Here is a 63,798-nt window from a genome sequence, read left to right on the forward strand (position 1 = left end):
AAATATGGCTTTCTCTGGGTACCTCTATAAGCAGCTGGGAGTAGGGGTGGATAGCAGGGTGGATCAGAGGGCACCTGGAGCAGGTAATCCTGCCATGCTCAGTCCAGCACTGTGAGCTGCAGTTTGATCCACACTCATCTTTCTTGTGCGTGCAGGAAGCAGCACCTGGTCCTGAATGAAGGGTGGAGATTGGGAAACTGCCTGTGCTTCTTAGCAGCACATCAGTAGGATTATTTGAGGGGGTAAAATGGCTTCTTATGTGAGCAGGTGTCTTAGAAGAAACCAAACTCATTATTTTTAATTAATCATTTTCTTAAGGCAGTTATCTGAAGTGAAAAAAATTAAAATAGTTGTTGAAACAATATAAATACTGTAAGTGTTGGAGATAATAGAAACTGGATGTAACAGGTTTGGTCATCTCACTTGTGTTTCACTTCGTATTTGTTTTCTTCCACACATTTGCTATGGTTGGTGCATCATATCTTCAATTAAATTGTAGGATCAGAAGGCCAGGGGCTACAGGCTGCAACTGCTGTTTCTGTTGTTATTAGATTACATGCAGCCGTGAAACTAATAGTTTTAGCACAGCCTCATCAGAGTGCGACAAGCAAGTAGTCAAGGTTCAGAGTTTTATATAGTAGTCTGCTTATACCCATGGAAACCAGTGCACTTAAACATACAGTAAATGCTTTAAATAGTGTACAGAAAGAGAAAGGATAGAATAAAACTATTGGAAGTATAAAACTTTTAAGTCTTTGGTTTATTATTAACACAGTGTTGCACTCCTGGTTTAGGTAGTGAGAGATTGCTATAAAGAAAACAAAACCTGTAAAATCTTCTTCTTTCAGATATTATTAAAAATAGCTAAATTTCCTGTTTAGGTTAAGGCTGGAAAAATTTGTGCAATTTTTCTTCAGTGTATCTGAGATTTTCCAAGATGTCCTGCAGCAGTGGCCAAGCTGTTAGAAACCACTTTCTAACATTAAACCTAATGCCCACACACCACGATTTAGAGTCTCTCAGATTAGGAAACAAAATTTTTCCCCTGTCCCTTTCGCAGCTGCCCTTTTTTTTTTTTTTTGAGGAGCGTTGTCATGCTCCTCTCATGTTAAATTAAACAACCCTACTTTTTGCAGTCTTTCCTTGCTGAGTGCATTTTCTAGACCTCTGGCTACTCTCACTGCTCTCTTCTGGACACCCTCCAGCTTCTCCCCATCCTGCAGGAAGTGCCTTGCCCAAAACCAGACACAGCAATTCAGCTGAGGTTTTGCAAATGCTGACAGGAGTGGAATGCGTTCTGTATGAGCCCTGTAGGTTAATGCCTCTGTTTATATATTCTTGTACAGTGTTTGCTTTTCTAGCAACAGCAGCAGATTAACTCCTGCTAGCTTCAGATCTACTGTGATCATCTTCTACAGAAGAACTACACATAAATTAGGCTATCTACCTAAGCACTGGGTGATATTGCCTGTATGTGGTACCTTCCTGTTGAACACCACCTCCTTAAGAAGAAAAAAGTATCAATTTATATTGATAATTTTAAGTTTCCATGGTGTTCACCACTGCCACTGACTGTACTTTTAGCTCAGTGCCTAAATTTCAATAGGATTGCTTCCTGGTTCAATATCCCAATTGCTAAAAATATTGATTTGGACAAAAACAAATTCATGACTGTTTTTGTAGTAAATGGCTGAACACTTTTCTGATAAGGTTCTCCAGTTTTACTCCTACCTAAATGTATTTCATCTAGACCTGGTTTGGCTAGTTTACTTATAAAAAGATCTCATCAGCCAATGTCAAAAACATAATGAAAGACAAGATTTATGGCTTCTGCCGTTTATCCACAAGCTTTTTACCTCATTGCAGGGAAATGGGATTGGTTGGATGCAATTTTTTTCTCATCAAATCCTTTCTGACTGCTAAAAGATGGTTCATACTATATCAATAGTGTTTTTTTAAAAACTTTCAAACTTTCAGTATTTTGTCTTTAAACTTTTTGATTAGTCAATTTAATTGGCTAAGGCCAACTTCTCTTAGGTTGCACAGCCTAAAGTACAGGCCTATGCACAACACTCTGCAGTGAAGAGAAGGATTTGGAAATTTCTGTCACAAGGTATTGCTAACTCTAGAGAAAGATCAGACTACCCAAATCACTTTAAGGAATTGATTACTAAACACAGGATAAAAGAATAACCAAATCCAGTACCTCAAGATCAGCAGTGAGTAGACTCTTGTGGTCTTAGCAAGCAACTCAACCAAGCAGGATTACAAAGGCATAGAAAGATTTAGTTTGTCATTGTAATTTGAGTTTTAACTACCAATAGTAGCTGTTGTTATTAAAAACTATGGAACTACTTTTGGAATGATGTTTTGGAAAGCCATTAGTAACTTGAACGTTCAGGACATCAGGGAATAGCTTACATTAAGAGTAGACTCAAAAGAAACCCTCAAACCCCCAAATGGATACATCAAATATGTAGATGTTCCTCAGACTAAATCAGGAGTGAACATACAGGGAGAAGGAAGAACTATTGCTGAGCCTAGAAAATGTTTCTACTAGAATAAAGGAATATAACTGAGGAAAATGTGTGGTTTGAAGCAGGCAGTGTTAGCTGTAGCAGGTATTTCATACCTGTAGAGTCTTGAAGACTCAGTAATCAGTCTTTTGCATTGCCGTAGTAATAGTGAGTAGAAAGAGTGATGACACTGTTGTGTGCATCTTTCATATTTCCATGAATCACATCACCATGCATTTAGTGTTTCATAGTCTGAGTTGTCCCTGCAACACCGCTGGGAAAGATGAAAGTAGTGTTTTACAGAGGAGTTGTAACAAAAATGGGCAATGACATGAGGGTAGGTTACACATTTGGAGTGCCAAAAATACCCTCCAACACGTGGTTAGTTTCTTTACTTTTTTTTTTTTTAGATCTGATACAGAGTGACTTGCTATAGTTGGCACAAGAAATTGGTGAACTTGACTAGTCTCACGTATTTTTTTTTTTAGTGTTATTCTTTGGGCTCTTTTTATTGCACACTTTTAACTTGATCTCAGTGACCTCTGCACCCTCTCACATTACAAAACCTAATAATCAGTATTATTTCCTCTTACATCTGTAAAAAGGAGGCATGGATAAGATAAAGCCAGTTTTTTAATGCAGCTTTTTCTGCTCATGTATCAGGAGCTAGAGCTACAGCTTTGATGGACTTTAAAGATAGCCACCTCTTCCAGCAACTGCAACTGTTTTTATGGGGGCCTCCTGCTTCCACAGGGTTCCCTGGAGCATCAGCAGCTGTTGTGCATCCTCCTGACTCTTCTGCATTCAGCAGCATGGGTGTCCTGGTGCTGGGGAGTATCCTCCTCTGGTGCAGCCATTACCTTTCTCCCTCGGGGATTTTAGCCCTGATTTTACAACTGTTTGCTTTTATTAGAGTCCATAAGTTTTGTGAATGCTCAGGGAGATCTGTATGGGTCAGTGTCAAGCTGGAATGCATAGCTCATTCACTATTAGATTTCTTCTCTAGTTTTTCTTATGAGTGCCAGGGAATAAGCAATAAATCAAGAAAACAGCATATCACTGGACACACATGGCTGTTCAGATTGGCAATGTGAGGAGCATACTCCCTCAAATACCATGGTTCAAGACAGTGATATATGTATTTTTGTTTCCTAGGGAGGAAAAACTTAGATGGTTTTAGCAACAAGTTGAAGACAAGTAAGTTCTGAGTGCATTGGATAAAGTAGTTTCCCTGACCTACTGCTTCCTTTTTATTTGCTTTCTTTTCAGTAGCATCCACATATCATTCTGGAAACAGGAATGAAATTAGAAAACAGTTAGTGACACATGCTTGGCATGGAAATGGTGTACATTGGGGAAATACTAATTGAGACCTACCAGCTCAAAGCTGTGTGGTCCAGTCCCAAGTAACCAAAAATACACACCTCCAAAATACTGTAAGAGGCGATTGCTACTCAGAGCCAATTCAAAAGCTACCAATCTGTCAGGCACAAATAAAAGATGTCTACTCTGTCCTGCATTCCTTTGACACACTGACATACTGAGGGTACAGCGTACTGGTTTGTGCCCCCTAAGATGCCAAATTAGCAAAGATCTATTCCATAGTGCAGGAATTCCTTTTTGATGAATGGGAAATGAGGAGATATCTAATGCCAGTCACTTATCTGCCCACTCCCTAAGGGATAGCAATCATTCCTGTCCTGCTCCTTTGCCACCTGCCTGTATAGTAAAAGAAAACTCCTGGCTCAGAAATAGGCAACATGAGGCCCCTAATCTGCTTTCCTCTTCCACACTGAACTTGCATAATCCATGAGAGAGCCAGGCCAGATCTGGTTATTTATAATCCAGCAAAACTCTGGCCTGCTGTCTGCATTGTTTCCTGAAGTACAGGAGAGTGTGTTGTTCACCAGCCTACTTCTGGTAGTCTGCTTTAAGAATATCAGTGCTAAAAATTATCCACAGAAAATGTAGCCAAATGATCTAATTTAAATATTTTTTTTTTCCAAGATATACCTACTACCCTGAGCATAGATAGTTGTGTTCATTATAGAGTCAAACATTGTTGGAAGCTCTTATCTGGATTAGAGTATTAAAATTAGATGTTTTGAAATGATCATTTCTGACTACTCCCAGTAGTCTGCTATTGCTGTGAGAACTCCGGGGAAATATTTTTCTTGGTTTTGCATGATATTTCTAATAAAACACATTACTTAGTGTTCTCTGGGCTTCAAGACTTTAAGGTTAACCAGAGAACAGTATGTTGTCCTCCAAAGCAAAAAAATAAAGGACACAGGTAAATATTCTATCAACCATTAAAAATCTGATTACTTAACACTTAGCAATCTGTCACCTTGAGAGAGAGACTGTGCTTATGGGGATGGTTTGCTGATGATCTGTATGGAAACAGATTTAGTGCTTCATGTGTAATTCCAAGAGGTAAGGAAGTCCAGCTTTCTGAAATGGGTTCACATGTACAAATCTGAAATAAAAAAAATTGCATGGTTTTCAGGACTAGGAAAAAACCTTACCCACCACTGAGTACAACTTTACTGCAGTATTCACAAACAAGATGTTGTCTGTTTCATCAACTGATATGTAACTTCAGTTACTGTTTGCATTTCTGAGATCAGAGTTTACAAATGCAATAGGTGGGAATGAAAATAAAAGGATATTGACTTTGGAGCAAGGGCCAGGCAGTAATTACTGCAAGAGAAGTGTTGTGTCCACCTTGTGCCTTCCTTATGGCCTAGCATAGATCTATTCTTGATGCGGGTCCCAGGTATTCTTCGCCTTTCAAGCACATTAGAGCAGAACAAAGCCCATTAAAGCACTGGAAAAATTGAGTTTTTAGGGAACCTCTGTTCTGATTCCTTTCCATGAGCCATAATCACTAAATTGGTACAAAACTACTCTCTATCCAAAAATTCCCCAACAGCTGATTAAGTGTGGGTTGAACTTGCAGGCCCCAAAGCATCCCAGCAAAAGTTGAGCTGTGGCTCATGTCATTCCTCCACGTGAGAACCATGCAGTCTCTGACCAGGGAACATCACAGCACATTCACCTTGATAATAAAGGAACCCATCAAAACTTAGAGTGGTGGTCTCACTTAAAATACATGAAGAACTTTAGTTTCTGGTCAGCAGCAACCAAACACCCCTGAAAAAACAGAAAACTTAAGGTTTGCCTTTCACCATCCCAGGAGGATAGTAGGGCAGAGGCAGTGTGCATGGGCAGAGCCCATCTGAGGGAAATTTGGCTGCTCCAAGCAGAATTATACCCTTCTGCTCAAACCTTGCCTGTCTGTAATACAGTGTCAGTGACACTATCTGGACTACAAGAGCTGAATTATGCAGTTTCAATCACCCAGCTGAAATGTCTGCTTCATGAGTGCACCAAAGGTTTTGGGTCATCCCCGTGAACCTGGTTTTGATCTCTTTTATCCAGCCTAGTGACTCCAGTGGAATAGCTCAGGATTTACTGTTGTGTGAGATCAGATAGATGGTAGACAGTTTTCACCATCCCAGGTGTTTTGGCACGTGATTTAAGCACTCAGTGTTCTTGGATTCTCTTTATACTGAATATATTGGAAATTAAGATAGATAACATGAATCATAGAAAAGGATTTAATTAAGATGCCTCTTTTCTATCACAGGGAACCATTACCTATTTTTCAGGTGTTTGGCTAACTTGATTTCTGGGTCTGGAGTAACCCCACTCCTCTCACCTCCCCTCAGCAAGCTCAGGACAGGTGTGCTGTATAATCATGAATTATCAAATACATCTGGGGGGTGTGGGAGGGTTATTTGATGCACACAGCAGCTAAACATGGGCTTCTGTGGCTGAACCTTACTTCTTTGTGACCCTTTGGGCAGAGCAAAATGAGGAAGTAGAGAGATTTAGAAATGGGGCTCTGGCAGAATGGGAGGTGGGATGCCCAGTTATACAACCCCCTACCAGTGTCCAGCTCCTCTCTTCTTACTTCAGATGTTCAGATCCTTCAGTAACAGGACAAGCAGCAGATAACACCTGGAGAAAAGTGCCCTAGATTTTTCCTCTGCTCTCGCATGTGACCTGGCAATGCTGTGAGATTTAACAGTTACAGCAAATTGCAACTCAAGGCCCCCCACTGAAGAGAGCTACCTCAAATTGCTGTATTTTGGAGTGAAAAGCATGAAATACATCTTTTCTCCCTTTGTTGATCAAAGTGCACTTTTAAATAGTAGCAGTTCTGCACTTTACGTAACCGCTTCCTGCAATGGTTCCAGAATCTGACTGAAGTGTTCCCTGCTGCTACAGTTAACTTACTGATAACTTACTGCTGTTTATTTACAAACACAGTGTGCAGGCATCCTTTTTTGTACCCTCCACCCCCACCTGTTTCTTTTTCTGGAGGGTGTTTTTGCCACATGCAGTCCCTGTCCTCATATAACCTTCCTGTGAGCAGTGCTGCCAGCTTGGGTGGGCTACCAAGGAAACACCGAGAATTTGTTGGACTTGAAAAGAAAGCAAACAGACTGTGAATTTGTTAGAGGCTACAGGTGGTTTTGATCGGCTGAGTGGAGTCTGTGCCGGAAACATTACGGCTCCTGAGGCTCCCGGGGGACTTCATCAGACAGGGTTCTACAGTAACACTGATGACTCATGGGCAGAAACTCACCTCTGAGCGAATGGCAGTGAGGAAAAAGTGACCAAGCCAAAAATGACTCACAGGGAAATGAAGCCTCCAAAACAGGACTGCTCTGACAGTCTGCTAACACACTTAACTCTAGCAGCTGTCACTACAGCAATGTGACTGGTTGCATAACTGGTGGGAAAGTAAATCTAGATATAGCTGTAAACCTGTGGCAGCCCAGCCGAAAACTCGGCAGCCTCAGGGACTTGCTGTCTGGTGGTTTTGTTGTAGAAAGCTGGATTGTCAGTGGTAAGTCTTGAGTGAATGGCCACAGGGAGTTTTATTAGGAGCTCAATACACAGTAAAATTTCCAGCTAAGAAAAGCATCTTCTTTGGGAAGATGTAGTGTTGAATGGAGAAATCATATAACAAAGATCTTTCTGCATTCTTGTGTTTGTTACTGGGAATCTGTTGGGATGAACTAAAGGCTTGAGACTGCAAAAACTACATAAGATTATATGAAAAAAAATGCCCAAGAAACCAGCTCAGCACTTTCATTATGAGGATATGTTAGGAAAATGTAAGTCCCAGGTACTGTGACTTGCTGAAGCCTTCATGGTCTCATCTAAGCTACATAGAGTAAATTTCCCAATAATACAATTACCTGTCTGGACAGATTAATGGGTTTAATTTTGGACACGTGCAGTATGAATTTGAAAACAGTGCTGTGCAAACAGGATACTCTTTCTTTGTATGAAACATCAGCTGTTGAGTCACATCTCTTTGTCTGGAATCAGCAGCTGGAAAATATTAGATGAGTCACAAGAATCTGAAAGGTCTGAAAAGCAACACACACCAAGTGACATACAGAGTGAAGGCATTAAACCCACAGAGCTTAAGTCAGAGCCTTCAGAGCAGGAATAGAGTTAAGCTGCTCTGAAGTGTTAGAAATTGGCTGGTGTGATCAGGCTAAGATACTCAGGCAGTATCACGAAAAACAAGGTAGAAGTGAATGCAAAAAAAAAGCATGAGCATCCTTTTCTGACTTTTTTTTCCCCAAGCAGTGCTGATTTTGCAGTTGCTCTGCTTCCTGAGATAATTTACATTGGCTTACACAGCGCTTTGAGCTCTCATCATACGCTGACAGACAGGTGGTAGCTCTGGATATGACGAACGGTGAAGGTGGATGGGGAGGGGGAACCCCAGGCAAGAGGCCTTTCCTTTTACCCCTTGCTCCGGCGGGGAGCGTGCCCTCCCCATTCCCCCCCCACCTCGCAGCACCTCATGGCCCCCAGAGAGACCACAAGACACCAGCAGCAAGCAGGGAGAGCAGGCAGAGAGAGAGCTTTATTGTTCTGGTAAATGCTTAAATAACTTTTGGGGGAATTACAAAGTGACCACTGGGAGTTCAGAAGGTCTTACAAATAACCAATTACAAGAAAGGGTTAACAACCAATAGGGAGACTTTCAGGTATCTCTCAGGACATTCCAAAGTAGAGATAAAGACTGAGAATCCTGGGAAGAAGAAAGGTGAGTTTGCACAAGTTACAAAAGCCATTTTGGAAGCCTGTTCACTTTAACAACATTGCAATTTCTACATCCTTTTATATATAGCAGAGTTACCCCAACATCGACACACTTACAAAATAGTTCAGAGGGGTAGATGTAGGCTGGTGGGATTGTCAGTATACTAGTAGGATACCTGGAGATTTTAAGTTATGTTTACATGCAGTTAAGCTATAAATGCAAGATGTTTTTTTTTTTCAGTGCAGCACAAGGAGGCAGTTTTTGAGTATCCAAATACTGGACTATTTCTTCAAGACTATGCACACTACAAAGTATGTCTGTTTTGTTTTCCCCTGATCCCTTACTTAGGCTGGGATTAGAGGCACAGGGTCTGACTGTGGTGGCCCTTGTCTGAAGTTTTCCAGAGGCGGAAGCAGTACCAGGGTCTTGAGGCCCAAGCTGGCCTAAGCAGGCATCCTGAGACCCCACAGTTGGCCGAGAGTCTCATATCCCACTATGTCCTTGTCCAGTGGGACTACCAGCCTGACCCTCTCCTGCAGCTTCTCACTCACAGAATGTGGTGAGAAAAGCCCATCAAGTATCTCATAAGGCCATGTTTGTGTCCTGTATATGTTTTCAGTAGTATCATAGGTTTGAAAAGAGATGTTGGAATTTTTTCCCGAAGTGTCCCCCTGCTCCATCCCACCCCATTTTTTCCGGGATGGTGGGGGAATGGAGAAAAGCTGCATGCACTGGGCAACACGGCAGCTGGGGGAGAGCAAGCTTTCTGGGAAAATGCGGTTGGCCGCGGGGATGGCTCGCAGTCTGCTCTTTGGGGGCTTTTTGGGTTCAGTCCGTGCACCGGACAGAGCGGGGAGATCGATTTCAACCACCTCCTTTTCTTTTCCTAAGCGAAAGGTTTTTTCCCCACAGGATACCTCGCGGAGAATGACAGAGAGAGACTGACCCATCTCAGAGCGAGGTATTCTGCCTTTGGACTGCCTGTGGGAAAAAGGATTTTTTTTCAGTGCTGGCTGCGAGCACATGGGGCTGCAAGCAGTTGTTGAACTGCCGGGACAGTCCTGCCTTCCCCCGCCCCCTCCCCCGGTTGCCACTGGTTTCTTCCCCCACACCTGCGCAATTCAGTCTTGGTTTTGTTTCTTCTCAAAGTTTTTGATTGCACTATTTGTTGTTTATTCAATTTTTGCTAATAAAAAGCTATTTCTTTTCCTTTTCCACACTTCACCAGAAGTTTCTTAATTTTTAAGTAGTAATCTTGTTAAATTAAGACAAATAGGGTACTTCAGAATTCTGCATCTGTAAAGGAAAATAGCTATTGCAAACTGAAATGTGATGCTTAGGTTTTCCCTCTGCAAACCTTGCATCTCTAGAACTCTAGTTCGAACAGGAAAGATTTCTGAATTTCTTGTTTTCCCTTAATTGCTTACTATATTTCTTTCTGTCTTTCTTTCTTTTTTTTTTTTTTTAATTTTTTCTCCTGGTTTTTCCTTTCTCTGAACTGGAGTGTAACTTATCTGTGTTTTCATGGCTGCAGCAGCAAAGTGCATGTAAGTTCCTGTATTTCTGTCTCTTACTTCACCAGAACTCAAAATGAACCTCACAGAACTCATAAAAAACAGAGATGTGAGGGGCCAGAAAAAGGGGTCTCGTGCTTTAGCACATAGATCATAGCCCTCTTGGACTCAGCTTGGAGCAAGTCTTGTGTAAATGGTTTTGGAAATGTGTGGGGCCACATTTCCCTGTATTTGTCAGGGAAGATTTTAAGGAGCTATAGAAAGACAGAAATTCCTATTTCAAGACAGTCATTATTTCAGGATAGGCTCTATTTTAAGTTACAGGTAATGCACATTATAACAGAGCCGGCACGTTCTGCAAGATCTGAGAAGATGAACATTGACAGCCTCTCCCTTGGCCACTCCCTGAGCGCATTCCTAGCCTTTTGCTTATGAAAGTATTTTCCGAATATCTAGGTATTACCACAACCCTTTTTATGACACTGAAGTCCATCTTGCTCTACTTGTATGAAAGGCAGTTTTTTAGCCTCCCTTTGAACTAAACTAACTTGTTTCTTTCAGTCACTGCCCATCAGCCGCATTCTCTGCCATTGGTCACACCACACTTTTTGCTTTTCCCTGTACTCTTGCCCCTGTGCACCCACCTTCTCTGAGCTTGGGTGCTCAGGTCTTATTCCAGCTGCAGTTTTTCAGTGCTGAGTAGTACTGAACTATTATCTCACTTATCTTGCTGGTTATACTCCAGGTTATTCCAGTATCATGTTTGCTTTTTTATTCACAGGAACATAATGCTGTTGAGACAGATCTGGACTAATTTAATTCTATTCAAATGTCTATTTGATTATATTTAAATGGAAATTTAAATGGAGCCTGGCAATAAAGTATTATTGATTTAAATTTTTTGTGATTCTTTTCAGTATGTTTTATATGTAAGTATACAGAATTTAGCTAACTTCTGCTGAATAAAATAATTAATATGAACCAGTGCTCACAGGTAACAAATTAGTTCTTAATTAGTGAGTTTATCTGTGTAGCCAAAAATGCTGCATTAAAACAAATATCCATTTTTATTTCTATTTTATAGAATTCATCTTTGGAGGTTTTATTTCTTGCTCAACTTGCTGAGGGACAAATAGTGCTTTGCCAGATACTCCATAATATGTTACTACATGGTTTGCAGTTACAACCAGTGTTTCCCAAATCAATCTTCTTGACCATCATACATTAAAAATACTCCCACTAGCACAAATGATTATTTAATAAGATGGGTAAAAAGGTAGCTTGTCACAGTGTTACACAACAACTGTCTGTGAGACATAGTCACTGCTTTTGTTTCCCAATGCTTTTAATCAACTTTCCAAATCCAGAAAGCCTTCCAGCCAACCTGGGAAGTACCAACCTGCTCCATTCCCCACCCTTGCAAGGCAAGGAAATACTTGTATTAAATCCTAGAGGCACTCCTTAAAACACCCATACCTTTTTTTTTTTTTTCAGTCGTAGTCACTGTAACTCTTTCTCTTTCTCTTGTAGCTGATGCTGATACTGCATATGTGCCATATCCACTACTGCTGATGCAAAAGTATATGCCATCTTCGCTTATTCAGAGAAGGACTGTTAATCATAATCTACATTAAATCATATTTGTCAAATTTTAGTCTCTAGAATGTTAGCATATTAAAAGTTGTTTTATCCAGTAGATGTCCTTTGTATTTATAATTAACAAAAAGACCTGCTATTTGTGGTATTCAAAAATGACTTATCAGTTCTTGTAATTCCATCAAACACCCTAATCCACAGATCATTATGTCTTATTAAAATATGCCATGTTGCTGTGAAGATTAAAAATCAGTGCTAGAGGTCAAGTAACCATTATTTCAACAGCTGCAAGTTCCAAAGGACTGTGACCCTTTAAAATATTTCAGATTTAGAAGGGTTTTTTTGGGTAGCAAACTTAAATACATAGTACTAACAATAGAATTGTGATCTAAAAGCCTTTTAATAACCTCTCATATGTCTTTTTAAAATGGTTCATTTACTTCCCAAAGCTAGTAGCACACAGCTTAAAAAATAAGATCAAATAATCAATTAGTCATTCCTCTATTAACTGTTTCTCATAATTTATGTATCCTTACATATGTATGCATGTAGATACACCGTTAGTATGAACACACATACACTACAGATAGATGATGCTGCTTTGTGACCAGTTAGCTCAAGTCCAGGTACACTACTGTTTGTTGTGTTTTCTGCAGCAATATCAGTGGCCATTTGGATCAGATGCTGTATGTGCATGGTCAGTTTTCTGTGATACAATCAAACTAATTGAACCAAACTCAATCCCTGTGTAAATCCACTCAATGGGATAGTCAGAGCACATGGAATTGCACTCATTTGGTCTCACGACTGGAAAATTTCAGGGGCAGATCTATATCTGGTATTAATTGGTAGGTCATTGCTTGTGTTTTTCTTTTAAATGCCACTGTATATGTTTTCTACACTATAATTAAACCAATGTATGTTCTAAACCTTAGAAATGAATGTGTTTCTTTTCCACCAATAAAAATATTTTTAAGAGAGGGTTGCATCAACATTTTTTTAAGCTGTATCACATACACTAGGAAAATTACCTTTTAATTCAGTTTATCAGAGGTGGAAAATTAAACATATTGTGTTTGCCACACACAGCCCCACAGTGTCTTCCTAGGATTACTAAAAATGGCATCAAGTGTCACATCTGATCCAACCTCTCCACAATCTTGAAAACAAAGTATATGACTACCGTTGTCCATCAAGATATCATTTCCCAGATCCAGGTCTGGCATTCAGGTTATCTTAATAGCTACTGCTTAGCGTAGCTACAAAAGGAATCACCTTTTGCTTCACCACATGTTCCTGAAACAAACCTCAGAAGGCAGGCGAAGAACAGGTGCAAATCATCAGAAAAGGAGCCCTCCCTTTATTGTAATAAGGAAACAAAGACATCACAGCTATCCTTACAGCTTGCATATTTATTGAACAAATCCTACTAAAATAGCTAAAATACATTGGGTACTTATAGTGCATTATTAAAGATCACATTGTTACAAAAGCCTGCATTTTCAGCAGTACACAACTGCAACTATACATAAATGCCACGACTGCTGAATATTACTTCTTGCTCTATATACAGCACAACAGACGTATCTAATCTATTGGAAAATAAAAGGTACAAGGAAAGGGATACAGAAGGTGGGGGAAGGAAAGAAATCTAGGAAGTGCAGTGCATGCATTGGTGTTTAACAGTCAGAAGCTAAGACAGTTCAGAACAAGGCCTGCCCTGTAAAAGGAAGAGCTAAAAGACAGAATTATATAAAAAATTAAGGTGGGCTTTCAGACTGTGTCTAACACAACAACACTCCATGAGTAGATGGTACTGCTTAGTTTTGTGGTTTGTGTTATTTTGTATTGATAGTAGTCCGGGAGCAAGAACAAAAATGTAAAGTCCACATGTTGACAGGACTGTGGAAATGTACTCTTTCCCCTTTAGGACTTCTCCTCCCAGAAATTTGCTGTATTTTTCTTACTATATCCCCTATTTTATGGATTTGAAGAGGACATTAAAACTTGTCCCTTCTTTTAAAAAGGCTTGTAAGAAAAAAAGACAAAAATCAAGAGATTTTGAGAAGTTGGTGGAAAATTATTGCTCATCTTTCTCCATAAGGTGGACAGGAGTCAGAAAGGAGATTCTATGTAAATTACACTTTTGTGATTGCTCCCACTGTTACTGCATGTTTGTGAGCGGACACTGATAGGGAATCAGTTCCTCACTTGTACGCTATAAGTAGTTACTCACCTACAGCACTGAATAAGAAAGCCACACTGAAGACACAAGTAAACAAGTCAGTCCAGTCTAAAGAACAACATTCAGAAAAACAAAGTACCAACACCTTCTCAGAACATGGAAATAAAAAATAACTCCATCAGAGCTACCTTGCCAAGGAGCATATTTAAAGTCCAAAATAGCACCATTCATCAGTGTCTCAAATCCCGTGGCAGCATCACGATCACTTACCACAAGGAAACCATGAGTTTCATACTACTTCTATACATCAAAAGAGTACATGGATAAAATATAGAGATATACAGACAATCGATGAAAATAAACTACTAGGCTTGTTACATCTAAATGAAAAAAAGGGGGACTCTCAGCCTCTGCAAGAAGCAGTTCAGGTTGATGGAAATGGAGAGAGCTGTTAACCAGTTTCATGTGAGCTGTGGAGTTTGAGTAGTGGAAGACATTGTTGTGGTAGAACCAGGCCTGAGGGCCCACCTGTAATGTTTGTAAACATGGATTCACAGTGTGAAATTCTGAGAGCTTTCGCTTGAGTTAGAATGTTAAAAACTAGTTTTTATGGTACACATTTGTCCACTGTTATTCTCTAAAGCAAGGCTCAGAGTCCCATAGTTTCTTCTTACACTTGATGATTTACACAGAAACAATCCCCAAGATATGACACCATGATCTCATCAAACCCATACACCATATGTAATACGAATGGAGAAATAATGTTTAATAAGAGTAGAGGTAATTGATTTTGGTGAAGTGGCATTCATAGCCATTTTCTGGAACCAGGCACTCCCCTTCCGCCTCACTTTTCTTGCGATTCACTTCCTTCGAGATGGGGAGATTTCCCTGTGGAGATGAAAAACTGGTATTAGCTGTGCTTCACAGAAGTCTGTTTGGTGGACTCCTCCCTTCTCCCACCCTAAGGTTTACATAATTCCCCAGCTTTAGTTGAGAATTAAACATCTACCAAACATGACTGAATCACCTATAAATACTGATGCTATGGAGAGCAAAGGATTGCTTGAAAACCAGGCAATTCTTGCACCTTCTGAGAAAAACTTGAGGATGAATGAGTGCATCCTAGAAGCCAAAGTGCAAGGGTTGAGCCAGCAACCACCCTCCACTGCTGAACTGGGGAATCTGGACATCTATTGCAGGTGAGGAGGCCTCAGCAATCCAAGAAAAGTCACAGAGAAAGAGGCTAAGGAGTGAGGCAGCTTAGGTCTAAACCTGCACCAGCAGGTGCTGTGTGTGCAGGAGTTCTGGCACAAAACTGTGGCTGGAAATGAGCAATTACCTGTTCCACACATGTGAAGCACAGAAGGCAGACACAGGGTCTCAGTGCCGTAAAATGCAAAACTCAGGTCCGTGAATCAACAGATGGCAGGCACCAAGCCCCTTTGGAAATATGGCTCAGTGCCAACCTGAGTAACCAAAACTCTAATGTTAATGGTATTATCTACCATTAAAATAATTTGTTTGCTTGTCTTTTTTAACCTCTAAGTTCCCTTTTACAGATCCACTTGGCCTCCAACATAAAAGTGTATCTAATTTATGAAAGACCATCTTAACATTAAGTGAACCTTTTACAACTTAGACCTCTTGTCTTTGGAAACCTTACTGCTTAAACAGCTAACATATACTAATAAGTCACCTCCCTATATTAATCCATTGAAAAGAGCACACTAAAGATACTGTAATGTGTTTCTTGTTCTGGGCAAGTAAGCAGATGGTGGGCCATATAAGCCAGCTGCCTCAGGCAGACCTTTTTTAACAATACATTAATTGTGCCTATTCAGACAAGCATTTAAATATATATTTCAATTTAAGCCTTAGAATGAAGCCTAAAAGCTAAGTATGTGCCTAAAGTACTTTGTTGATGTTATGCCACTATGAGATCTAAAACAAAAAGAATCTGTTTAGTTGATAGTATATTCCAAGCAGGAAAAAATAAATTTGTGGGTTTTGTGATTGAGAGATTAGAATTGTAAAGGTGTTTTATTGCTCGTATGGCTTTGGACATATCTGTGACATAATCAGAATGCTTCTCTTTTTTTAAGAAATTGTCTTCTTCAGCTTCATTTTTTTTCTGATCTGAGAGTTGTAAATTTATAATTAGAAATTAAACACATGGCAGTCCCACAACCACCAATAAAGTGAAGTTTTCAGCAGTTTTCCTTTCCTGGCTCTTCAAAGCCAGAATTTTTGCTGGGATGTCCATACTTGCTACATTTATTGTGCTGAGAATTCAGTCACCCCATGAATCTCCCACTGCCTTTATCACAGTTTACAGGATAAATTCTGCATTTAATTAAAAGAAGTCCTCATGGGGTTCTGCACTGCACACAGTCAGGAGCAGTTTTCAGGTTGAACACAGAGCAAAATCCCTTGCTCTTGGTGACTTGTTCCTTTAGGGCATCCAGAAACAGACAAAAAGAGCAGACTTTGGTCAGTACTTATGTAGAAAGTACAGGGAAAGAAGTAGGAGTAGAATTATACCTTTGCTGGAACCAAACTGGGGATTTTGTAAGAATTTCAAAATGAGAAAATATTGTTTAAATTTTAATGACTGCACAAACATGCATTCTTACATATTATCCTCATGATAATATTTTTACCTTTTTTTTTTTTTTTTTAATAAATTTGCTACTTGTGTATCACTTACAGGATGTGAGAAGAAAACTAGAAACTTACAGATGCAAACAGGCACACCACACAGACCAAAGGTCTGGGCAAATTTCCAAAAGCATTGTGTCGGGCAGTTCCTTTTCAGCTGTGAAAACAATCTCAGTCCTGAAATTCTGCCATACAATCATGAGATAAAAAATACCATGTGACCCCCTTAGGTCTGGAAATAAATTGTCTTTAAGAACTACATCCTTCTATATTTGTTGGTTGCATAAAAATAGTAAAACAAACAAACAAACAAACAAAAACCCCAAAAAACAAACACAAACACACCAAAAACAAACCAGAACATCAACATTTTTTTTTTCAAATAATAGTTTTAAAAAAAATCTATTAATTTTACTTTATTCTTTTAGCAGTTGAGGCCTTTTAGCATTGAGTAGATAAACTGCTCAGCTGGAGGACTGAAAACTTTCTGCAGTTTTCTTCAGTAATTTTTCCTAATTAATTTTATAGGACAGATGAAAAAAAATTTCCAAAGACACACAGATTCTGTTAAAGTTGATACTCTGCTGGAAGCTGGCTTGTGTGCAACTATATTCAAGTCGCTTTGAAGGTCAGTTGTGAAATGAAATTTGGAGCTGGTTCTAAAAGCTGGTCTCTATATAAGCATATGCCAAATATCTTTTGAAGAATTACATAAGGGCTAGAAAAAACTCACATTGTATTTAAAAAGCAAGAATCCAATAAAGGGGAAAAAGTGTATAATACATTTTGAATAGTTGAGAAACTGCTATCCATTTGAATAAACTTTTACTTTAAGCTATGTACAGCATAAACCCACAACTATTTATAAATTCTATATAACGCAGCATTGTTATAACTATGCTGCACATAATTCACAGCTTCATTGCTGTGTTTCAGGAGTAACTTTGGCTAATGATGAATGACAACTTACTAAAGCTGCTAATTTGAAATTTTGAATAAAACCCCTCTAGTTAGCACACAGTTAATTCACAAAGTTAGCAAATTCACTTGATGCAAGAATGACCATATATAGCACATACTCTGGCATTGCTATCAGCCTATTCCACTGAACTTTTGGAATACTGTGACTGTTAAGAGTGTGAGTACTGCCATTTATGTTAGTTCGAAGACTAGCATGCTGGTGCATGAGCCTGAAAATAACAGACTGCAAATAGCCCGGCTATAAATTTTAAAAGTTCCTTTACAGAGAAAAAGTGTGGAAAGTACAGTGTTATCCAGATGGAAAAACAGCAGAGTTTTGTTAACAGGGAGCTGGAGTCTAGCTAATAACTGAAACTTAATCAAAACAATTTTCATGTGCTGTCTTCAGTTTTCCATGTGATCTCTTCTTTACTTACTTCTTTTTTTTCCCACCTCAGAGATCTTGAGTCAGTAATGAAAATATGAACATGTACATTCTGTGGTTCTGAGCAACTACTATACTTCTGCTACACAGATTTCATATCCAGTTTCACATTTATGAAGCCAGCAATGGTAACAGAATAAAAGCTTATGAATCCTGTCACATCTAAAGATATGACAAGCCACATCTTCTGCCTTTATGTTTGGGTACTCCTTGTCAAACTCAGATGAAACCTGCCATGCCATGTATGCTTATTACTTAAGCCGGGTAAAGCACAAGCAAAAAATTTAACAAAAGATAGACAACACCACCTGGTTCCTCCTCCTGCATTATCACTGACATTTTCATCTGCATTGCTGAGAGAGAATTGCAAAAATTAAGCATTCAAAACTCAGATATCAAGCTTGTAAAATCATGAGACAGGCTTAAGAAATATGAGCTCTTGAAAATTAGTGTGTTTTCCTTCTGGTGTGTAGCCAGCACAAGTCCATGTTTTCTGCAAGCCTGAAGGCCAAAAACATAATTTTAAAATGAAAGCTGAAATCTTCAGTTAACTGCCTAGAACAACGAGCCAAGGCTTTAAGAAAAACAGAGTAACATAAGACTCGTGATGAAATCATGAGAGCTGGCTACTTTCTCAAAGCAGTCATAAAATAAAATCCATTGAAGTTGCAATTTAATTTTTTCTCAGAAAACTTTCAACTTAGTAAACTGTTTTTTATATGAAAGAAATTACATAAATAACTTTACCTTTGGAAATCCCCCATCCCCTCCGCTGGTTGGAAAGATTTTCTGGCTTACCGAAGTCATTGACCTTGGTTGATAAACCTGTAGTGACATAAATATATACAAGATCTTACTAACAAACAGAAATTCATTAAATGCAGTGAAGTTGTGTTCATATGACAGATCACATTACTAAAACCAAGTTTAATGTCAGTTGAGCTTGGCCCAGAGACTTAGTTGTGTTTAACACTTAGTACATATTTTTTGTAGCCATGACAACATCTGTCCCTAGAGCATTACAGCTCTATTGTTTATGGCAATCTGCATTCAACAGGATGTTTGGGAAAAAAAAAGAGAAAAGTGCATAGGATGGAATTTTTTAAATATCTTTAAAATATCTTTTGTCTGCTGTTGATGACTGCAGCAGACAAAAGCAACATACCTTTGATAATCCCTTTACAATGAACTGTGAACTAGAACTTTCTAAGATCATTGAAGGAGCTATAATTCTATGTTAGCACCCTGTATTTTGCATTTAAAAAAAAATTCCAACAAATCATAATATATGTACAATAAAATAGATGGGATTTAATGTCTATAGAAAGCTTTTTGAATGGAAAATGGGTAAGATCCAAAGCTGTCTACTGACTACAGTGGAAGATTAGAGTGAATAAATGCTAAGCTAATGCATCTCAGGAGGAAGAGCTTCAGGATACAACCTCAGGATGAAGATCAGAACATCCTTAATCATGGTCTCATGAAACACTGAAGTCGTCAGCTACAAGTTACATACAATACTGAAGCTCTTGAATTTATTTTCCTCCTGGTTCTGCCTTGTGGGTATTTGGTGTTTGGTGAATTGAACTCTTTCTGCGCAATACCTGGATTAGAAACTGTCAATGTTTTGAGCTGGCTATTACAAATTACACCATTCAAACTTGTTTGCACTTTAGGAACCAAAAGTTGTATTGTTGCTTAAATAACTGGTGGATGGACCAGTTTTGCTCACCTGCTTACTGCTGTACATATAATGAAACAGGAGGAATGATTTTATTTCTATGGAGATGCATGTTCACTATAAGTTGGCACAACTGGACTAGTTGTAGCTTGGAGAATTAACCAGAAGATTATTTAAATCATCTTTCCAATAGAAAGTGCTAAACTCTACTGTAAGGTAGGTAACAGAGATGGGAAATTTAAAACACAGAGCCCAAGATAATACCTGCTTTCAGATATTCTCCCATGATTTTCTACAGTACAAACTACAGTGCTTTCTCCTGATTAAAGCAACAGATTGGATTTCATACCTTAGGTTTCAGACAAGCCAGTTAAGCTCTCTGGGTATGCCTGACATAAAATAATACATAGGACTGGGCACTCTGTGAATTCACCAGGTAATGTTCGCACTGAATATTTGAAACACTTGAACAAAAGACACAAAGTAACCTCTGAGCTCTCCTGTTGCTCTTTATAATAGCTGATTACCCATTCTGCAAATATGTCTTGGTTTTACTGTGTAGTGGTAATTTTTGTGTGAAAACTCATGGTGGGAAGTAGCAAGAGGAGTTCAGCTCTACCACAGGACATGCCTGTTTAAACCAGCAAAATATACAAAAACATATATAGGAGGACAGAATAAACATGAGAATACAGCATTAGTCATTATGATGGATATGACCTTCTGTATTTTCCATGGAGCCTGAGACGTATTTAGATTAGCCTATAGGCCATGTTATCCCTGTTAATAATTTAATAGGAATAAAATGAGCACTTGAAGTCAAATTACAAAATAAAAATCCTCAACTTAAATTAATAAAAACTTAGAGGAACTGCAGTTTGAGGGTGGGAATAGGACAGGAGTGAAAAGCTGTAAATTGCAAGATAAACACACAACTATGTTCCAGGGTTAAAAAAAACAAGCACTAAAACCTAACACCACAATCCAAATACCCTACAAAATCCCTTGGCTACCTCTCACAGTACTGTTCGGTAAAGAAAAATAAAATCCATAATGTCCTATTTGCTTAATATTTCTTCAAAACAACTACTGTGGCCCATATTGGTAGATAATAATCACACGGACATATTCCACATGCAGTAACTGTTCTGCTATGAGTGTACCAAAGCTGTGAATGCACAGCCAAAGAACTTTAAGCCTGACTTGAGAGCAATGCTGAAAGACAATCATGGTTTGGCTCTTGGCTAAGTGGAGAAAGATTCTGAAATGGAAAAAAAAAAAAAGCTGGTGTAGAAAAGTCTACTTAAAACTTACTACAACCCACTAGGAAGAAAAAAAAAACACAACAACAACAACAAAAAACCATCAGGTCTTGCTGTTCTACAGCTTTATAAATGCAAAAATCACTTAGATGTTCAAATATACTGATAATTGGGGTGCTAGAAAAACACAGCAAGAACATTTAGTCAATTACAGCAGCTCAAAACAACTGATAATATGTTGCAAGATGAGCTATAGAGAGAGGAGAAAGTGCAAAGCACTGCTCCATTACAGAGTAGGATGTAAGGGTTACAATATTCCAGCTGTTAGCATAAAGCAAACACTTCTAAATAAATGCTTTCATTGATACATACCAAATTTTCATTTCTTAGTACTTCCTATTATGCAAGTTCAGGCTTGGCTTAAATAACCAAAGAATCATGATTCAGAACAGAATTACTGAGCTTTTGGAGGGACTGAAAACTAAAGTTACTGCAAGTCTACACAATGTGTAAGAGTCACACTCTGACTCATATTGATGGCCTTATTATTTAATAATAATTAGTTAAAAAGTTAACAATCCATAAATTATCGGAGTGGATCACCCCTAAATGTCTGACTAACAGTGTTACCCTGCTGTAATCCTGCCTTCCTGGAAGAACATGTGATATGCAAAACCATTCACTTCCAATTGGAGAAGTCAGGAGGGAAAAAAACCCAAAAACACTGATCTGGGAAGAGCTGTCTGAGACTATTCTACAGCAGTATGCAATTCTGCCTGGAACATTAAGGCCAACTTGAAATTGAGAATGATCTATGAAGAGTATGTTTTCAATTCTGTAGCCTCAAGTCTCTTAAAATGATACAAATAATAAAATTTAGTGTTAAAGAAAAAGCAAAAGTGGAGGAAAATAAATGCCCAATCTATTTACGAGCTCTTACAGCATCCAGGCTCCAGAACTACTTAGTGATACTTTTTACAGAAGGATCTCCAGAGTTTTCTTTTCTCCTTTACCCAACATACTGAGAAACTCCTGCTATTGCAAAGACTCTGTTTTATCAACACTTCAAAAATCTAATTCCTATTCTTCCATGTCCTCTTAAAGAGCGATAGTAGGGGAGCACAATCTTTGCCCAGCTTTAAAACAGACACACAAAATAATTTAACATAGCTGGACTAAATATACTGTATCTGTCACATCAAAATGTTAAAATTAATTTCTTGGTACCCACTCTTCATTCCTAGTCAGTAAGAGCATCTTTCAAACATAAATTCATGAAGGGGACAAAAACCCCAGATTTACAGCATACTCAACTAGTAAAATGAGCATTCTCTTGTTAAGCATTCCCAAAGTTTTAATAGTTAATAAACAATTAAGAAAGCCCCTGGAATTACTTTTTCTATATTTCCCACTCATCCCCCCTGGTGGACCACAGCAGAATTCCTGTTATCAAGTCTCATTCAAGGCTTGGAGTGGTATTCAACTGCAGTCAGAATTTCTTCACTAAAAGTTTATTGAAGACCAACCTCTCTGAGCAAATCAGCAACCAGTTTTTGAGAAGTTTCAAATAACTTCTTTGTCATATAAACCGATTTTCTGGGGGGTGGAAACGAAAATAAAAAGGAAATGATGACAAGTACTCTAGAAATTCATAATTCCAAATAAAAGGCAATCTCTAGTAGTTCTACAGTAGCTTGTCTAGGAAAGGTGGGGGGGAAAGAAAACTGAAAGTATTTAGTATATGGATTAGCAGTCTAGCAGCAGACACAGAAGGAACAGGGGACTAAAAGAAGAGGAGTGTGTGGAAAAGAAGGAAAGAAAGGGGCATGCTCTTTCCCTCTGCAGCACTAAAATGACACTTATGCAGCTGTGAGGACTGTGGGCCCTGTGTGTCTGTAGTGCCTAATCCAGAAGGAGGATTAGGGAGATGCCATCCTATTACACAGTTCTCCTAAGGATGGGCTGTATAGCCGGAAAGGAATGCTGCTTCTCCTTTCTGTACCTGTATTTCTTTAAAGTAGTTAATGGATTTTTTTTCCACCACCATTGCTCTGTGTTGCAGTGACACAAATCAATGGAATTGAGCCTACTCAGGGAAAACTTGTAAATTATTTCCCTTGTGGCTGGTCTCGGCATCACTGGAAGAGTCCAGCAGATTTTCTTTCCAAATTAAGACACTACATAATTTCTTTTTTAAAAAATTATAACATAGTTGCCTGTGAAGTTTAAACAATTATAACTTTGCCTTTTTTAAAAAAAAGTTTCTTAGTTACCAGCTGGTTAGAGCTGTATACTTACTTTTCCCAGCACATCTTACCATGAACTTTTCAATTCCCACAAATGCCTCCCACTGCAGTAAAAGGTTCTCTTTGTAATCAAGGTCCCACAAGCATAATCCATATGCATAAACAGACAACCTTACTGAACCATGGCTCTAACACCAAATAGTTAATTTTGTTAACGAAAACCTCACTACTTAATTTTAAACAAAACTGCAAGGAATTCTTTTGCTAGAATCAATGCCTTGCTTCAGTGCAAGTGGTTAAACTAGTGCTTCCATCTTTAGTAGTTTTTTTTTTAACACTGTGAGGAGAACATTATGAAAGCATATAATACAAATGTCCACATGTTCCAAACCTAGCACAGAAGATTTAATATATACAGCTGAATGGCTGCTGCTTCTTGAGAGTTTAGTTGGCTGGCAGTGTACTCATAGACAGTTTTTATTATCTGAACTTCCTGCAGAGGGCAATGATAAGGCCACATCAAGAGTGCTCATCATTACTCCTTGTTTCAAAGAGTCCTTGAAGTTTTGATGAACCTTTGTTGTACTGAAGAAGCTACACTCCTGATCAAATGGGATAATTCTATTGTGATAAGCTGACTCTGACAAAGGCTCAGTGAGGAAGTTTTCTCCCTTGAATCATCAAAAACCGCAAGCTGTCCAAGTTTAAATGCAAGTTAATTACCTTAGTTTAATTAATTAAAAATTCTGTGGTTTAACAGGTGTGAGAGTTGTCAATTTTGCTAACTTGTTTGCTTTTTTGACTGGCTCTGCACCACAAGTCTGAGCCTGTGGTTGAGGTGCAGCGGCAGTTACCCCAAATAACTTGATTTCATGTATTCAATATACTGTCAGAGCAGCAGGTTTTTCTGTCATCCCTGTTTTCCACATCAGTGTCAATAACAATAAAAAAATCACCAGGTGGAAAAAAAGGTTACAATTATTTCACTTGGTTAATTTCAGAGTAAAGAAAGTTATATAAATGGTTTGAGAGAACTGGTGAAGAATCATACGATGATCCTCCACCTGGCTGGGATTGTTGTTCCAAGTGTCCCAACTTTTTGGTGAGACTATACCTGCCATTACAGTGATAATTAGTACTTGGCATCAGCAGAATATGGCAGGACAACTGTACACCTGAATTTGCCTTTGACTTCTCTGCATCAGCATCCTCTGATGTCTTTGCCTTTTCATGGGGAAAATATTACTGCTGCTTTTTATTCCTCCCCATTTGATGACTCAAACTCACAACCACATAGATATGAAAAGACCTAAATGAGACAAGTATGCTTTTCCTTGCATCCCCTTCTCCACACTGCACATGAATTATAAAGTTTATTCATTAGGGGTTTTTTGCAGTCCTTGCTCATCACTTCTGCAATTTTTGTCAGTTTCACAGAATAGAGTGTCATTTGCTTCTTCCCTATACAGCATAAGGAAGTGACCTTGGAGGTAGTTTTTCTAGATTTTAGTGAAAAAACTTCTCATATAAACCGGTCTTCATCAATCACTTATTTCATTGTTCTTAAAGTCTCTATTCATCTGTTTATACTGAAGTGTCTGCTTGTATGTACTGTCCTACTTTGGATCACCTGTATCAGCTTCTTCAAAGGATTCACTCCTGTCCTTATCCATTTTGTACAGGTTGCATCTTTTATATATGTACTCAGAGCATCCCACGACACAAAAAAGAAAGTTGTCTGAGAGACTGTGCAAAAGTTTCTAAATCATGCTTCTAAGACTAATGGGCTCTGCTGCTGCAGAGCCCCTTGCTGCATGAAAGGATGTTGGGTATATAGACACTTAAAAGTTTAGAGCCAGCATATTTTCCACAACTTTTACATGACCACTGGCCTCCAAAAGTGGGTGAGTATGCTGTTGAGGATGGTAACACCATAAGCTGATCAAGCTTGTGTGTAGAGTCAGCAGACTTCTGCCCAATTTTGTATCTCATAAGAATCCTAAACACAAATTTTAGCTGTCTTCTGGCATATGTGATTGAATGAGATTAATTATAGAAAACACTTTCTAATTTTCCCTCGAAAGGAATCCACCCCACACCACCTGAACCTAATGCAGTTTTCAGGCAGAGAGATCAATTTGCTCTAGTCAGGAAGAATCTGGCTTGTGTGCTACAAATATTGTCATTCTGCTTTTTTACTTCATTGATATGCTAAAACCATTGTAAAGCATTGTTAGTGTTTACCACGCACACAAAGAATAAGAGAAAAAAAGTTCAAATGATATATTGTGAACCCTGTCATAAAAGCTCATCCAACTCCTGACTATATTTATGAATTTTCAAGATACTGATTACCAGAGTATTGCACTCCTTGAAGAGAAAGAAATGCATTTATTTCAGAACAAAAATAATAAATAAATGTATATTATATGGAAAGTTCCATTAAGCAATAAAATGGCTGCAAAACACTTTATTCCTCCAGCAAATTTCTGTGCATGTACTCTGAGATTACAAACCATCACAGAAACCATAATAAGCAAATAAGCCCTCCAGAAAACCTAACTCAGAGCCCAGTACAACCCATCATACTTCATTTGTTTGCCTCTATACTATAGTGACCCTTTTTGTTGTTTTACTCAACATGCAACACAGAAAAACAATAACATGATTGAGAATGAAAACAGTGTTCAAGTTCTCAGTCAATTACATAGGAGTTTGCAATTTGCTCTTCAAGTGCAATAAGGTAGAGTTTAATTAGTAATTATTTGCATCTACACCTAATGATAACTGCAGAACAAGATGCATGAGCAAGTCTCTTGCTATAAAATCAGGTGAACACACAGCATGGCAGCAAAATGCTGAACGAAAGTAAGTTTTTCAGTAATTACATATCCAACATTGACAAATTACTCAAGCAATAGAAGAGAATGAAAAGGAACACGGTCACTGGCTGAGCAAAAAGTCCATTTAGTCCAGTCTCCTCACTCCATTGAGTTTTGATCTTAATAGAAAGACTACAAAAAAGGCCATTAGGGAATCCTGAAGAAAGAATAAGAACATAGCCAGGCCAGAATAATGCTACTCTTGTGTGCCCTCTCAGACCTAGCCCTGCAGTTTTGGGGTACATAAAATGTATACAACAAGCAGACTCCCCAGAAATGTTTCTTTTTCTTAATTTCCTATAAATTTTCTAAATAAATGGCCTGAATACTGTAGCTTACAGAAGACTCAATAGGTTGTTTTGGACTGAAACTGTTTTTCTCACACATACCAGAAAGATGACCAGCAATCCAACAAGTGATGCTGTTCCCCAAGCAGTGGCAAGCTTGCTGCCTCTGCCTCTGCCTCTGAGATGCCAGCCTCTTGCCCAAGCAGCATTATTCAGGACAGCACTAAGAGCCCCAGCAGTACTCTTGGAAATGAGAGAAGAACCACACTGTACAGCCAGTACTTACCTCATTAAAAGGGTTGTAATGACCACAGATGATTGTAACCGGTGCTTGAAAGCATTATGGTACATTTACCTGAAGTCTCCATATTACCAACCTCTAGTACCATCTAATGGAACTAAGTGCTACTCCAGATACAAAACTACAAAGTGTATCATGTGTGCACTGTAGGCAGAAAGTAATAAAATATCTGTGGATTCTAAGATTCATCTAACAGAGACACACAGGGAAAGAACTTTTGCTGCCAAGTATTCTTTCTGGGGTTTTCCAAGTTGCCTTATATAATTACTTAGCTGAGAAATTAAGGGTAAGCACACATACCAATATTTCCATAGGATTTTCTTCTGCCAGCAGGAATAGAGTTATGTAAACTCATTGTCTTTTATGGTAGAGATTTAGATACAGTCATGTCAAAACGAAGAAGGAAAATGTGTTTCTCTCTAACCTGACCCGAGTAACTCTGTGGTGCCAATGTGTGCTTTCTAAACATCACTCCTGGAAGAGTTTAGGAGTTCTTTCTGATAATGTACATATTAAGCCAAGGCTTAAAACACACAAATTTTTTATTCCTCTTTTTCAACTTGCTCCCACGTAAGTATGCTAAGCTAGTAGACAGACAATCAGGTTAGTGTTAATAAAATTGATCCACAGACACTTCTTCCAGTAGGATGAGAAAATCCTACTTATTCTGAAGAGGGGGGGGGAGGGGGTTGTGTGGGGTTTTTTTGTTGTTGTTGGTTTTGTTTTGGTTTTTAATGCAGTATTTACATCAGGAATCCTCCCAGGAACATGTACATAGGGATTCATTCAGTAATGCTGCTGTGAATTTGCCAGATCAGAAGTCCAAATTGAATTGCATGTAACACTCAAATAATGACTCCTACTACCATTCTATATAAAACATTTGAAAATAACATTTTGCCACTTTCTAGATCACACCTTCAACCAATGTGGTTTAATGAGGTGAAAAACTATTTGAAATAAAACCAAAATACAAATAGTCAAAATATTTTTTATTAAAATATTCTGTGATGGCCTTAGATCCCAAGTCCTAAAAATCAATGTCATAACTGTAGTGTTACAAGGTATATATTAATTCTTATTTCTGATTTTCCAAGATTTTAGCCTTTGAGAAGAGATTTAGTAAAAGTTTGTCCAGGATCTAGTATTATGTAAACCTCCCATTCCATGTGTCAACACAGTTCTGTTCAGGTAAAGTACACTGGGGCATAGGTAGAAAATTTTAGCACCCAGAGTATAAATGTTTGTGAATGAGTAGAAACACGCATATACAAATTTTTTGTGTTTTAATGTGCATATGAGCAGTACCACAGAAATATCCATATTCTCTAAAGCTTTGTACAAATATTTTTTTTTATGCCCTTCTTTTTTACTCATAACCAACTAAAATTGTGTTTCCTGCTCAGTTGAACTGGTGACTTGACAGAAGTATTGTAAAAATGAGTTTGCATTTCTGCTTATAAAATTTGTAAGCGGGAAAGCTTTAATTCCCTTAAAGTTTTCAGGAATCAAATAACACTGAGCAAACTGTTCACAATGTATTCTTCATGCACAATACATAAACATAATTAAGAAGCACAAGATGCACATTCAGATGGCCAAAGCTGCTAGCTTTCACCCCCACAATTACTTTTCTCAACCAAATTCTACCCATGTTACACATGAACAGAAGAGCATCTGATACAGTCCTACAGGTCCAATGCAGCTCTGAACTACCACAAAGGAGATTCTAGTTCCTGTGCCAGGCTTGGTAATAATCAACAACTATGAGTTTTTTCATGCCAGACCAAGAGCTGCATTTGTCCAGAGTGTGCAGTGTGTATCTAGAGACATAACGTGTCTTGCTCTTTTCAATTTTTTTTCCTCAGAGCATATAAAAGGTTTCAAATAATGCCTCTGCCAGACCAATTCTAGGCTCCATTCTCCACAGATAACCCTAGAGTTATGAAGAGCTGTTCTAACCAAGGTGGAGTCATTTCACGGGCACAGAAAATTACAGAATGTGTAAAGACATCTGCATGTAACTCCCTGGAAAAAAGGTTTGTAAAGGCTAAACCAGGATGAAATCATAAACGTAGACTTTGTTTGATAAATATCTTCATCTAACTTAAATTATATCATGAATTTCCCTATAAACCCCCTTCCAAAAAAAAAAAAAATTGGAATGGTGATTCTTTTCAACCAAATGCAGGTTGTCATTTCTTTCTCTCTGACTTAACCAAGAACTTTTCTCCAACTGTTTTCATTCTGAAAGGTCATCATCCCATATTTCTCTTTTTTTTCCACTAGTAGACTATAAAATGCAGAGAATGTAAATGATGGAATAACCTCAGAACAGATGCAGTTCAGCCAAGGATGTACTATAGGAAGCATTTGACCCAAATGACCTACTTGTGGGGCCTTTTTGCTTTGGGATGACACAGCTATACTGCACAACACATAACCTGCATATTCAACACCACTAATGACTAAAATAAAGTCATCTATTGGTAATCATCTAATGGTGGTAAGTCAGAAGTAAATTAATGATCTGTTCTAGGTTATCTTTTGTTTATTTTCAGGTAGGTCAAAATTAAACATTTACTGATACACATTTTTATTAGTGTTGTTGGTTTAAATTCCTTAGCACCTGCACAGCAAATCCTCAGGACTGAACCTGAAATCCAGAAATGAACCACAATGTGAGAAGAAAAGAACACACCTGAGTGCTTTAGAAGCAAACAAACAGACCCCTTTGTCTAAAGTGATAGTATGGTTTCTTTCTTTAAAAACAATCATTTACCATCAATAAATACCAAAAAAAACCCTCTCACCACAAACAGCAACCTGCCCCTGGTTTTGCTAAGAGTCTTCTTTGAGGTCACAGAAAACTGGAATTAAGACTTTCTTTCTCTCTGAAAAGTTCCTTTATTTCAGTGGTTGTACCACTTGAAGAAAAATTTTTAAAAATAATTCTTTTTTCTTCCTCTTTTTTAGTTAGAGCCCATTTTTCATCTTTAATTAGCACTGAATTTTTAGTTTATATTTTATGTCACTCAGCACTTCCCATGAAGGTGGTGTACAGAAATTCTAGCATTTCAGATGGAAATAGCACTTAAATCACCTCAGGATTTCATGCATTGCACATAAATATAAAGGACTCTTTCTCCCTTAAGGTAGACACTTAAGGAAATATATGCACAAGTAAGAACAGATCCTCAAATGGCAGATGTTCTTGTGTAAGATGGCTCAAAAGGTCCATGAATTAATATTATAAGAAGAAGAGAAAGTACAGTCTTCTGCCTTTCTATTTCTTATTAAATTCATGATGTTGTTATTATACAACTCCAAGAAAGATTGATTAATTTACCAGGTATGAGGAAATTCTAATTCCAAGTCTAGAAAAAGGAAAAGCAGCATTGGAAACTAGTCTGTTAAATTATTTGTGTTTACTTGTAAACTTTTTAAGAAACATTTTTTGGAAAAAGAACATTAAGAAACAGTAAGACAGTGAAGTTAAGGCAAGAATTCATTTGTTCTCACTTATCAAGTTTATTCAAGTCCAATACTCCCAATTTTAACTGTAAGCTTAACTAAACAAGTAATCAGCTTCCAGTTTAGCAAAGAAATAAACAAGACATTTTCCAACATTTTTAAAGGTTTATCTCAGTCTGGTGAATCCAACAGCTGAATTTTCACTACCCAATGAGAGCAGAATAGAGCCTTTGCATATACTGTGATATGAAAAACAAAGTAAGCACTTTTATCATCACGTCTTTCAGCACAGACAGTGTTGACATGTGAAGAAGAATATTTTCTGCAAATTAGAGTGGTTAGGAAGATATTTGCAATTAATACAAGAAATATGCCAAAGACTGTGTCCCTTCCTGCAAGAAAAGTATGTCAGTGGTCTGGTTTAGAATTGCATTCAGTGTTAGTGTGCCAGAAGTGAAGGAAAGGGAAAAAGGGGTGGTGGTAGGAGAAGAGATTCTCCCTAGAATCACATTTTAAGCAACCTTGTAAGTTGGGGCAAAACCTAATGTTTCTTACATTTTAATTCTGATCACAAAAAAAGAAGTTGAACTAGGCCTTTTTTGACAAATAAAAACTTTTCAAAACAGCTAAATGAGATTTTTATTTATTTTACACTGCAAAACAAAAAATAGGACTACACAGGTGGGTAATAACATTTTATTCTTTGCATTTGGATAACTCTAAGTTGTATTATATGTTCTAGCCCAGAGACTGGCTTTACAAAACTGGTTTCATTGACTACTACTGGAACTTTGCTAGATTTATGGAACCATCTGCTGGTAAAAATCAGCAGCTATTTTATGCCTAACTAGATTTAAAATAATCTTTTGTTCCATAGATAGGCATATATTGCACATAGCAGCCTGCATAGCATCTAAAAATGTGGGCTGATTGTCACCTTGGTGTTGGTAGGAAAACAGTTGCCTTATCCAATATTCCACAGTTGTGTGAACAACATGTATTTTAACATGATTTCTATTCACAGTTTAAGTGAATCATTTCCCTTTTAATTCCCCACCCCCATCTATTCATTTATACACAGATGAGCAAAGCACTTTGATGAAAGTAGGTTCCAAAATAGACTAAAACTCCAGAATTTGCAAGTTTATTTTTGCAGAGAGAAATTATATAAAACAAGGAGCCAAAAACAAAGGCAAAGCCTTTATAATAGAGTACATATTTCCTTATTTTAAAAATCCCTCCTCCCCCAAATCAAAACAACCCCAGAACCAGACAAGATAATATTAATGTGAGAACCAGACAAGGATAACATTAGTGCAATTAATTTAACCCAATCCTAGTATGTTCCTGAGAACCTCACATTTTGGAAAACACTCTGTGCTAATGTACACCCTATGCAATGATACTTCAAGCATTTCTCCATACAAATTAACAGGTGTTTGGTCATGATATTATCACATAGCACCCAAAATGCCTCACATTTATGTCAGGACATGTTTTGAGATATGCTCCAAGTGATAGCCGCATCTTCAATCAAGAATGCTGCACGATAACAAACCACCTAAACTAAATCTGCCTATTTTGAGCCCTTTTTCTGAAAAAAAATATTATCTTTGTCCTGCTGATGTTGAGACAGTCCTTTGCAGAGAATACCATATTTAGATGTATAATGTTTCATCCTTAAAATTGGTTGTTTGTCAGCAGCAGTATCTCAGAGTTCAACAAATGGGCTTTGATCACTAAAGATATAAACACAATTAACACTGAAGGAAATGGGTTACTGTTCAATAAATACATTCCAACCAAGTGCCTGTAAGTTCAGTCAGGTTTGAGGCCTAGTCATTTTCTCTGAAACAGATCTGTGTCACAAAGAAATGTTAATCTTCTAAAGACATTAACAAATAAGAAAATTTAGTTAACCTCTTAGTAACTTCCCTGACAGACTAAACAGATTAAATCTGTTTCATTTACTAAGTGCAATGACCTATTTATTTCTTTTTGGAAGGAAGGTGTCAAAGTTGACATTATTGGATATTGCTTGGTCTGCATGTATTGCTACATGTGTTATGATGTGTATTTTTCACAGTAACCTAGACATTTCCTGTTTCAATTAAATAAGCTTTACTGCACAAAGAGGGATTTCAGATTTTTATTCAAAAATTGCAATAAATAAAAGATCTGACATAAGGAGGTTTTCAGAGTACATCAGTTACTGTATGGTAAATCCCCATAGCCTCAAAAAGTATGTCTTATAAAGGTCATTTTTATAAATGTGTATTGGGAACAGGGAAATAAGGTTTGTATTTATACCAAAACAAATAATGATTCTGTGCTAAAGCAACTGATTCTTACCATTTTTAGATTCTGTTAAGTCTTGGGATTGCAGTTTCTCTCAAGTAGCACAAGGAGAACAATCTGAAAACAATTTTAAAAAAATTAAAAATGGAAAAAAAAAAGGTAACACCAACAGTCACAATATTTATTAGGTATTTTTTTGGCAGCCTAACAGTGAGTGAACCAACTATTAACTTCAGTAGTTAAGATTAAAGTCATGCAAATTATTCTAACCACACAAATGGTTATATATCATGCATCTCTGCACTTCAGCGGTCTGTAGGCTTAAATATAGGACAAAGGAATCCCTAGTACCTGGATTTGCAGAACCCCATGCTATTCTTAGCACTCAGTACATTTCTGAAGAGCAGTATACCTAATGGCTAACACAGGCAAAAATCACTCAAGAGGACAAAAAGCTGTCACTGTATGCTTACAGTAACTGTGGTCCATTGTTCCCAGGCATACTACAAAGTGTGGGTTTTTGCAATCAAGGAACAAGTATAACATAATGTAACGGCCCAGAGACTAGGTATTTTTGGAAATGGCACTGCATTACATAACCTCCAGTTTTCTCCCTCTCTCTCTATTCCACAACCCCCCCTCTATTTTAAACAGGGAGAGAAAAAAAAATAAGAGTAGGTCCTTGCTCATTTACCTTAAATTATCACTCCCTTAATTGACTGAATTTGTAGCATACCTCCTTTATCAGTTACCTCATAATGACAAGAAATTAAAGTTCTCTTCTATTGATGATATATTTCTTACCTTTAGCGTGTATGTATGCAATGCAATTATGTATGAGTCATACGTTTACACAAATACACACATACATACTGGATTAAAAACTGCAAACTCCTATGTACACACAAACATTTGAAAGAAAGCACCACGTCACTACATGTTCACCAAAATATGGTTTGGTTTGGTGTTTTTTGGCTTTTTTTTTCTTTTTTCTCAAAAGAACCACGCAAAATTTAACTGCTGCACATGCAAAAATGCAGAAGGCTGTTGCAAGAATGACTGCTTTCTAAAAATAAACCCCAACAGCCTGAGAGGAATCCAGTGTCAGGTCGGAGAAGAGGGAGATTTGTTTCACAAGGGAGAAGAAAGGAGATGATAAACCTATGCTAGAGCCTTGCATGCATGCTGACAAAACCAAGTGCATTAGGTTCAAAAATACATTTTGGTGTTTGCAGAGTGCAAAAGAGAGAAAAAAGGAAAACATTATAGAAAATCACTGCTCATCTCCCCCTGCATGTGTGCGGAAAAATCCACAGCCTAGAAATCCAGCCTTAAAGCACAAAGACAAAGAGTTAAACACATATACAGCACGTTTTCTCATCTTCTTTTAAAAAGACTGTTTGGAAATGTGCACCGAGAGGGGAAAGCCAAGCTGCAGCAAAGTCCGGCTAAGAACAAAAAGAAATGAAAAGAAACAGAAAGATGCAGGGAGAGGAAGGGGTGAAAAGAAGGGGGGGAGGGCAAGAGAGAGGGGATTAATTTAAAAAAATAAAATTCTGTGGATTGGAATTGCATATACTTACAGACAAAAGCCCCCGCTCCCTGCTCACTTTCTGTCCTTTCTACATGATCTGAAACACAAATGTGGATTAAAAAAGGGCAGCATGCTACAGAAGGGAATTTATAGTTGGGGGAGTGGAGAGAGGGTAGGGGGTGTGGGTAAGAATGACTGCACCTCTTCCAAAGTGCAGCCTCGGAGAAAAAAAGAAAAAAGGGGTGGGGGTGGCTGGGGAAATTCTCTCTCTCTCTCTCTCTCTCTCCCTTTCCCTCTCCCTCTTCCTCTCCCTCTCCCTCTCCCTCTCCCTCTCCCTCTCTCTCGGGCTGGGTTTTGCTTGCCAGCGCTGGTTATACTGAACAATGAGCTAATTCTGATGGTAGCTGGCCAGCTGCCAGCTCCATTACCCACTCCCCACCCCCCGCCTTACACATACACACTCCCCCTGCCCGCCCGCCCGCCCGCCTCCCCCGCACGCTGCTGCAGCGCCAGACTGCTTAGTCTGCAATAATCCGCAGACCCGCGTCCCCCCCTTTCCCGATGTCTGGGAGCCGCGGCCGCTCCGCGGGGCGCGAAGTAGAAGGACCCCCTGGGAGAGCCGGTGATCCTCCGTCTCCAGGTCGTGGAGGGATCCCGCACCCCCGGGGCGATCCCGCCCTCCCGGGCCATCCCGCACCTCCCAGGCCATCCCGCACCCCTGGGCGGCGGCCAGGACGGGCGGAGAGCGGGGCCAAGGCGCTGCGCAGCGGCGCGGAGGGGCGGAGGGATGGGGGAAGGGGGGGAGGCAGGGAGCAGCCACGGACTGTAATAATAACCCTGCAGCGGCTGCAAAGGGCATCTGAGGAGAAAGGGGAGGGAGACGAAGGCAGCCGCCCGCCCGCCGCTTCGCCTCGGCTGTGCTTGTCTGGGAGGGGAGAAGATAGTGGGCGGGGAGGATGGGGGAGCGCCGTGGCACGGGCGGGGCAGAGCAGTGCTGCTCCAGGAGCGCGGGGATGCGAGGCAGGGGGGGAGCAGCCGGTGGCCGCGACTCTCCCGGTTGTGGAAGCTCTGCCAGGCACGGATGCGGGGACAGATGCGGGGACACCGCGGGGAGGGAGCGCGGGCTCGACCCGCAGTGCGTGCGAGGGCACCCGAGGGGCTCTGCCGGGACTGCCATGGAGCGGTGGCACGGGATTGGCAGCAGCGATGTCACACGTTGTGAGAATTATTCCCGCGAGCATGGGACGAGGGACGAAGGCAGCCGAGCGACGGATATCGTCGCAAAATAAAAGATACCACGAAGGCTCTCCTGGCTGTAAAGGCACCTGAGAGATGGTGCGGTGTGGGCACAGCTTATGCACAGTGTCTCAGTCTAAAATGCTAAACGGGGATGTGTGGCTTAAAAAATAGAGAAAAGAGAAACATGTGTTGAGATTCCATGTTACCCTGAACATTATGAAGGCACCTTCTTTGGGGTTAATAATGCCCAGTGCAAGAGAGATTAAAATGGTATGAAATCATACATGATGTGGGCTAACGGAAGGTTATAAGCAACTAATCTTGTTTTTCAAGTCCACTTGTGTTTAACTCCCCACGAAACTGCATTATTCTATGGTCCACATAGGATTTCCATTTGTTGAGTGGAAGCAGCTTGCTAGCATGTCTCTGCACCTTTCTGACCAGCTACTATGTCTTTGGGAATGCTTTACAGGCCTGCCAGCTCAGGGAAAATTCAGCAGCTGGAAGGGAGAAATATGGGACATAAGCAGCCCCTGATATTTAAACCTCTGGTAAGCTGTGATAATAATTCTAAGTTTAGTGCAATAGGATCAGATTATTCACCTAAAAAATACAGTTACTACTGCTCATGTCTGTTCAGCTGCTTATCTCCTCCACAGATTTCACTGATCAGCTGTTAGGACTGAAATACAGTAGATCTTGTACGTTTAAACTTCCATCTTGAGATAGTGATTTGTTTTGTTTTGTGGGTTTGTTTTGATTGGTTGTGGTTTTGTTTGTTTGTTTGTTTTCTGAATAATAAATATCAGCCCAGTGCAGGTAGCAGTCCTTCATGGTAGACACTCAGGTGAGAGCAGTGTCTAGTTTAGGTGTGTTGCAAAAATAGATTCTTTCACCTGGTGTGCAAAAGGCTGATCATGCATAGAGTGGAGGTATTTGATGTACCGGCAGTTCTGCACAGAGAGGGGTGCTGTCTGGCAAATCCACAAAGAAGCACCACAATTGCCAAACTTTTCACTGTTGATACATTTTAGCAATGAAAGGCATCATTGGCTACAAGTTACCTAGATCTTTTATTAAGCAGTGTTCTATTTTCTGTTGGTTAATGATTCTCTCTGCTCTCATGTTAATTAGCCTGCTTGCTCAGTGTTTCTCTTCCTTGGAGCCAGTGGATTTCTTGGGTCGGCGGCCATGAGCTAGTTGCGCTCTGCTCCTGCCAGAATTTCCTTGTACCCAGTTGGAGCTGATTCAGCACAGTTGCTGGGTTGTTTTTACTATTTCTTCCTTATCTTGGGGGTTCTGCCAGATATCCCTGTGGGCTGTAAATTCTGCCTTCCCTGTGTCCCACATCAGTGGTACATCCTTCTTCTCAAGCACTGTTAACCTCTGTCTAGGTCTAGGATAATTGAAACATGTCAAGCCTTAACAAGGCAATTCTACCATTAAGTAATTTGTCTTTCCAACACCTGGACATCACTTAGAGCTTGTTGGCTGCTTTTTGTTTCATGGATCAAATATTTCTTGTTGTTTAGGCTTGAAGGTACACAAAGATCAAACATCAAAGAACATTCTTTCTTTAAAAACGTTACATATTCCACATTTTGCAACAGGTGAATCTTCTGCCCTGTGGAGTATGTGTCATAACAGTTGAAGTGTCAGAGATTCACCACTTGTAGAGATTTGGCACTGGGAAATGAAACTAGACAGCAAAGACATAGCTGTGGGAGGTGGGAAGCTTGCTTTGTGAAGCCCCTGAGAGACTGAAGTGAACAATGCTCTCATCCAACCTGGAGAGGATGGACAGATTCTTTCACGGATCCTTGGCAGAGTAATGATGGCACTAAATTATAGCTACAATTTAAACTTTATATTCTTAACAGAATACAGATACCATTCTATATTATGGTTTTTATATTTATTGCAATAACTAAGTAGCTTAATACAGAATTTATAATACAATTAAACTTACAATTTCTCATCCCCTGGATCCTAACTTAGCTTGCAATTTCTATTCACCTGGAATCTCTGCAGATCAGGTCAGATCCCAATGCACAGTTCACTGTATCAGTGTAACAACCATAATCAGACTTTAAAAAAATCTACACTCTGTAAAAGTGACTCTATAAAAGAAGACAAATCACTCAGTCCTCTACAGAGAACTGTAGAGGTGTTCCTGGCCATCGAAGGGTCTTGGTTTCACTGTCCATCAGCAGCTCCAGTCCAAGTTCCCATCTTAGGGCTCTTAATGGCTTGATTACATGGACATGGATGTGGTTCTGAGTGCTATTACACTCTCCTGTGTCAAGGTCATGGCTGATGACATGTGAGAACCTTACCACATCCTAAAATTCTGACAGGAACAACCAAGAATGGTTGTGGGTATGTGTAAACCTCCATATGAGCACTTACAGCCTTCATTTTCTTTCCAGTGACTCGGTTTTGTAGCCTAGGTAAGCAAACTGGTTTGCTATGCTGTTTGTGCTTGACTGTATGTGGAAAGTTGTACCTGTTTGCTGCCTGAAACAAGCTAAGTTGCTAGGATCTGCTCAAAGTCTGAAGTCCGCATTCCATAGTTTGGCTGCAGTGTTTTCAATTTCCTTTCCCTTAGCCAGCTTCCATTAGCAGCTATGATGGAAACTGGAAACAAAGAGGAATCAGCAGGCAAGAGCCTGAGTGGGAGAAGAGAAGGAGGCAGTTTGGCCCCACTGTGAGACAGGAAGGGTTCTGCCACTCCAGTTTAGGGACATATAATTAGACATCCAAGGTTTGAGAGACAAAGGCTAACATGGACCACAAACAATGAGGTAGAAAGAGAGAGGTTAAGACCCAGTTCAAGCAAACTGTTAAGATTGAACTGAAGTACCTTTGAAAAACACTTTACTGAAATTATTAGTCAAGTAATACACTTTTTGATTATGTCTTTGTTAAAGTAGTAAAGAGCATTAGGATGCTGAGAAACACCAATAGGTAACCAGTCTATTAGGGATGAAGTGGAACTCTTTTTGCATCTGCAGCTGTGGCCTTCAACCTGACTGTGAGTCCAGTGCCAGTGTTTCCTCTTCTAGTCTCTAATCACTCACCTAAAACTTTTTTATTTTGAATGTGATACTCAGGTAAATTGTCCTGCTGTCCTCAGGAAAAAGGTTTTAACTGCAAGCCTGATTGTTATACCCTGTGGTTACCTAAACCAGTCTGATTTTGTTCTGCAGTAAATTATAGATGGGAAGAAAAAGTTTGTTACTTTTGCTACCTCTCATCTCTGACAATTTCCTTTTATTCCTTTTCTCTTTATTTCTCTCTTTGGTCTGATTTATAACCCCTTAAATGGATATAGCCCTGACCTACAAAGCTTTATTTTTATACAAATAGCCTAAAATGAGCTTGCAAAGCAGACAAAGCAGAACAGGCCCTTGTGGCTTAAGGGAAGGTAAAAACAGCATAACAAAGATTTACTATTAATAAAGCAGCTGAAAAACTATTACAATGAATAGACCTAAAACAGTCACCAGAAAAATTACTCTGAAGTTGTCCTTCCCAATTCTGACAGGAACCAAAGAAACTATAGCCTGCACTATTGGCCACAATTCCTGCTCACCTTCCCACCTCCGTCCTTCAGCCATCCAATTCCAACATTGTGACCAACACAGAAAACCAACAAGACTCTGCTCTGGAAATCCATCAGACTCAAGCCTGCCAGAGGTGGTGTAGAGAGCTGCCTTGTCCTGTAATGAATTGATTTTGGGTTGCCTGGAGCACCTGAGATAACAAGGTGGTTAGAAGGAGCACAAGATGCTCGGTGAAGCTGGTACTTTGCAAACTGGAGCCAGGTCATACAGGCAATTCATTGTAAAACCATCCAAGCCCCCAAATTCACTTGTATTTGCAACTTTTGTGAATCATCAGCATGGGTAGGCTTTGCGAACGAAGATCTGAGAAGGGCTCTACCCACACTTGCTACAAGCGCGCTGATGGCTAAAAAGGCCAATGCGAGATAGACAAGTCCAGTTGCAGAAGGCACAGCAGAAAGACTCCCTGAGATGCGATTCTTCCTACGTTGTCTTTTCTCCTCGAGAGTGATCCTGTGTGTGTTCTCAAAAGCAGCAGCAGCGTTATAGATGGTGTGTCTCCAGGCCTCCCGATTGGAGGCCAGGGTAGACCAATGGTGGTGATCAATATGGCCAAGGCTGAGGGATTGTTTCAGGCAGTCCTTGGATCTCCTCTTTGGGGCTCCTCTCTTGCGGTAGCCAGTGGCAAGTTCCCCACAGAGTACGATCTTAGGGAGGTGGTAGTCCTGCATCCTGGAGACGTGCCCTGCCCAGCGCAGCTGTGTTCTCAGCAGCATGGCCTCAATGCTCGTGACTGCTGCCTGTTCAAGGACAGACGTGTTGGTCACACAGTCAGTCCAGTGGATGTTTAGGATTGTACGGAGGCAGCGCTGATGGAAGCGTTCTGAGAGACGCAAGTGGTGCCGGTAAACGACCCATGATTCAGATCCATATAAAAGAGTAGACAGTACAATGGCTCTGTAAACACTGATCTTAGTACTTTTCTTCAGGTGTTTGTTTTGTGGCAAAACAAACGCTTGTGAATATGCAGTTTCCATTAATGATATCTGCAGCACTGCAGTACTTTCATGGATAAATCATGAAAACACCACATAGCACCAAAAAGAAGCTCATCATGTAGACATAAATATAGAATATATATTGACAGCTTTCCTTTCTTACAAATTTTTCAGTCACTTGTGCTATTCCTACTCTTAAGTTCTATTCATCAACAAATAAATTCATAGAAGAAAGTGCTGAAAAAAAATCAAGATATTTTAAGAAAAATAAAGAGGGAACTGTAGTATAGAAACTGGCTACGAGAAATTATGTGTGATGTTTTTGTGGCAACTAGACTGAAGTTAGAGGGGAAGACTGTCCGTTAGCTGACTTTTTAATAAGGCATAAAGTGTGTGTTCTATTTTCAGTTGGGTTTCCTGGGAGCTGGATTCAGAGGGTTTCTTTTTCATGCTTATCTCCAAATCTAAGAGAGTTTTATTTTAATTTATTTTTATTACCAAACAAAGTGAGCTATGCATAAATAAATGAAGAAACCAAGTTGTCTGGAAGATTTCCAAATAAGATTAGCTTGCCATTGAATAAACCAAATGTTAAGGATTTTTTTACTGGTACTCCAACAGGGGACACCTTGGATGGGAGGACTACACATCAGTTGCTATATGAACATTTTCACTTTTAACAAACTGAAGTTCTTCACTCTTCCAGAATTATTAAACCAAATTATTGGTTCAACTGTTGCAGTTCCTCTGCAATAATGACAGAAACAGAACACTTGACAGGAAAATGTTGTGTAAAATATGCATAATAGTTAAAAAATATGGCAAAGGAAGGAAAATTGTGACAAGACCTGTACAGTTAGATTAATCCCCTTGAGTTCAGTGAAACTACCCTCTTGTACAGAGTTAAGTGTTCTGCTGAGCTTAGGCATATAAAAATTAAAGTGAAATTCTATATCCACTAAAATTCAAGGGAACTTTGTTATGGACTGAATAAAGTGGGTTTTGCCATTAGACCAGAGAGAAAAATAGCTTAAGAATATCATAGAGGAAAAATCTATGTGATGTGGGGGCTATAGAGGGAAGAGAAAGTAAAAATTAGACAAATTTCAGTCCTGAGACACAGTTAAGTGAGCAGAACTCCATGAACAACAGTAAATGATTAAGAGAGATCTTTTGGAAGGGATGGGAGAGATACTGGTAATGACTGTGTTTATTTTGTTTCAGTCGGTACCAATTCCAGATTTCCAGTTTTGCAGTTGCACACTTGGAAAACAGTACCAGTGTGGGCCTATGAGTTTAGGTAAAGTCCTGCTTCGCACTTGCAGAACAAGAAGTAGAAAAAGGTGGCTATAGTGGCTTTCTTTCCTGGTTACTCTTCCTTGGCATGTGCTCTTTCTGGATCCTAATTCAAGAGTGGTCCATTGATCACTGCCTCTTAAAAATTTTGGCTATTTGTACTATATGAAAAAAATGCTACATCTCTTTTTGTTTATATCACCTAACAGAGAATTCAACTGATTATCTCCTGATTCTTATCTTGAAGTAAAACAGAATAATGATTCCCCAGTCAGGGTTTTATAATTCCCTTAGGCTTTACAGGATGTTGGGATTTCTATCATTGACTCAGGCCCAGAATGCAGGAATGGACAATAATCTGAATTGTTGAATCATGTAACTAAACCTAGAACCTGTTGGTCTAATTTACCTTTTCAGAGCATTTACTTCTAGGACACTTTGTTCTGTTTGCTATCAGGTTCATTTATACAAATATTTGTACCAAAATACTAGGCACTGGTAGATCAAATTCATGGCCAACAGGTTAGATTTTGAAGGAACTTTGCATACTAATCAGCAACTGAATAATTAATGTTTAGGATTTGCCTTGACCTTGTATTTTTTCTATAAACTAAGTCCTTCACTTGTACTGCCTGACTGCCAAAGTACTTAAAGCAGTATCTGCATGCAGAGAAAAGGGAATCTCCTAAGTTCCAAAGAAGACCCTAAAGTGTGGTCACTCTCAACCACACGGCTTGCTTTGCTGTATGAAATAGACACCCCAGTATCTGAATATTGATGGTGAAGAGACACCATGAAGTTATTTGGGGCATGGTGTGATATGTATTTCATTGCCTAGTTTTCTTGTAAGAAAATTGTGATAAATTACTTGGAGAAGACTGAAAGATTCAGAAACTTTTGAAAGAATTTACAGTTTGTGCCTGACTCCTTGAAAACTCAGATGTTTTAGTGTGGAAAGCATTGAAAAAACATTTTATTCTGGCTAAGAGTAACTGGGATGTGCTGTTTCCATCCATCAGGATGAAGAGTGAACATGTGCTCCCTGGAAAGAGAGATGGAGAGCAGTCTTGGGTGACATCAGAGAAAGTCTTAAGCATTATCAAACTTCAGAAGAAAAGTTAAAATACAGATCACAGGATTTGTTGTTGATAACTAGCCAACCAAATTACACCCAAAGAAGACAGCAGATTGAACAGTACATGTGTGTACTTTTCTGAAACCAATCTGAGACCTCTCCCAAATTACACTGACACTCTCTGAATGTCATTCTGATATATGCACTTGTGATGTTTTCATACTTGCACTAAGAGACATGAGTGGAAGTGCAACTCTCAAACTCTCACTTTTGAAGTAACATTTGCTTATACTAGTGATTGCATAGAAGATGTGTTAATTGCTGTTCCAAGTAATGGTTCAAGAGATTTGCTTTTCTATTCAAGTCAATTAATTAAACACACTCTGTTCTATTTAAATTTATGAGAATTCATTTCATTAAAAATGTAAACTACAATTTTTCTATCATGGGCCATGCATTCAACTATTCTCAGACATCTAGTGAGAACCAGCAAGATTACTTTAGTCAATACTTCATGAGTTTAAGCCAAACTTAAGTTTAGTTATAAAGCAGAGTTTAAGACTAAATTTAATTTGTCTGGAATGCAACAACAGAGGATCAGTTGTTGCTAGTTCACCAATACTGGAAAAGCAAAAGTAGAAGATAGGAGTTTGATTTGAAAAAAATTCTGTCAGCTTATTTTTCAATGTCTGAATTTGGATGATTTTTTTTTCATCGCAACGTAATTAAATACATTTGATCAAGGAAAATTCATTCTAGACTGAATACAAAAGTTGTCAGGTTCACACTGCCAATCATGCTGAAAGTGTTGGTGATCTGGGTACACTATATTACAATAAAAACACTGTGATTATATTAGCAGACAAATACCTCTGAAATTTCTGCATCCAGACCTGGACCCAGCAGGGTTTATAAAAGTAATCATGAAAGGGTCAGACATGAAGATGAATGTTTGTGTTTGGGGAATATATAAAGGGAAAAAAAAGTCTGTCAATATACCCATCTATACCTGGGGAAAAAGTGAAATTGCCACAGCCCAGTGACACTTTAATCTTGTATAATAGGTCATAGTATTTCCTTTAGAGTGTTTCAGAACTTGTACAAAGAAAATGGGAAGCTGTGGAAGTGATGGGTGTGGAATTAATTACATTTTTTTGGCTAGCTTCATAGATTTAAAACCAAAATCCCCTAAATTTTCCCTTTAACCATAATGAGTTATAAATTTCTCACTACAGAAAGAGCTGGTCAGAGTTTGATTACCTCATGATTCTTTTTTTTTTCAGTTTTTTCAAAGTACTGCACTATGCTTTCTATTATGAACTGTATCATCATTTACTTTTTCCTCTTTCTGCCTGCAGGATATATCTGAAAAAGGTACTGATTCTGTTCACCAGTAATACATCTCCCATTCATTTTGAAGGCTTCAGTCCATTATCCTTCATCTCATAATTCTTTCTTTTTCCTAGCACTTCTCAGAATAGTGACCAAAGAACAGGCAGTAAAAGATTGAAGTTAGACAAAGAAGTTAAAGTTTTTAGTTGGTTAACAGAGTTGCTTTCTTAAAAACATGGGCACACAGGGGGGTGTGTGTGTTCACAGAACACATCCTATTTTACCCCTTTGCTGAAGCCTGGGATTCAGCAATTCCAGCATGTCATAAAAAGAAATTGCATTTAGTAAAAACCAATAAATTCCAAATTCCAAACTCCTTCCTAGATTTAGCAGATGAGTTAAGTTATGCCATATTTTACACTGATTACTGAAAATCCAATTCTGACCTGGAGAGGCAATTACTACACCTGTCAGATATTTCATGTAGAACATGAGACATGATTTTCTTGTATATGTATTGTAATCCCTACACACCTCCATTATCTCTGTCAAAGATGGTCCTGGCTTCAATGAAGTTTTGATCTGAGACCAAAAGACTGCAACCACTCTTCCGTTCTTACCTTATAACATAGCCACAAAAATACAATATGCTGCTTCCTTCAATCTGCTGGCTTTTTTTTTTAACTGCCTTTTTTTTTTTTGTCTTCAAAAATTGTGGTTACTTCTTAAAACTAGAACTTCACCTCTTGAACAGCTGCAACTGAAGTGTTTATACCATGTGCAGAAGGATGTCTGGGGCCAGAATGTCATTATATGCCTACACAACTTCATGTCAAAACCCAGGGTGTACTCACCTCTACAGATATAATGGTTATTTGCTATTAAGTTAATAATGAATTTTAAGTGGCTTTTAGTGGAAACTCTCTTGGTTTGTATATGGCACTACTGAAAAAGACCTTTGTTCACGATTGTCCTTTTGGTGTTGCCTTTTTTGAACTTAGGAAGTGTGTTTTACCATTGTGGAGAGTTGTTCCAGATGCAAATCTGAGCTCTGATCAGTGCTCACAGTTTATTATTTACCACTATTAAAAAAACAACTTAACACAGCTGAGGGGGATTCCCACCTTAAAAAAAACCTAAAACACCTTTATGAGAAATTTTAGGGCGGAAATAAAAAAACAAAAGCCTCAGAACTGTGGCGTAATATTTGACAAGCAGTAGGAAAGATTCCAGTTAAATGTGTTTTGTTAATGATGTTAAATTTCAGCCTTTGACGCCCTTGGTCAGTCATACATAGCATGTTTGACAAGTATTCTGTTGTTGGGAACACTGTATGATCACATTATAGAGTTTGCATCATTTGCAAAAATGTGTTCTCAGAGAACTCTCTCCAGCAGCAAAACTGAAAGGTTCCAGAATTTTAAAGCCATTCTGAGTGTTATTTTTTTAGCTACCAATATGAAACAGATTTGAAAAATAAGCCCTTTTAAAAACAAACAAAAAAACCCAAACAAAATAAACCAACAAAAACAAACTAACAAAACTGAAAAGTATAAGACTTTCTTTCAAATGGAAAACACGTTTTCCTTCAAACTACTAAATCTCAAAAACATATTTTCAAATTAATTCCCTTTCCTTGGAGAAATGCATTTTGGATCAGTTACTGCACATGAGAAAAAAGAACAAGGGTAGTGTAGTCAGTATCAGGCTTGCCATGAAAAGAAATTACTAATCTCCTCTAAGAGGCTGACTGAAGAATTTTCATTCCAGCTATGGGCTGTATGGAGCTCTGCTTCCCTTTGGATCTCTGGTTTTATAAGTGCCTAAGTTTAATCATAACTGATATTTTAAAAACAAAAGGCAGAGCCATAGAGATGAAAACTGGCAATAAAGAGTGGAAGTGGTTTTTTTTTGAAGATTATATTGGAGTGTCTAAAGGATCTTTCTTGATTCCTGTGCTACCGCTGAAGGAACACAGGTAGGACACAGGGATTTGAAGCAACAGAGAACTGCCAGAGGCAATGGGCTGCCTCCAGCCTCTCCTTGAAGGACTGTGCAGGGCAGGAAAGTACTTCTGCTAAGAGGCTGACACGGTATATTGGGTTTGCAGGGCAAGGGTTTGGTAACACAGGGGCTACAGGAGTGGCTTCTGTGAGAAGCTGCCAGAAGCTTCCCCCATGTCCAATGCCAGGTGGTTCCATGATTGGTGTGCTGCTGGCCAAGGTTGAGCCAATCAAGAATGGTGGTAAGATATGGATAACATACTTAAAAAGGAAAAAACCTCCTGCTTATCACACAAATGTAATTGTGGCCAGAGAAGAGCGAAGTGAGAACATGTGACAGAAACAGCCCTGCAGACCCCAAGGTAGGTAGAGAAGGAGGGAGAGAAGGTGTTCCAAAAGCTGGAGCTGGGAGTCCCCTGCAGCCCAAGGTGCAGCCCATGGTGAGGCAGCTGTGCCTCTGCAGCCTATGGAGATCCATGGAAGCAGAGAGATCCACCTGCAGCCTGTGGAGGAGCCCCCACCAGAGCAAGTGGATGCCCAAGAGAAGGCTTTGAATCTGTGGAAGGCCTTGAATCTGGAGCAGGCTCTTGGCAAGACCTGTGGCCTGCAGAGAGGAACCCACTCTGGAGCAGATTTCCTGGTAGGACTTGTGACCTTGTGGGGGTCCCACATTGGAGCAGGTTGTGCCTGAAGGACTGCACCCTGTGGAAAAGTGACCCATACTGCAGCAGTTCATGGAGAACTGTTGCCCATGGTATGGGCTCACACTGAAGTTTGTGGAGAAATGTCTCTGGTGAGAGAGACCCCATGCTGGAAGAGGGGAGGGACTCATCTCCCTGACCAGCTGCAGGAACAACCTGTGATGAACTTACTATAACCCCCATGGTGGAGGGGTAGGAGGTAGAACTTGGGAAGGAGAGAGATGTGGAGGAAGTTGTTTTTAAGATTATTTTACTTCTCATTGTCCTGCTCTGATTTTTAGTAATAAATACAATTAATGACCCAAATTTGAGTCTGTTTTGCCCATGGGAAAACAAACATGGGAACAGCCAATTGGACTGAAAAGCAATTTTCTGAAGTGAAGAAACCAGCAGAGACAACAATGGGAGGGAGTTAATCATCAAGATGGCCTGATTTGTAAAGGCAGTGAACACATGCCATCCTTCTCCACTTCATAAAAAAACATGGTTTTATCTCATTTTGAAAACTAGTGTACATCTTGACCCAATTGTGCCTGCTGAAGGATTTAAGATCCTGCTTTTAATTAACAGTTGGGCTCTTTTTACATTTTTAAAGCACTTCAAGGTCTATTTACACTGCCAGAGAGGTAAACTGTTATATTGTATGTGGCAGTTTGATAAAGTTGTTTGACTGAGACTACAAGTTTGGCTGACAAAGCACATAATGTTGATGCAATGACTTCGTGTTTGGTATTTGATTTGATACTCATAATATTTTAGCTAAAAAGTGAGAGATAGTCAAAATCCCCATGGCCTGGATGAAACTACCGCTGACTGCTGGCAATCAGAACATAATTGTGCACTAATAAATGGGTGTGTATTGAGAGGAAATGAGACTGTTGGCTTTTCACTACTAAACACAGACCAGAGATTTTGTATCTAGAATGAGAAGAGGTGTTATTAAAGTTTGCAGGGAGTGATGCATAATGCAGGCGAAGCATCAGCTGAGCAGAGTGACCAGTGCTATGTGTCATCATTCCCCAGTGCTACATCTCTAGCTGGCAAAGAGTTACAGTAGACCAGCTAACCAAGCCCACTCCTAGCATCTGGTGTGGAAGTTTCTGCAGCCCAGGAGTCTAGTTATGTGTGCAAATGTGCACTAATTCAGGCAAATCCTGTGGCCTGTGTAATATAAGAGGTTCAGTTGGTTGACCATAATAGCTTTTTCTGCTACTAGTATGTTTATCTCCTTTAAACCAATCTTTGTATCATTTTCATTTTGTCCCTGATAAACCAACTGATTCCATGCCCAACCATTTATTGCTTCTAGCACCTTGGAATGGCATAAATAATCTTGAAGAATCTACTTTAGACTTAATGCTGAGCTAGCTACTTGGTAAAGACTCTGTCATATCTTTCTGTCATTTGCTGATTTTTGTTTCTTTACATTGTGTTTTGAAATCTGACCACCAGATGTCAAAGAAAAAAGAAATATTTTTATCTAGTGTTCTCTTTAGTAATACCACAATGCAGAAGTAATGAAAAAAAAAACCTGAGTTGTTAATATCATACTGAAAGAATGATTGCATGTTTACTTCTAGAAAAAGTTGTGCTCTTCATTTTTGTGTATTTATACAGGTAATGGAGTTTATTGCAAGGGTGCAGCTCTGGCACTGTGATCTTGCTTTATTGTAGTAAAATCAGTTACATAGCTGTGAATTGACCCTGTCCCTTAGAGGAACATGTTTTGCTTAGTGAAGTTACATTATTTTATTCAAAGTAAACACGTGGTAACTGGACTTACTCCTGAAATACTTGAAAAGTATTTCAAATGGATCACATAATCCTAGTATCACAGAACAGTTTGGATTGGTTCGACAATAAAGATTGTCTAGTTCCACCCTCCCTGCCACAGGCAGGAACACCTTTCACTAGACCAAGTTGCTCCAAGCCCTGTCCAACCTGGCAACTTGAACATTTCAGGTATGGAGCATCCACAGCTTCTCTGGGCAACTTGTTCCAGTGCCTCACCACCCTCACAGTAAAGAATTCTTCCTAATATCTAATCTAAATCTACTCTCTTTCAGTTGGAAACCATTCTTCCTTGTCCTGGTACTACATGCCCACTAAAAAGTTCCTCTCCAATGTTTTTGTAGCTCCCCTTTAGGTATTGGAAGGTGTTCTAAGGTCTCCTTGGAGCCCTCTCTTCCCCATGCAGAATAACCCAGACTCTCCCACTCTCTCTTCATAGGAGAGATGTTCCATCCCTCTAATCATCATTGTGGCCTTCTCTGGACTTGCTCCAATACATCCACGTCCCTTTTATGTTGGGGGTTCCAGAGCTGGACAGAGTATTGCAGGTGGGGTCTTACCAGAGTGGACCAGAGGGGGAGAATCCCCACCCTTGCCCTGCTTCCCACGCTGCTTTGGATGCAGCCCAGGACATGGTTGGTTTTCTGGGCTGCGAGCACACAGGTCCAGGTCGTGCTGAGCTTCTTGTCAACGAACACCTCAAGTTCTTCAACCCAGGGCCACTCTCAATCCATTCTCTGCCCAGCCTGTATTTGCACCTGAGATTGTCCTGATCCAGGTGCAGGAGCTTGCACTTGGCCTTGCTGAACTTCGTGAGGGGCTGAGAGAGCTGGGGCTGTTCACCCTGCAGAAGAGAAGGCTCAGAGGAACCTCAGCAAAGTGTATAAGCACCTGAAGGGAGGGTGCAAAGAGGACAGAGCCAGGCTCTTTCCAGTCTGTGCCCAGTAACAGGCCCACAGACAATGGGAATAGATAGAAACACAGGAGGTTTCTCCTGAAGACCAAAAATTGCTTTTTCACTGGAAGGATGACTGAGCAATGCTGAGTTTGCCCAAGGAGGTTTTGGGGTCTCCATCCTCATATATGTCTCTTCTCTGATTATGTGATATACTGCATTAAAACAAGATACAAAGATGATATTGAAAAGCTACTACTGAATATTGTGAGTTTTTTCAATACCTTTTATACGATTAAAGTGGTCTATGTTAATTTAATTGTAAAGTACAGATGGATAAGAATGCATGTCTCTTTCTCCTTGACCTGTAAGAAATTAACTGTTTGTTTAATCTGCAATTTGTTTGGTTTTTTTATCTAAGGTCTAAAAAAACATATTTTAAAGGAAACTTTGTGCCCCTGGGGAAAAAAATAAAAAACAAAATGAGGAAATTTGAAAGGCAAGAAGGGTGAAGAGACAGAATGAAGAAAAAAATCAACTAAGCAGCAAAGTGCAGTATGTAACTATAGGTTTTGGAGGTCTTCAGTAGATTGCTCTTCTTAAATCTACCTAGACACAAGGTTAACCACTACGTGTGAAAGACTTGGTCGATCAGCGTAGTTCATAATTGATATTATTTCACCCAGTGCTTGCACTCAGGAATAACTGGTATTGTCATTTCCTGACAGAGTAAGAAGATGTTGGACTAAAAAGCATTGCAGATAAACTAAGTCTCTCCAGATCAGTGCTATGACATAGTCAACTGTATGGAGGGACATGTAACAATGTGTCTTTTGCTCTTGCACTGTCTTCTGTAATGGATCCTGACTGTCTTATTGTCACTTACTCCACTACGTATCGTGAAATGTTGTATTATTGCAATTATTGCAATTGGCATCATTTTCAGACTTCAAATTAAAGAGACAATAAATACTATTACATGTTTTTCTTTCACTTGTGGAGCCAGTATTTGTTTTTAAATATGTGCTTTACATCACTCATCATATTCTGCTGCTTGATCCTATGGTGAAGTCATAACTTTGAATTTATGTCATCGTAGTCTGTTGCCCAGGAAATGGCTAATGGAGAAATTCAGACTTTGTACTCCCACACAACAGCAATTTGAAGATAGATTGTATAAATTAAAATTTCATTTTGTATGTTTAAAAACCTTGTTTTCTCTGTTAAACATCTTTAGGGTGAGCAACAGAAATAGCATGTTAAGTCATAGGTTTATAAGGAACATTAGAACTTCAAAACTATCCCAATATGAAAATTACAATTTAATTACTTTAGATCCCAAGTTAAAAGTGAGTTGCAATCTGTGTATTTTTAAAGTTCATCTTGAAAGTAGCAATAGTATAGTTACATTTTTATGAGTGTCAAGTTCTTTCTAGGATTGCTCAGAGGTTCTGGGTAATATTTTTAACAGTTGCTTAGCAAAATTGTATTAAAAAAACCCACACAAAATGCTAAGTTTGATTTGAAATATTGCACATCTAAGAAAATAAAGTGGGGAGAAAAAGAAAGAGTAAATAATATCTTAACACTTTTATTTTAAAACAAATTAACTGATCTCAGGTTTTCCATTTGATTTTTTTCCTTGCAATGGTGACCATATAAGATAGCACATCACAAGAGTATATTTTTCCCAAAATGCATTAGAGTTCATACTGACTAACTACAGACTGATTTATCACAGATGCATCCCTCATATTTCTCATTTGATCCAAATTTAAATACACAGCCATGGGAAAAGTACTGGATCATTTGACTACAGTACTTTTGTTGTGATGATGCTCATGTGGCAGCTTGATTCAGCACTAGCTGAACTCACCAGGGCTCTCAGTCAAGCCTTTAGCAAAAAAGTCTTCAGCAAAACAACTCGAGGTGTCTGTCCTCCAACTGTCTGAGAACAACAGGTGCTCAGCTGCAAGGTGCTTAGCTCAAATTCACACTATATAAAGTGGAAGTCATGCAACCTGACAGGTGGAGTGATACCTGTCTGCACAACTAATGAAGGGCTCATTATTCTTATCTCAAAGTGATTTGAAGGATTTTACTAGAGTAGTTACTATAGCTTGAATTTGAAGGTAACCATGGTGACTTTCAATACTTCACTGTGTTTATGAGCCAAGAGACTACCTTATCCAAAATGGTCACCTTAGTGCACTTCTGCAGCTCTGATTCATTGAAGTGCAATCTATTTTGCTGTTAAATAGGTTTTGAAAAGAACTGAAGGCTTCAGACACTGTTTACCACAGCAGTTTACCTCTTGCCTGGAGTGTACTTCTGGGTTTTTCTACTTAGATTCAGTGGTGTGTATTTCTGCCTCTATGTTGTATTTCACAAAATGAAATTTCTGCAAGATCTGACTTTCTGAAAGTTTTGATTTCTTCAGAAACTTACGCTTGCCCACGTTTCTTATATGTAAGACAATGACTGAAGTATATTTGTACTCTCAAGGACACAGTATAGGATCACAACAGAACGATCATGCCATACAAACTGTTTTACTTCACATCTGGATGTCACCTTCATAACATGTCCATCAGGGCATGGAGTCAGGCACCTCTAAGTAAACATTTATCTTACCAGCCTGGGAGGGACAGGGGACCTGTTTGCTGATGATTCCTTCACAGAAACTGAGGCTGTAAGGAACCTCAGGAGGTCTCTAGTACAACCTCCTGCTCAAAGCAGGGTCAGTGTCTGAGGTCAGACAGGTTCACACAGGGTTTTTTCCAATCAGGACTTGAAACTCCCCAAGGACAGACAATACATGACCTCTTTGCATGAGCTCTGCTACTGTTTGACTATTTTCATGGCAAAACACTTTTTTCTTAAATCCAGTCTGAACCACACATTTCAACTCACATCCATTGTCTCTGATCCTCCTCCCATACACAACTGGGAAGAACCTCAGTCTGTCTTCTTTTGTCATTGTTTACTCAGCCCTAAGATATCATTATACATTTTACAATGGGCAAAGGAAACCAGTGGTGTCAGAATCATAATTCCAGTGTGGCAGCAGCAGGAGACCTCATGCTTCTATCAATGGATACATTAAAAAATATTTTGTCAAGCCGTATTAGAGCATGCCATAAATTTTACCACTGAGTTTATACTAACTCATGCTGTCTGAAGGCTATGCGATCTGTAGGCACTTTCAGTCAACTTGAGGGCTTTCAGTTATTTGTGTTGTTCTAAGACTGTGGAGTTCAACAACAAATCCTTCACTCTGCAGAAGAGGCAGATGCTAGTTGTAAAGTCAGAAGGAAGGATGATCTTTTTGGACCTTGTCTAGGTGAAAAATAAAAACTCGAATCATGCTAGACTAACCAAAACAGATAGCTTTATTCATATCTAAGAAGGAGGAAAAGAAAGATGATATTCAGAATTGTTTATATAGACTAAATGCACCTTTAAAAAAGATCAGTGTTGTGACTCCAGCAAGTAAGTAGGTATTAATGGGAGAGTTCACCTTCAGAATGAGCCAAGCCTGGAGTTTAAGGTTGCAGACACAGAGAGAGCAGCATACAGGAGGCCATTTGCATCAAAGGGTGGAATTTTCAGTCCAGACAACAAGGGCTGCTCACAGCTGGTCTGCTTGAGGCACTCTCTGCGATGGCAAAAGACAAGCTGAAGAGGTGTACCCAGAGATGCGCTAGGAATGAACAATGAGTTTCTGAAACAACCTCTTCCACAGAATTGGTGGGAGTAAAGAGCATCACCAACATTCAGTTGAGAACTCACTACATTTCTGAGAGAGGTGAGATGATAGGACACCTGTCACAGAAAAAGACAAGCCTCAGTAATGGAATCACATAATCTTGGAAAGCCTGGGGTTGGAAAGGACCTCTGGAGATCACCTCATTCAACCCCCTCCTAAAACAGGTTTACCTGTAAAAGGTTGCACAGGATCATATTCAGGTGGGTTTTGCATATCTCCAGAGAAAGAGACTCCACAGCTACTCTGGGAAGCCTATTTCAATGCTCTGTCACCCTCAAAGCAAAGAAATTTTTCCTTATATTCAGATAGAACTTCCCTGTAGTAACCTAGAATAACCCTGGATTTCATTTCTCTGCCATTTTCCTCTGCTTCTTCTCCCAACTTCTCCCTTCATTCCTTGTCTTAAACCTTTTGAGAAACTGGAACATAGATCATTTTTCTTTTTCTTATTATCTGCTGACAGAGATATTTAAGGACAGCACAGAAAAGCATAAGTGGTTAAGAGTCCTGTAGAAAATGGGAAGGATGCCACAGCTGAAGAGTGTTATTTCTGAAGCATCAGAAATATATTATATGGACTGCTTTCCTTTGAGAACCAAAAGAGGAGTTTTCAGTGTCAGCCTCTCCACTACTCTCTTTCTGATTATCCTTTCCAGAATGCAAAAACGAGGGACAGGGGAAGCATTTCACAGACACAAATGGCCAAGAAGTGGTGTCGAACAGGAGGTCAAATGTATTTCCAGCTCTGAACTGGAGTAAAGGACAAAAAACTCAGATCAATAAGGGATCCTGTGTAATACAAGGCACAGGAGATTTTTAGGAAACATGAAATTCCTTAGCCATAATAATTGGTTTACATGAAGCCAACCTGTATTTTTGGAAGTGTATAATATACTTGTGTTTCCCAGAAGTAAATTCCTGATTCTTTTCCTATCCTCTGACAGGAATCAATCAGGGATAAATTAAACAATCCAGAAAAAATTGTCTTAGAAGTACATTTCTGGAAGTAGTACTGGTGTTGGGATAAACCAGCTGGTGCTGCAGGAATACACAGGTACTGCAGTGCTTTCCTCAGGTGTACACCTAAAGTAAATCTGTGTACCTCTTCAGTTAGTGAATCATTTGCAGTTCACCTTGGAAATCTGAAACTCATTTAAGCAGGCCAGATTCTTCTACAGCTTGGGATGAGACTTTTAGCAATCATTACGTTTTACACACCCGTGAGAGGTCTTTTTTACTGTTACAGAACTGCAAGATAAACTGATTTCCAAAATAAGTTATCCAAGCAGATAGAAAACCTGCCTGAATATAGTGCAGGCTGGGAAAAACAGGGATTTCTTTATCAATAATATTTTTTAAGAAATATTTTGCAGGAACTTTGTAGAAATCATGTAGAAACTTTCATAATTCTATTATTAAAGCCTAATAGAAATGTATTGCTTCTATTTCTACTTCTTCTGAGATAACATTCAAATCAGTTTAGGCTGTAATAAATTAGAATCTGAATCTTAGAAGCCAAAGAAGGACCATTTAAAAGGCTGTAAATTCAAGTGATGGCAAGTCAAATGCACTGACAAACTAGAAATATTTTGATAAATGTGCATATACTGAGAAAAATACATATAAATATATTGACCAAGTGAGGGTGCTTAAACTGCGATTGTATTGTTCAAATTTAGTAACACATTGGATTCAGGGGCATGCATAAATACCTAGCAATTTTTATGAGTTTGGAAAATTCTTAGCATAGGTCAGAACTGAGGCCTTTGTGTAGATGGTGTTTCTAATCTTCACAAAATCAGTTTGTGAACAGTTTCAAAAATCATGGTCTGTAGGGCCTTGAATGCAAGTTTTTATGTACCCTGTTTTTATGTATGGAAACACATAATTCAGAATTCCCCCCCAGTGTTCACTATTCATAATGATGGAGTTAATCCTTTAACAGGGGCATTTGCTGGTAATACTGGTGGTAGATATCACCATGTTTAAGCAACTCATTGTTGCAGAGTATACAGAGATACACCCTCAGAAAAAGCAGAATGCCAATATACATTATGAAGTTACTAACATGGGCATTTACAGTTCAGTAAGAGCACTGACAGTAATTTACTTACATACTCATGAAGAGAACATCCTCAAAACTTCCCAATTTGCCCTACCCTGCCGCAGTGTATCTGAACAGGAGTGCTGAGTCACAGTTTTCCATGTGCATACCCAGTTTTGAGATGTGAGCCACAGCAGCAAGCCCTAACCAGGTAATTATCTTGGTAAGGAGCCCAGGAAAACATACAGACCTCATCAACAGTGCTGTGGCAACAGAAGGGCTTCACAGACTCAGTTGCCCTCTTGCAAAAGTTCTTTCAGTAATGCAAGTTGTACTCCTTAGAAACCTGGTTTAGGGTATGCTGGCAGAAATACTGCCTGTACTGACATCAGCTACCCTAATTTCTACACATCTTACTCTACCTACAGGTTGCCTAATGGGTGGAAAAAGTAATCTCTAATGAAATCACGGAGTCATAGCATTTTTAAGCTTGAAAAAGACCTCTAAGATAATTGAGTCAAACCATTAACCTAGTATGCAATTCATCCCAGTCAGCAAACAAACATTAATAAAACTAGATTTGTGAGTGGGAAAATACTGGGGATTTATTCATTGGTACTAATAAATCTTTACTATTTTTGCTAATTTTCAATCTTCTAGGTATAGAATATTTGTAAATATAATTATGAATAAATGGTCTAGACCAACCTATTTTTCAGTTTGTTCCCTGAAATTTTCAGGTGATTTATAGCATTATAATTCCACTTTTGAAGTGAGCCTCCCAGAAATGGTCAGCTTGTACATCTCCCTGTAAAGTAAATAAACAACATTGAGGTCAAACATATACATCAGTAGGAGAAGCTTAGGACATCTGAACTTCTATTTTTTTGTAATTTTACTCCTGAAATCTGTGAGCCCACATCTGCCTACCTCTGAAATGGAGAAAAGTAACACTCTATAGACGAAAAATTTGAGAGAAGAAATGTGGTAATTTGATATTTGTTTCAACTTGTTCTATTAGGAAAATATTTTTTCCACATCTTACAACTCACAGGCTTGTGTACACTAACATATACATTAAAATATACAGCTTAGCTATGCTTAACGATCTGGTATCAAAATTATGCAAAAGGGAAACGAAGAAAAGGAACTCATAGGCGTGTCATAATACTGTCTGAAATGCTACTTCCTTGCTTTATTACCTCTGAGCACAATTCTGTTGTAATACTTTTCAAGTAAATATATTTCAGGGGTTTCATAAGAAAATAAAACGAATACTTTTTTTTTTTTTTGATAGGAAACATGCCATGTGAACATTGTTCTTGGTTTCCTTTATGATGAAAAAGAGTTTATAATGGGCCCCATGCTACCATCTCTGGGACAGGAGAGGGTGTGAGCCGTGGAGGGGCTGCAGCAGCGCCATGTCCCAGGCACCACCGCGATAGGGGTGGTTGGGAAGTGAGAGTTGCCGTTGTAAGGCCACTTTCCCTTCCTCCTTGTATGACTGGAGTGTTGCAATGGGTGGCTATAAACTCTTCAGATGGGATAGACAAGGAAGGAGAGGCACTGGGGTAACCTTGTGTGTTAGGAGCTTAATGATGGTAATGATTAAGGTTGAATGCTTATGGGTAAGGATTAGAGGGCAGGCAGACGAGGCTGATATTCTGGTGGAAGTCTGTAATAGGCCTCCAAACCAGGATAAAGAGGCAGATAAACACTCTCCAAGCAGCTGGAGAAGACTTTTAATTGCTGGCTCTTGTCCTCTTGAGAGAAAAGAGCCCCCATAATCCAGGAAGAAGCAGTGACCTGCTGCTCCACTTAAATATGCACAAGTCTATGGGGCTGGATGGGATCCACCCAAGGTAACTGAGGCAGCTGGTGGAAATGCTCACTGAGCCACTTTCCATCATTTCCTAGCAGTCCTGGCTAATCAGGAAGGACTTATGTGGCTGGAAGTGAGCACCTTTGCTGGAAGAATTCAGAGAACATGTAGATGTGGTGCTTAGACATACAGTTTGCTAGTGGAGTGGCAGTGCTGGGTTAATGGTTAGACTCGATGATCTTAGGCATCTTTTCCAATCTTAATCATAGAATCACAGAATCATTAAGGTTGGAAAAGACCTCCAAGATCATCATGTCTATCCTTTGACCTAATAGCAGACTTATTAAACTATGAAAGGTAGTGCCATGTCTACTGCTTTTTTGAATGTTTCTGGGGATGGTGACTCCACTCCTTCCCTGGGAAGCCTGTTCCATAATGATTCTATGATTCTACAATTGCTGTATGTCAACTTCCTCCATGAGAAATGAGAGCTGTTTTCGGGTTTGGGGGGGATGGGTATTATGCAATATACTGAAAAGGAAAAGGATTTTTCACTTGAATCTTTGCAGCAGTGAGAAAAATCTTGTGGTTTCTCTTTGAGCCTGTCCCAGCAATTCCTGGAAATGCTATTTTAGTGAAAAATGTTGAGAAAACTGGAAAGAACTTTCTGGGCCTCTCTAACAGTGAAAAACCTTCACCTGTTAAGTTAAACTTCAGTATAAACTTCAAATGTTAAAGTAGAAACACTGTATGATATAAGTTTATGTTTTATACCAAGAAGAAGCTGAAATAGTGGTATTCGTTGCATTCATGAGCAGTTTCGAGGCCATTTCAAAACTCAGATTTTACACCTTCATTTTGAATAGAAAGGTCTAGTCATTGACCAGCTATATCAGTTCTTATTTACGGGTCTTCTGCTAATAGTTAACAAAGAGTTGCTGTTTCTAATACTTCAATTTCACTCTGACATTGCCACTATGTTGTGAAGAAAGTATGAATCTCCTGCTACCTCATTTTCAGCTACAAAATCATAGTTGTTCATCGCTATGGTAACGGCTGCCCCAGCCCAGCTTAATAGGGTGCTTGTCTAGACAGCATTAAACATATCTGCACTTATGTGTGTCTGGTTTTAGCAGCCAGGTGTGAAGAAGGTGAAGGGAAGAGAGGCAACAGAATAGGAATGAGTAAAAGAGTAAAAGTGTTTCAGAAGTAACCCCACTTTACATGAAATATTTTAATTTTGGAGGTCTTTCCTGGGATGGGTGTTAAAATGTGTGCCCCATACAGATTCATAGATGTGCATGAAAGAATTTAAAACTGATTTCTAACTGAACTAAGGGCCACCGCCACCTTCAGCCTCCTCCACTAGCAGAGGCTTCTCCCAGGATCAGAAGTCCATTTCACTATTCCTATGGAGAAGCGTGATGTGTCTGAGACTGAGCAAGGGCAGCAGGTCTTAGCAAGGACCAGAGGAAAGTCTTAGTTCTGATTCAGATCTGCTGGTTGGATCGTAGGGGAAATAGAATAAAGCAACCCACCACTGTCCACATCCCTGTCACAGGAGACTCCTTGGAAAGGGAACAGCTTCCCTGCAGGTGGTGGAGTAACTGAGCCTGTAAACCAAGAGAGCCACATGACTTCAGCTGGGGGCAATCTGTATAAACAAGGAAAGATGGCACTTCAGTCACCCTGGAATTTCTACAGGCTTTTACAGCTCAGCAAGTACTTATCATGAAATAAAAGAAACACATAGTTTCAGCACTTTTCATTCACTCTGATAATCCAATGAAGGGTAGAGACTGAAGCTGAGTTAGGACGTGAAAAACAAAGATTTGATTTTCTGATCTTTTCCCTTCCAGAAAATATCTCAAACATCATGTTAAAGCATGTTTGGAGATACTGAACTGTCAATGTATGTTTTTGGAAATTGTCTTTACTTCTGCAAGTAAATACAGACTAGAGCAAGTCCAGTTGAAATCCAGCCTAAGTCTCCCCCCAGACAATATCTAAGCAGGTATCCTTCCACCTCTCCTTCTCCCACTGCACTTGATACAGGGAAGTATTCCCTGAGCCATTACAAATTAATGTTGAGATATTCTTCTGGAGGAGAAGCATCCACCTTCCATCTGGCACTAGGTGACAGAGAAATACAGAGATGTTCAGAATCAATTTAGGGATAATGCCTGCTGGCAAACAGGCTCTTTACAGGAAAAGCTAGAGATGAGTGTTCCAGCTGCTTGTGCTGCCAACACACTGCTTGTGTGTTGTGTGCCTGACTTGTTACCAGAACTGCTCAAAAAGAGAGCATCTCCCATTGAAGAGAAGACAGTTAAGACTGTTGGTAGAGATATACATTCAGCATACTCCCAGTGCCACCTTCTCTAGATAGACTGTTTCTGAATCTATGAGAAAATACTTTCCCTGTGGAAACACTACAACCAGTTCCTATTCCTGAGTCTTTGTTTGACACACTGTCTGTATAGCACAAGGGGATGCAGTTTGCACTTTCTGCAATACATTAGGAAGGTTGAGAGCAAAGACAGAAGGGGACAGTTTTTAACAAAACTAATATTGAGTGATCATACGTCCACTACAATGTAGTCATTTGCCCATTTTACAGCTATCCCAAACTCATGTTCATGGATCATATCATGTTCATACATTGCATGCCAGCATCCCACCCTAACATCAACAGATTTATACTATGTCCTTCCGTATGCTAGGCTCGGCATTATTCACATTGAAGCATCTGATCATTCCAAAAAGAGATATTCTTGTAACACATCAATTCATCCCACAAATATGAGGAGCACCTGCATATTGTGTTTTATAGTTAAAAGGTATCACTACAGTGTCAAATGGAAGCTGACAATGTCCCAGTTTTCAATAAGGGCAAGAATGATGACCCTGAAAACTACAGGCCAGTCAGTCTCACTTAGGTGCCTGGTAAAATTATGGAGAAGATTCTTCTGTGAGGTACTGAAAAACAGCTGAAGGACAACGCAGTCACGGGTCATAGCCAGCATGGCTTCATGAGGGAAAAGTCAGGCTGGACAAATCTAATTCCCTTTTACAACAAGGTAACCCACCTAGTGGATCAAGGGAAACCAGCTGATGTAGTTTTTTGGATTTCAGTAAAACTTTCGATACTGTCTCTCACAGGATCCTTCTGGACAAAATGTTCTGCACACAGCTGGATAAACGTATCATGTGATGAATGAGCAACCAGCTCATGGATCAGGCACAGAGGGTTATAGCAAAGGGGGTGACATCACGTTGGCAACCTGTCACTAGTGTGGAGCCAAAAGGCTCCATCTTAGAGCCAGTGCTCTTCAACATCTACATAAATGACTTGGACACAGGACTCAAAGGTACACTAAGTTTGCCCACAATATGAAACTGGAAGGAGTTAATTACACCTTGAAGGCAGAGACATCCTGCAAAGAGACCTGGAAAAGTGAGAGGTCTGGGCAATTACCACCCATATGAAGTTCAGCAATGGAAGGTGCTGGATTCTGCATTGGGATGGGGCAACTCCAGATGGATAGACCGGGGAATGAGATTCTGGAAAGAAGGGCCGGCAAAAGGACTTGGGGGCCCTAGTCGCTAGCAAGCTGAACATGAGCCAGCAGTGCCCTGGCTGCCAGGAGGGTCAAACATGTCCTGAGGGGCATCAGGCAAAGCATCAACAGCCAGTCGGGGGTGGGGATTGTCTTGCTCTGCTCTGCACTGGAGCGGCCTCACCTTGAGTTCTGGGGGCCCTTTGAGGCACCACAATATAAGGAAGATATTAAGCCATTAGAGACCATCCAAAGGAGAGCAAAAAAGATGGTGAAGGGTCTAGAGGGGAAATGTTATGAGAAGAGGCAGAGGTCACTTGGTCTGTTCAGCCTGGAGAAGAAACTGTGGGGAGACCTCACTGTGGTCCTCAGTATCCTCAGAAGAGGAAGCAGAGGAGCAAGCATTGACTTCTTGTCTTCAGTGACAGATGACAGGGTGCAAGAGAATGGCATGAAACTGTGTCAGTGGAGGTTTAGGTTCCGTATTAGAAAAAGGTTCTTCACCCTGCAGGTGGCTGGGCACTGGAACAGGCTCCCCAGGAAAGTGATCACAGCACCAAGCCTGACAGAATTCAAGAAGTATTTGGACAACACTCTCAGGCACACAGTGTGAGTCTTGGGGTTGTCCTGTGTTGGGCCAGGAATTTGGTCTCAATGATCCTCGTGGTCCGCTTCCAACTCTAGGTAGTCTATGATTCTATGACTACCAAGTAAACTGCCTTGAAAAACATGTATTCACTGTGCAACATGACATGATTTTTACTGATGTGTATTTTTATGTTGTATCAACCTTTCCTACTCAAAAGATCCCCATTATTTTAACACCATAACAGCACTATGGCAGCATAGGGATCAGTGAGGGATAGGTATTGACCATCTGTGTATGGTACTATACTAATTACTGTAATAGTTCAGTGTTAGGAACATCTCTTACATATTTATTGCTCTTCCAAAGCCTTAAATAAAAAGTTTCCACATGATGTAAGTCACTGTCATGCACAGAAATCAATTACATGTAGCTGTTTAAAAAGGTTTGAATTCTCTAAAAAAAAAATGTTATTTTGTTTTGTGGTTGCCAATTAAGCACATGACAAGCTTAATGAGTAGATATATGGGGTTACTGTTGCTAGGCATTTGTGTGCATGGTCCTATCAACTTAGTCCTTTAAGTTACTGCAGAGAATTGATACAATAGCTCTTGCTTAAACTTCTTGAGTTTCCTTTGTTTAAACACTCTTGGGAGAACCAAATATCTTCCTGAGACATCAAGTGTCTAAGCTGAAGGCATTACTTGTAAGAGCTTAATGTTCTCTACCAGGAAGCCAGACTGCCAATAATTGATATAATGTAGAAGAGATTGTATACGAGTACAGATTTAATCTCAGTGTTAGAATTGTCCCTAGGAAAATTGCCATCTGTGTTTAATAAAGGATGTAATTCACTGCTTGAATATGATGTTTGTGTGAATGAAGCCTTGTGTTTAATGTTCAGCATCACTTCCACTTCTGAGGCAAACTGAACTATTCAGGACGTTTCCCACTCTTTGTCAAAAAGTGCAGATGAAGAGGCATAGTTTAGATAAAGGAATGTATATTATACATGTGGATGCTCTGGAAAGTTTATTGGTTTTCTAACCAGAAGTTATCTTCATATGTCCAAGGGTGACTTTTGGCCTAGTGTCAGCTACTTGTCTCATGAGGCTGCCAGACATGCAGGAGAGTGCCTGTGGGTGATGCTGCCTATGGTCTGATAGTGATGTCACTATGCACTGGAAGTAATGGATTCATACTGGATTGAAGCATTCTTTTAGAATATTAGGAACACATAATTCTGAACTGGACTAATAAAGGAGTGATAGATGGTGTTCGTGTTTAGTATCAATTAAAAAATATAGTTTTGTTTCATATGATATGATTGTAACAGCTGCTGTACTACATGAGTCATAACAGCCACTACTGCTATACATTTGATTGCATAGTAAGGTAGATGTAATCGCATTCCCTGTAGTCTTTAAAAAGGACATTACATTTGCTGAAAAGACACAAATAGACAAATAGTTTACATATTACAAAACAAAACACCAGTTCTTATTAAAAATATCTTATTATAAATTAGGGAACTGAAACACATTCTGAAGTTCTACAGCAAAGCTGTAGAACTTTTTTTTCCCCTTCAGTTCAGTGTTGTAACTCCCCCCCCGCAAAAAAAAAAAAAAAAAAAAAAAAAAGTCAATGTCCTCATAAATTTGTAACATCTAAAAAACACACCAAAGCAAACAACCACCAAACAACCACTTCTATCTATTAAAAAAGAAGTGACAATTTTTTTTTTTTCAGAATCATTTTGGTTTCATGGTCCTTGCCTGAGTGAAAAGAGTTTTGTGATATTTGCAAAGAATTTTCAAGCTAACATCTTATTTGTCTTTGCAGCTACTCTGGTACACTGTTGTACATTTGTTATTATTATTCTTCTTGATGCACTTGCTACTTGCCAGACCCTATCTAGGGAGAATCACTAAAACACAAACAAGGATAAGTGACCTAATGGAAGGAAGAAGAGAGTTCTGGATGCCTTGAAAATTTCTCTGGTGTAGAATTTTATCAAGTAAACATTGATAAACTTGTCTTGATAAAAGTCACAGGTAACACGAGATTTTTTAGCATATTTTGAATTTTTTGAGTGGGACAAGGATTTGGCCCATCCATATATTTTTACTGACAATCTTGAGCATAAACACAAAGTAGTTTTTGGAGACTGATATCTTATTTTTGTCAACTTTTTACAGTTGCTCATCTATGCCTCTCTTGTATTTAGCTTGACAAAACAATTCTCAGTAAACTGTAAAAACACAACATGTCCTCTTTTACTACCTAAAGGAGCAAAATAGTGCTTGGTATGGATGTTATTGGAATTATAACTAAAAAGTAACAGAAATATTAGATATTTCTGCTCTAACGTAGAGGACTGCAAAACTTTCACACAGTAAATCTTGGGGGTAGATTATTTCTCCTGCTATAGCTTGCCAAATCCTTGGAAAGAGAGGAAGTGCTGTGCAACAGTAATTGAAAGGAGCAAACAGTTTTGGTCATTATTTAGATACAGCAGTCACTGGAGAATGTTGTGAATTTGCATGGTAAATTTTATCTTACACATGTGAAACAACACAGTGGTTGTAGCTGCTTATACCTCGTCTGAGGGCTGCCAAGGCTGTGATAAACAGAGTTTCAAGCTGTGGCACAATGCCACAGATGTTCACATGATGGAATTGGAATTTGTGGCATTCTCACCTGCAAGCCAAGTTCTGATTCAGCCTTAATTGTATTAAATAGAACACATGAAATACATGCATAAGGAGATCTGCTCCACACAGGCCAACAGCCACATAAACCACCTGCAATTTTCAACCCCTAGGGGCACCACGGTCTCTGGAAAAGCCAAAATAGGCCTTCCCATCCTATTATCCTCTCATGTTTCTACTGCAATCTTCTCTGGAGAGGAAGGTGCTGAAGTTTAAATATTCCTCCAGTGGATTCCATAGGCTGAACAGTCCTTCTGGTGTGTTGCTTGACAGGGTAGACTGATCACACAGGGTAGAGCCTGGCTTTTATACTTCTATTTTAGTTTCAGCAACAACATTAATAAAGCATGGCAGCTTGTCCTTGTTCTAGTTCAGTGGTAGCCTTGTTACACAATGGACTTTGATGTACAGTAGTCTTTATCGGCTATC

General features: G+C 39.3%; 1 protein-coding gene across 5 annotated transcripts; it reads right to left on the reverse strand.

The window, feature by feature from the left end:
* Positions 1-13,157: 13,157 nt before the first annotated feature.
* NREP (neuronal regeneration related protein) lies at positions 13,158-34,906 on the reverse strand. Of its 5 annotated transcripts, none has more exons than XM_050328474.1 (5): positions 34,806-34,906; positions 34,031-34,078; positions 32,502-32,564; positions 18,764-18,841; positions 13,158-14,841 (listed from the first exon to the last, which is right to left on the reverse strand). In XM_050328474.1, exons 3-5 carry the CDS (start codon positions 32,502-32,504, stop codon positions 14,719-14,721), a joined length of 204 nt encoding a protein of 67 aa, XP_050184431.1. In that variant the 5' UTR covers positions 32,505-32,564; positions 34,031-34,078; positions 34,806-34,906; the 3' UTR covers positions 13,158-14,718. The 5 variants fall into 5 exon arrangements, with proteins under 5 accessions (XP_050184431.1, XP_050184428.1, XP_050184429.1 ...); XM_050328471.1 differs by having other exon boundaries at positions 34,818-34,835; XM_050328472.1 differs by lacking the exon at positions 34,806-34,906 and adding an exon at positions 34,679-34,696.
* Between the last annotated feature and the right edge of the window lie 28,892 nt (positions 34,907-63,798).

The sequence above is a fragment of the Myiozetetes cayanensis genome, unplaced genomic scaffold (assembly GCF_022539395.1).
Source record: "Myiozetetes cayanensis isolate MyiCay16 unplaced genomic scaffold, myiCay2020 scf4, whole genome shotgun sequence".
Classification (NCBI taxonomy): domain Eukaryota; kingdom Metazoa; phylum Chordata; class Aves; order Passeriformes; family Tyrannidae; genus Myiozetetes; species Myiozetetes cayanensis.

Coding starts and splice junctions, on each gene's coding strand:
- NREP (XM_050328474.1), bottom strand. Junction 14,842..18,763: donor GGGATGGGGGATTTCCAAAG/GTAAAGTTATTT, acceptor TCATCTCCACAG/GGAAATCTCCCCATCTCGAA.